Source organism: Thalassophryne amazonica, chromosome 17 (genome assembly GCF_902500255.1).
Source record: "Thalassophryne amazonica chromosome 17, fThaAma1.1, whole genome shotgun sequence".
Taxonomy (NCBI): domain Eukaryota; kingdom Metazoa; phylum Chordata; class Actinopteri; order Batrachoidiformes; family Batrachoididae; genus Thalassophryne; species Thalassophryne amazonica.
This window is the reverse complement of record NC_047119.1, coordinates 40,003,057-40,074,524: the sequence shown is the minus strand read 5'-3', so window position 1 is coordinate 40,074,524 and position 71,468 is coordinate 40,003,057. Positions and strand designations below refer to the sequence as shown.

General features: G+C 42.5%; 3 protein-coding genes across 11 annotated transcripts in view; 2 read left to right on the top strand and 1 right to left on the bottom strand.

The window, feature by feature from the left end:
• Positions 1-11,947, bottom strand: part of mbd2 (methyl-CpG binding domain protein 2) — a 14,529-nt gene extending 2,582 nt beyond the window's left edge. Inside the window, exons 1-6 of the mRNA XM_034192482.1 lie at positions 11,540-11,947; positions 6,628-6,787; positions 5,801-5,941; positions 4,499-4,589; positions 4,243-4,420; positions 567-697 (exon numbers count right to left, since the gene is read on the bottom strand). Coding sequence (XP_034048373.1) covers positions 577-697; positions 4,243-4,420; positions 4,499-4,589; positions 5,801-5,941; positions 6,628-6,787; positions 11,540-11,649 — 801 coding nt within the window. The 5' untranslated portion in view covers positions 11,650-11,947 and the 3' untranslated portion in view covers positions 567-576. The remainder of the gene's footprint in view (positions 1-566; positions 698-4,242; positions 4,421-4,498; positions 4,590-5,800; positions 5,942-6,627; positions 6,788-11,539) is intronic.
• A 2,363-nt stretch (positions 11,948-14,310) lies between these two features.
• Positions 14,311-35,160, top strand: c17h18orf54 (chromosome 17 C18orf54 homolog). 6 transcript variants are annotated; one of them, XM_034191965.1, is made up of 14 exons: positions 14,311-14,372; positions 17,187-17,322; positions 22,694-22,850; positions 22,990-23,157; positions 23,274-23,382; positions 23,470-23,539; positions 23,614-23,776; positions 26,331-26,446; positions 26,912-27,014; positions 28,385-28,427; positions 28,503-28,557; positions 30,756-30,938; positions 32,863-32,912; positions 34,239-35,160. In XM_034191965.1, exons 2-14 carry the CDS (start codon positions 17,188-17,190, stop codon positions 34,429-34,431), a joined length of 1,545 nt encoding a protein of 514 aa, XP_034047856.1. In that variant the 5' UTR covers positions 14,311-14,372; position 17,187; the 3' UTR covers positions 34,432-35,160. The 6 variants fall into 6 exon arrangements, with proteins under 6 accessions (XP_034047856.1, XP_034047858.1, XP_034047855.1 ...); XM_034191967.1 differs by having other exon boundaries at positions 32,863-32,967; XM_034191964.1 differs by having other exon boundaries at positions 30,756-30,947.
• A 2,417-nt stretch (positions 35,161-37,577) lies between these two features.
• LOC117529243 (molybdopterin synthase catalytic subunit) lies at positions 37,578-69,848 on the top strand. Of its 4 annotated transcripts, XM_034191971.1 has the most exons (6): positions 59,789-59,914; positions 63,468-63,580; positions 64,484-64,595; positions 64,884-65,040; positions 65,141-65,264; positions 69,723-69,848. In XM_034191971.1, exons 3-6 carry the CDS (start codon positions 64,484-64,486, stop codon positions 69,807-69,809), a joined length of 480 nt encoding a protein of 159 aa, XP_034047862.1. In that variant the 5' UTR covers positions 59,789-59,914; positions 63,468-63,580; the 3' UTR covers positions 69,810-69,848. The 4 variants fall into 4 exon arrangements, 1 of the variants encoding a protein (XP_034047862.1); XR_004565960.1 differs by lacking the exons at positions 65,141-65,264; positions 69,723-69,848 and adding an exon at positions 37,578-37,838 and having other exon boundaries at positions 59,793-59,914; positions 63,452-63,580; positions 64,541-64,595; positions 64,884-64,955; XR_004565959.1 differs by lacking the exons at positions 65,141-65,264; positions 69,723-69,848 and adding an exon at positions 37,578-37,838 and having other exon boundaries at positions 59,793-59,914; positions 63,452-63,580; positions 64,884-64,914.
• Positions 69,849-71,468: the final 1,620 nt, after the last annotated feature.

Genomic DNA, 71,468 nt, shown 5'->3' with positions numbered 1-71,468 from the left:
TTCTGAGAGTCAGTAGTTTGTTTTATCACCTGCCTGTCTGTCACCTGACTGTTACCTTTCTGTGAGTCAGTAGTTTGTGTTATCACCTGCCTGTCTGTCACCTGACTGTTACCTTTCTGGGGGTCAGTAGTTTGTGTGTCACCTGTCTGTCACCATTACGTTACCTGTCTGTGGGTCAGTAGTTTGTGTGTCACCTGTCTGTCTGTCTGTCACCTGTATGTTACCTTTCTGTGAGTCAGTAGTTTTTGTGTCACCTGTCTGTTACCTCTCTGTGGGTCAGTAGTTTGTGTGTCACCTGTCTGTCTGTCACCAATATGTTACCTGTCTGTGGGTCAGTAGTTTGTGTGTCACCTGTCTGTCTATTACCTTTCTGTGACTCAGTAGTTCATTTTATCACCTGCCTGTCTGTCACCTGTCTATTACCTTTCTGGGGGTCAGTAGTTTGTGTGTCACCTGTCTGTCTGTTTCCCATCTGTTACCTTTCTGTGAGTCAGTAGTTCATTATATCATCTGTCTGTCTGTCACCAGTCTCTTTCCTGTCTGTGGGTCAGTAGTTTGTGTGTTACCTGTCTGTGTTCAGGCCGTCTTCCCCCGCAGTAGCAGCTGTCTGTTATTCTCGGCGGCTCGAGCCAACCCGTCAGCCGTCAGCGCCTCCTCCAGGCTCCTCCTTGCCTGATACACCTTCAGCTCCTGCTCCCTGCAACACATCATTGACTAAATTAACATCATCAGCTGCTTCCTGTCTGTCTGCCTACAGGAACACACAGGAACAGGTTTCAGGAATCTCAGCAGACACAAGGAAGCAGATCCTAATCAAGGCTGACAAATGTTAATGTCCATAAAGTCTCAGGAACAAAATGTCAAAACTGCTCTGCTCTGACTGTTGTTTGTGCATATACACTGAACAGCAGATCAGAGTATTTAGCCTTCTTGGAGTCGCTGGTTGGAGTCCTCCATGGGGCTCCAGTGGGAGAATCTATTGTTCTGCTTGGGGACTTCAACACACGTGGGCAATGACAGAGAAACCTGGAGAGGCAGGATTGGGAGAAACGGTCTCCCTGATCTAAACCCAAGCGGTTGTTTGTTATTGGACTTCTGTGCTTGTCATGGACTGTCCATAACAAACACCATGTTCAAACATAAGGATGCTCATAAGTGTACAAGGTACCAAAGCATCCTAGGCCGCATGTTCTGGACTCTTCGGTGAAGAGAGGGGCAGAGCTGTCAACTGATCACCATCTGGTGGTGAGTTGGATCACACAGTGGGGGAGGACTTTGGATAGACCTGTAAGCCAAAACGGATAGTGTGAGTGAACTGGGAACATCTGGAGGAGCCCACTGCCTGACAGATGTTCAACTCACACCTCTGGTGGAGCTTTTCTGGCATCCATGTGGAGGTTGAGGCCAGTGAACCAGAATGGCCAATGTTCAAAACTTCAAATGCTGAAGCTGCAGCAGGGAGCTGTGGACTGAAGGTCTTAGGTGCCTCAAAGAGCAGAAACCCTCAAACACCATGGTGGGCACCAGCACTCAGGGAAACCATCCTACTGAAGGAGTCTTTCCGGGATATGTTTTCTCAGAGGACTCCGGAGACAGTAGCAAGGTACCGAAAGACCCAAAGGGCGGCAGCCTCTGTTGTGGGGGAGGCAAAGCAGTGGGTGTGGGAAGAGTTCAGAGCAGTCACGGAGAAGGACTTTCAGTCGGCACCAAGGTATTTCTGGAGAACCGTGCAGCATTTCAGGGGAGGAAAACGGGGAACCATCCAAGTTATATACAGTAAGGACGGGACTCTGATGACCTCAACTGAGGAGGTAATCGGTTGCTGGAATGCTGGAAGGACCACTTTGAGGAACTCCTACATCAGGCTGGAGCACCCTCTGTACTAGAGGCAGAGCTGGAAGCTGATCATCATCAATTTCCCCGGTGGAAGTTATTCCACAGTGGCGAAGCTTCCGGAGTTGATGAGATCCATCCAGAAATGCTGAAGGCTCTGGGTGTGGAGGAATTGTCTTGGATGAGACATCTCATCAACACTGCTTGCTTGGAGGTCTGGGACAGTGCCAAAGGAGTGGCAAGTTGGCGTGGTGGTCCTCATATTTAAAAAAGGGGACCAGAGAGTGTGTGCCAACTAAAGGGGCGTCACACCACTCAGTATCCCTGGCAAAGTCTACTCCAGGGTGCTGGAAAGGAGGGTTTGGCTGATAGTCAAACCTCAGATTGAAGAGGAACAATGCAGGTTCTGTACTGGCTGTGGAGCTGACCAGCTCTTCAATCTCACAAGGATCCTGGAGGAGGCCTGGGAGTATACAGATCCAGTCTACGTGTGTTTTATGGACTTGGAGAAGGCGTATGATCAGGTACCCTGGGAGATACTGTGGGAGGTGCTGCGTGAGTATGGAATGAGGAGGTCCCTTCTCAGGACCATCCAATCTCTGTACTCACAAAGCGAGAGCTGTGATCGGGTGTTCTGCAGTAAGTTGGACCCGTTTCCAGTATGGGCTGGCCGCCACCAGTGCTGCTCCTTGTCACCAATCCTGTTTGTCATATTCATGGACAGGATATCAAGGTGTAGTTCAGGAGAGGAGGGTCTTACGTTTGGTGGGCTCAGGATCTCATCGCTGCTTTTTGCAGATGATGTGGTCCTGTTAGCATCATCAGGCTGTAACCTCCAGAACTCACTGGATGGGTTCGCAGCCGAGTGTGAAGCGGCTGGGATGAGGATCAGCACCTCTAAATCTGAGGCCATGGTTCTCAGCAGGTAACCAATGGACTGCATACTCCGGGTAGGGAATGAGGTCTTGCTCTAAGTGAATGAGTTTAAATACCTTGGGGTCTTGTTCATGAGCGAGGGGACAATGTACCGTGAGACTGGCTGGAGAATTGGCGCAGCAGGGACGGTGTTGCATTTGCTCTATCGTACAGTGTTCATGAGGGTTGAGTCATGAGCGAAAAAACTTGAATGCAGGTTCAAGTGGCTGAAATGGGTTTCCTCAGGAGGGTGGCTGGGATCTCCTTTAGAGATAGAGTGAGAAGCTCAGTCGTTCTTGAGGAGCTCAGAGTAGAGCTGCTAATCCTGTGCATTGAGAGGAGCCAGCTGAGGTGGTTCGGTCATCTGGTAAAGATGCCTCTTGGGCGTCTCCCTAGGGAGGTGTTCCAGGCACGTCCAGCTGGGATGAGACACTGGGGAAGACCCAGGACTAGGTGGAGAGATTATATCTCCACACTGGCCTGGGAACGCCTCGGGATTCCCCAGTCAGATGTGGTAAATGTGGCCCGGAAAGGGAAATTCTGGGTCCCCTACTGGAGTTGCTGCCCCCGCGACCCGATCCCGGATAAGCAGTTGAAGATGAGTGAGTGAGTGTGTTTTACTTTTCCAAGAGGTCATGTGATCACTGCCTGTTTGCACAGTGATACTTTCTAACATCCTCACAGATATTTGACTGTTTTTCTTTGTGATCTGAGCTCCTCTGACATTTTTTACTTACATATTTTTATCACATAATGAAAAATAAGAGATAAAAGGAAACATACTGATGATGACATAAAGCAAAAATGCTGGAGAAAAATAAATGACGAAATCCAAAAACTTTGAGATATCCTGCTGACAAACTAAAACCTTGAATTTATGTTTTACATTTAAAAAGTACACTCAAGAAAAACAAGAGGGGGGGGGGAGAGAAAACAGATGAAGAGAAGAAGAATGGAAGAGGAGGAGATGAAAAATGAGTGAAGGATGAAAACAGAAAACCTGGAGGGAAGGATAGAAAGGGGTGCAGGAGGAAGAAAATTAAAATTTTAAAGCAGGAGAGAATAAAGGAAGATTGGAAATGAAACAAAGAAAAATTAAGGAAATATTAAACCAGAGATTAACAATGTGACCACAGTGCACTCTGCTGGCAAAGTCCAGCAACCGTCGTGTGCAACAAAGAACAGCACCCTGTGTGTGTGTGTGTGTGTGTGTGTGTGTGTGTGTGTGTGTGTGTGTGAGAGAGAGAGAGAGAGAGAGAGAGAGAGAGTGTCCCTGCGTTCGAATACACAAAACCAGATGTTTACAGATGATGCGGATGTGCATCCTCACGTACTTCTTCCATTACCAGGCTCCAGCTACATCATGGGTAGCATGGTGCTGTGTGTTTATCATTATGGCGTCTGTGGTGATGTTGTGGGGCACCACGGTTGTGCACTACCAATTGTAACACGCTCCACACGGGGCGTCTCTCAGCGATTGTTTGCGTGTCTCACCGGATGTGTTCGTCGGTGATGGTGAACGCCCTGCAGAGCGGCTGAGATGCATTCAGCCAGACGGCTGGATTCTTCTCAGTGGCTGCACACGTCTGTCCGATGATCGGTGCAGAGCTCATGTGCAGAGCGCTGGCAATGGCCGACAGCAGAGTCTCATCACTGGAGTCTGGACCCACACCTGCACAGGCAGAAACAGGTCAAAGGTCAGGACTGTGGAGCAGAGGGAACAGGGTGCTGGAGGGACTTTGGGTCTCACTCTGCAGGCCTTTGGGCAGGTCCATCGTCCGCAGGACTTCTTCTGTCACATCTGACGACCGCAGACCCGCTAACCTCTTCTCCCAAAACAACTACAGACACAGAGACCAAAAACCCAAAAACAGTTCCTGTTAAAACTGCTGAAGAATAACACTGAAACAGTTTAACTCTGTGCACTTTCACTTCCATCTTTTTAATCAAAATAAATAAAAACTATTTTATTTACGTATATACTTACGCTTCACAAACCAAAAAACAACACACACACACACACACACACACACACACACACACACACACACACACACACACACACACACACACACACTATCAATAGTTAATTAAAATAATTAATATGTTACATAAAATAAATTTTAAACACTAAACAATAGAGTTTTCCCACCATAAGTAACTGTAGGCAGATTAGATTTAAAAATGTGGATGGAACTTGACCACCTGATCTCAGCCAGCAGTTTGTTCCACAGTCAAACTCCTGCTGGAATGCCCCTGTTAACAGGAAGCCCAGCGTGGTCAGCACCTGTGTGGGCACAGACAACCCCTGGCTCCACGCCGTATTGCACTCTGGGCCGGCCACAGTTCTGCTAGCACCTCCAGTAACGGTGGCCTTGGTAATCGGAATCGGCTTCTGAGCCATTCATCATCATTTGCAGGTAAATCCTCACGTTACCTGAATACAGGCTCACCTCAGATTGCAGCATTTGCAAGGTCCTCTAACAACGCTAACAGAGCCATTGTTAATACCATTTTCCTCATCACTTTGCTCATGCTTTTATATCCACCCATGTAACTGCAACCCTGTGGGTGTGCTAATTGCTCATCTGTATGTCTCTGATGTGCACATCACTCTGATGACTTCTTCTTTTCACACTATTAACAGTTTCCCTGCATCACCTCTATGTGTCAGCAGTGGAACAATAGCTGTAGAAACATGCGTATGCCAGCCATGATTTTTGCGTGATGCACCACACATTTCCATGCTTTGAAATTTTGATACATCTGAACGTTAGCATGGAAACGGACGGACGCCACGTTTTTGTGCGTACGCAACCTTTGTACATGAGGTCCCAGGTCTGGTGGTTTTGGATTTGGATCTCCTGACTGGTGCAGCACAGCCCAGTGCTCCAAATCGCATCCATGTTTCTCTGCTCACTCTTCCCAGTGAAGTTTCAGTGCCCTCCAGTGGCCACAGTCACCATGACAATCCAATCTTCTCATCTGCTATCTCTTTCTTGTAAATGGCTGGGTGTTTCCATGGTGTCACCCGTGCATGTGAGCGTCTCACCTGTCTCGGCTGCTCAGTTGCCCTCTGCAGATCTGCCTTGACCTTGTTCCCGGGGTGACTGGTAACCTTGGTGACAGGCTGTTTGAAGATGGACGCAGTCTGTCTGATGGGCAGAGCCGTGTTCAGGTCCGGTTTACCTCCCTGAGCGAGAGACAAACACAAACTCACTTCCTCAGCAGAATGTGACCATTTCCTCTTCAACATTTCTACCTCCACTTCCTAACTCTATATTTCACTCTTATTTCTTTTATTTTCTCAGATTTCTTTGTTCTTTCTTTCCTTCCTCCTTTGCCATATTTCCTTCTTTCCTACCTTACTTTCCTTCACTGTGTCCTTCCTTCCTGTGACCAACTCTTCATTTGGATCATCCACAAATGAATCATTACAAAATTCCAACCTGCTGGATGGAAAAACCTGGAAATGCTTCTCAGAGTCAGACTTCAATAAAAATCCTAAGAGACACAACGCTGTTCTGGTTCTGGTGCCCACTAGACTCTCGATGGTTCTGAGGTTCCTGATTTGCTGTCAGTATTTCAAAGTGGCTCGGTGGGACTTTAGTTTTTCTGTGGTTTTCTGGACCAGTCTGGATTCTCAGTCTTTGCTGTAATTTATGCCTTCAGCCTCGTCCAGACGCAGATCCCCAGTCTCATGTTGCCAAGCTAAGGCAGTGACCAGACTTTGTGATTGCAATATTATTAGTGGTAAGCAGTAGTAGCACAGAGCTCAAATAGCAGTATATATCTTCACAGCTGTGACTCCTCCCTCACATACATAACCCCTCCCTCCCGTGTGTAACCCCTCCCTCTTTTGTATGCTCCTTGTGTTACCTTGGCGAGGCTCATTGCTTCATGTCGGAGTCTCTGTTTGCTTTTCTGCAGCTTTCCAGGCATCATTTTCCCGGTCCGAAAATCAAAGCATCCCAGGTCCACCTTGTTGCCAAGGTAACGAGCCAGCTGAGGCTTACTCCTGAACTTCTTCCCTGTTGGACTGAAGGAAGGGAGGAAGCACGGAAACAAGGAAAAAAGAAGAATCCAAAAGAAAAGATTTTGTGATTATCATTTTGAGACAAAACTGAGGCATGTTTTAAAGACCAAACAGACACTGATGGCTAAACACAGAGGGGAAGAGGGGAAGCAAGTGCCAAGGCAAAAGCATTGCACGAAATCAGGTAAGGTTGAGTAGAATGCACGGGTGCTGTGTTCCAGCACTTTATGGAACCGCCTTGGATCCAGACCCACGGAGGCCAGTGGTGCATCCTTATCTTTGGGACACATCTATTTTCCGCCATAAAACAACGCCTGACCTTCCTCATCACCTCATCTGGGCCTCCTTTTGACATTCCAGTAACCAGAGAAATAAAGTACCAAGTAGGGCTGCAACCAACGATTATTCGGATCATCGATGAATCTGATGGGGTTTCGACACGATTAATCGATTAATCGGATTAGTGGGGAATATTTTTAAAAATGTGCCAGGGAAACAATTTTTCTCTCCTTCCATCACTTTATTTAACAACAGAACATTATTTGAAAATTTAAAATACTTGAAAATCAACAAATCGTCAAATGTCCCTTGGCTGTTGAAATATTTCAAATAGCACTGCTTTATCAAAGTGCTGAGTTGCCATAAGACAACATTGAAACATATAAATGTTAGAAAATATATGGTGAAAAAAGAGGTATTTTTGTTGCTGCAAATGAGCAATTAGCATAACCAGTTAATCATAAAACCTAAATCAAAAACTGTAGCCTGACTCATTATATGTGCAACATTCTCTGTATAACTTGTAAACTATGTGGTCATTTCACAATGACACATGACTCATGTCTCTTTCTTTAAAACTGTATTGTAGCATTATTAGTTATTATTATTACTATTATTATTGTTGCTATTATTATTAATATACGAGGTCTATTATATAATAAACCAACCCTTTTATTTTTTTTTAACTATGTGGATTTGAATGACGTGCGATTACACCAATCATGCTTGAACCCTCGTGCGCATGCGTGAGCTTTTTCACGCGTGTTGGTGACGTCATTTCCCTGTGGGCAGGCCTTGAGTGAGATGTGGTCCCGCCCTCTTGGCTGAATTCCTTTGTTTCACATGCTGCTCGAGACGGCGCGCGTTGCTTTATCAAAATTTTTTCTGGACCTGTGAGGAATATCCGAGTGGACACTATTCGAGAAATTAAGCTGGTTTTCGGTGAAAAGTTTAACAGCTGATGAGAGATTATGGGGTGTTTCTGTCGGTGTAAGGACTTCCCACGGAGCGGGACGTCGTGCAGCACTTCCAGGCGCCGTCGTCGGCCTGTTTCGACCTGAAAACATCCTAATTTAAGGCTTAATTCACCCAGGACGTCGTGAGAGAACAGAGAAGATTCAGAAGAGGCCGGCATGAGGACTTTATGCGGACATTCCACTGTTTAAGGACATTTTTTAATGAAAGACGTGCGCGCAAATTTGCCGAGTCGTTTCCGTGACGACTTGGCAAATCTGTGTGCACCACGACAGGAAAAAAACCTCCGTGTTGAAAACCATTTGTAAAATTCAGGCGGCTTTTGATGGCTTTCAACAAGTGAGTAACTGAGAAATCGTTTAACTGGGATTACCAGCATTTTTACACTACTCCTCTATCTACCAAGCGCTGCCAAATGGCAGCACTGGGGTACTTTACATCTCATTAGGCCACATTTTGTTATGTACATGGGGGCCATTAGATCAGAATGTGCAAGTGCTGGAAAGCCAGCTCACAACACATACTCACTCTGTTGACTGAGAGACGCAGAGATGGCTAAGCTTTATAGCACAGAGCATATAAGATATTTTGGACATCCAGTGTGGGCAGCAAAGTACTGTGCATATGACAATAAAGCTTTGAATCTTGAATCTAAATTTCTTCTACTAAGTGTTGTGTTTTTTGTAACAAGTTCACAGAAAGGAGATGTGGCAGTGCAGGTGCGTTCAGACAAACTAGGTCAAATGTCACCTGGTAACAATAGAAATAATAAGAATATAGAAATAACAAAACATTAGCATAATAACTATTGAAGTAATAGTGGTACAAATATCATTCCTAAAGCTATGGGTATGTCTTTATGGTCAAAGAATCTGATAAAGTTGAAAAGTTTATTTTATTCTTTATAACTAAACATCTGTTTTTTCTTATGTACTTGGGTTCTGTCTTTAGAGTTACTTCTTACAAATGTAACTGAAACTAGTTTTTATTTTTGCTGACACAAAGAGGACAAATGTGCAAGCTGAATAAGGTGCTACTGTGTATTAGCTCATGAAAGGGGGTCGTTGAGATGTAAATCCAGGGAGTGCAGCTGCCATTTGGCAGCACCTTGGGATTTAAAGGTATAACTGCCATTTGGCAGGTCCTTGGGAGTTCTAGTGCTTGGGCATGTTCCAACTTGCCCGTTAAGGTTTCCAACGGAGGTGTTTTTCCTGTCGCGACCCCCCACGGTCGGGTCCTGCCCGACATGCGACTCTGCCCGCACGTTCTTTCATTACAAAATGTCTGTTAACAATGGAATGTCCGACTAAACTCCTCATGCCGACTTCTTCTGAAAGTTCTCTGTTCTCTGACGACTTCCTGGGTCAACAGAGCCTGAAATGTGGAAGTTTTCAACTTGAAACGGCGAGACACTGCCGCCTCGAAGCGCAGATCGCCGTCAGGCGCTGTGGGCCATCCTTACGGCAACACTACAGACCAAAATCTCTCATCAGCCGTTAAAATTTTTACCGAAAACCTTTAAATCCATCAGATCAGTTTGAGCTGAATATGTTCAGTTTAGATGGAACCACTGCAAAAAGAGATCAGGAGAGTGTGTGCGTGTGTGTGTGTATATTTGTGTGAGAGAGAGAGAGAGAGAGACACACAGAGAGAGAGAGACCCAAGAATTAAAGTAAAGGTTAAAGGTCAACTTTATCAGTCAAGCAGTGATGTATGAGACTGAGACATGGGCAGTGAAGGGAGTGTCAGAGGAAAAATGAGAAAGTAAAGATGGACAGAAAAAGAATCAGAGGACAGTCAGAGAAACATCTAAGAAAGTCCAGGAAAGAAGGCTGAGGCAGTTTGGACATGAGATAACAGATGAACACACACACTTTGAACCTGTGTCAGGAAAGACCTCATAATATTTTGTTCGCTGTCTGACTGCTGGTCTCTTTTGGTCATGTGACGTTGTGTTCAGTGTTTGTTCCCGTAAGCCGCTGACTCGTGCTGAGAACTTTCTGGAAGTGATGAGTCACATGCAGAAACAAACTGAAAGCTGATCTTTGGCCCGTGTGACCGCACAGCTCCAGGATGTGGCAACGCACACAGACCACATGGGCCTGTCAGCCCAGTGATGTCATTTCCTGTATGCTGACATGATTCAGATAGATCCTGATGGACAGTTAAGTGTCTGTCAAATTAACAGTGATCAATAATTGATGAGTAACTCTGATCAGTTCAATTACTCGTACTATGCGTTTACTTCTGGACCTCCACAGTAAATCTGTGACCTACAACTCACTGAGTGCCGCAACAGGCCGGTATGGATTCTCAGACTAACCACTGCATCCGGATCGGTCTGGACTCTCAGACTGACTCTTGCATCCGAGTCAGTCTGGACTCTCAGATTGACCACTGCATCCGGGTCGATCTGGACTCTTACACTGACCACTACATCTGGATCGGTCTGGACTCTCAGAATGACTCTTGCATCCAGATCGGTCTGGACTCTCAGACTGACCACTGCATCAAGTCGGTCTGGACTCTCAGATTGACCACTGCATCTGGATCGGTTTGGACTCTCAGATTGACCACTGCATCTGGATCGGTCTGGACTCTCAGATTGACCACTGCATCTGGATCGGTTTGGACTCTCAGACTGACCACTGCATCCGGGTCGATCTGGACTCTTAGATTGACCACTGCATCTGGATCGGTCTGGACTCTCAGACTGACCACTGCATCCAGGTCGATCTGGACTCTTAGATTGACCACTGCATCTGGATCGGTATGGACTCTCAGACTGACTCTTGCATCCGGGTCGGTTTGGACTCTCAGACTGACCACTGCATCCGGATCGGTCTGGACTCTCAGACTGACTCTTGCATCCGGGTTGGTTTGGACTCTCAGACTGACCACTGCATCCGGATCGGTCTGGACTCTCAGACTGACTCTTGCATCCGGGTCGGTCTGGACTCTCAGGCTGACCACTGCATCCGGATGGGTGTGGACTCTCAGACTGACTCTTGCATCTAGATCGGTCTGGACTGTCAGACTGACCACTGCATCCAGATCGGTCTGTACTGTCAGTGATGTTCCTCATCTTTCTTAGTTTGACTTTGATTTTAAAAGCAGTTGAAGATTCTTTGAGTCAGACTGACCTTTGGGTAAAACGTTTATCTTTAGGTGTGGTGATCAATAATCCTGATCAGGACCTGCAGCATCACACTGATCAATAACACTGATCTGTACCTGTAGCATCGCACTGATCAATAACCGGTCAATAACACTGATCTGTACCTATAGCACTGATCGATAACTGATCAATAACACTGATCTGTACCTATAGCACTGATCGATAACTGATCAATAACACTGATCTGTACCTGTAGCATGCCACTAATTGATAATTGATCGGTAACATTGATCTGTACTCGTAGCACTACACTGATCCACAATTGATCCGTAACAATGACCAGGACCTGTAGCATCAGAGTGATCGATAACACTGATTGGTACCTGTAGTAATAGACGTCACTCTTGCCGGCACTCAGCCCAGACTTCCGAATCACTTCCTCTTTCTTCCAGCCGGGCGGAAGCGCTGGGCAGTCTGTCTTCTTCCTCTCCATCTTTAGAATCCAATCGATTAGTCTCTGATCAGATCAATCGATCAGCGATAAAGGCTGTCAAACTGTGGCGCGCCTTCTGGTGACGAATGTGACGTCTCCCTGTTTATGTAACTTATTCCGGCTCAATAAAGTGTACAGTGGCCCGAGTCCCACCGGAGTCCAAGTCTCTGACATAAACCAGATCTACGTCCGGATGCGATTAGTTTCCCTCCACGCAGAAAACAAGAGTACAACCGGGACGATCTGATCCGGATCCGATCCGAGCTAAGCTGTTAACGACAGGTTCTGACGTCATCCAGCACGCACACACAGATTCTTTGTTGCACAAGATAATTCACTCCCTTTAAAAATAAAAACATGGAAATTAGAAAAACTATGTGCGTTCACTAAGTTTTTCTGCAAACACAAAGATAGTTACCGATCATCGACGTGTTTTTAAAATACACACATTCATTTTTAAATACAAATACAGCCATAAATGTTAGGTTTGTCTGATTCTGCAAATGTTGTATTCTTTAAATCGACTTAGTCATAATGTTCAGATTTGATTGGCTATCAGATATGTTTGATTACAAATCTATTTGAAATATATTTCTGCTTTTTGTCCTTTCTGTCCATATCTATCTTGTTGCCACTTTGCTACTTCCGTGTTTTATAAAATATGTTTGGGTTTTTTTTCGGTGTGGTGATGTATACCATATATTAAATATATACCCTCAGTTCAATCTTTCGCTCTTCCTTTGTACGCTTCGGTAGTTATAGTAAAAGCTGATTCTGGACAGTGAATCCTGTACATCTGGATAGTACACTGCGAAGCAGCGCGGCAGCCATCTTACCACTCCCTTTGTGTTCAAGCGCTGATCTGTTCTTTACTTCTCGACGATCAGGTCAACGATATAAATGTCAACTTAAGAAACTTCATAAAGACTACAGTCAAGAGCAGATACATGTCAGACAAAGATCACTTTGTAAAATTATTTATTGGAAGTACTGTGACGTTTAATGTTCTTTCTGACCTGTTATTACACAGTTATAATCAATAAAACACCATTATACTAAAAATGGACAATTTACCATTTTTTATATGCTTTCATATTGTTTATATTGTAGATGAGCGGGAATGTTGGAAACTTGGAGAGAGAGAGAGAGAGAGAACACACACAAAGACAGACAGAGCAAACACACACACACAGAGCGAACACACACAGAGAGAAAGCGGACAGAGAACACAGACACAGAGAGAGCGAACACACACACACACACAGAGTGAATACACACAGAGACAAGACAGCAAACACACACAGATAGAGAAAGCGGACAGACAGAGACAGAGAACACACACCACACAGAGTGAACACACACAGAGACAGAGAGAGCGAACACACGCAGATAAAGAGAGCAGACACACACAGAGACAGAGCACACACACACACACACACACACAGAGTGAACACACAGAGACAGAGAGAACAAACACACACAGACAGAGAGAGAGAGCAGACACACACAGAGACAGAGAGCACACACACACACACAAAGAGTGAACACACAGAGACAGAAAGAACACACACACACACAGAGTGAATACACACAGAGACAAGACAGCGAACACACACAGATAGAGAAAGCGGACAGACAGAGACAGAGAACACACACCACACAGAGTGAACACACACAGAGACAGAGAGAGCGAACACACGCAGATAAAGAGAGCAGACACACACAGAGACAGAGAGCGCACACACACACACACACACACACACACACACACACACACACACACACACACAGAGTGAACACACAGAGACAGAGAGAACAAACACACACAGACAGAGAGAATGAACACACACACACACAGACACACACACACACACACATCAAAAGGTTTAAAATGACATCACCTCTCTTCTACATCTTTTAACATCTGACAGATTGTTTCTTTTTTCTACTCATGATCTTGGTAAATATGTTTGAACATGATTTCAGGTATAGTTGAACAACAAATCAGTTGCAATTTAACATGTGATTATTATTGATATGATGCCATCAGTTATTGATATTCAGTAATTGAGGCAATATCCTGCCAAAAGTTCAATAAAGTTCAATAAGGGAGGTGATGGTGGTTAAGCATTGGGCTTCAGACCAGAGAATCCTTCTTTCAAAACCCAGTCTGACTGGAAAATCACTAAGGGCTCTTGCGCAAGGTCCTTAATCCCCTAGTTGCTCCCGGTGTATAGTGAGCGCCTTGCATGACAGCACCATGTCATTGGTGTGTGTGTGTGCCTGTGTGAATGGGTGAATGTGAGGCATCATGGTAAAGTGCTTTGAGGTTCTGATGCAGATGGAAAAACGCTATATAAATGCAGTCCATTTACCATTTTATTTAACAAAGGATTATCAATGACATTCTGTTCTTTACAGTTTCATATATAAAAAATAGTTTAATCTTATAAACTATGTAAAATAAGACAGTCAAATATTTGGACTATTTAAGTTGTTGATACTGTTCACTACTGAACAAAATCTTCAGTTGTTTTTTGTTTGTTTGTTTGTTTGTTTGTTTTTTTGCTGATCACAACATTTTAAGGTCCGTGTTAAACTGTATTTGTGTGTTTAATTCATTGTGTGTTAAATTTGAGAATGTCAAAATAAAAGCGTGACCTCAAGTACCAGCAGGGAGTGGTAACATGGCGGACCAGAGTGTTGGATGAAACTGACGTTGGGTAAAGTTAACTTTTTTCTAACTGTTTCAATTAATTGTGTGTTTTCCACAGGCGCTGATTAAATAAACTACGCAGGTAAATATCTGAGTGCCAGTAAGAGAAATACTTTTTTGTTCTTATTTTCTTGAAGAATTGAAAAAGAAACTGATCCCAGACCAGCTAGCAGCTGACTTCACATTTATTATCGTAATTTATCGTTACAAATGTCTTTTTTTTTTTGGTTTAGTAACTCCACAGGTGAACGGCTACATTATGTTTTAGCAGGGGTGACTTGGTTTGATTCTGAGCCTCGAGCGAAGTTAAAATGTTTGAATTTTCGCTGGTTGTTCTGGTTTTCCTGTTAACCAGCGCAAACTAAAGATATTACAAGGTAATATCAAAGATTGACAAGGTTTCACATTTGGAAGCTTAACATTTAGACACGCCTTTGATTTTTCAAACATCTGTCACATCATGTGACGGACCTCCACATGAAAGAGGCGGAGTCCAGCGTGGGCGTGACTTAGGGCAGTTGTCATAAAATAGGCGTATCTTGTGGTCAGTTATAAAATGAGCACGTCTACCTGATGGAGGCCAACAGGAGTCGCTGTGCATGTGGTATTAAGTAAGTCTCACTTCCCCGACAGCCAAACGAAACTCTGGCCACTCAGGCAAGAGCTGGTTGCACCGACTGAACGTTCCCCCCTAAAAATCAGTCCTCCCTGCCTTCACTGCGCATGCGTCATTTCAAAGCGTCACCAGTGCCATTTCTGAGCGTTAGCAGCGGCTCACCAATTATCACCTCGTTTCTGCTAACTGCACTCCAGTCATCTGTCTCAGCAACAGATAGCTGAAGCTTTCGTACGACAACCATTTCCACATAAATTCAGCATTATTTCATAATAAAAGACGGAGGACCGATCAGAACGCCACAGCAGCACGTCTGAGTCTGACGTGCTGCTGCACCTACATCATTTCAGAGCATCAGCAGCGATTCACCGATTATTGCCATGTTTCTACTTAAAATAGCTTTGTTTCTACTTAAAACTGACTTTAGAATGATTTAAGATATTTTAATTTGTCATCTGATGGTTAATAATAACATTATTCCCTTTGATTGCTTTGGGTGTAGAGAGTCAGTCTCAGACATTTGTGAAGTGAAGGCACAGTGGACCGATTTTTAGGGGGGACTGTTCATTTGGCGATTCCGGGTTTTAGCCGACTGTTCAGAGCATCCGCCTCCCATGCCGGAGATTGTGAGTTTGCTTCTTTCCGGCGTATGCCTGACGTGACCTTGATAAATGCGGAGGGTGAAAACGATCGTAATTATAATAAACACGCCCATAAATATTCAGACTCCGCTTCAGACACACCCTCATTTTACGACATGGAAGCCAGGAAGACGGCAAAGAAAAAGAACTCCACCAATCACGACGCGTGCCAATAGAGCACCAAAAGCGGCCGTCGTATCAATTGTTTTGTAGTATATAATCAATAAAGTGTTACAGTGGTCCCTCGTTTATTGCGGGAGTTACGTCCTAAAAATAGCCCAAAATACGCGAAACCGCGACGAAGTCAGCATTATTTTTTACAATTATTATAGACGTTTTAAAGCTGTAAAACCCCTGTAAAACCACTTTATACACTTTCACAATCAGGCATGAACATTTTCTCACTTTTCTCTTGTGTGTAAACACTGTCAAAGTTCAAACCTTAGTAGGAAAAACTGTTTTCAGGCCCAAACATTTGTTTGAGAAACAAAAATAGAACGTATTCCTATAAATAATTATGATGGCATTTAGAACTAACAAATTTAATTTTAACGATCAACGAACGAGGTCGGACACATAAGAAATTAATAATAGTGACTCGCCAGTATGTCACAGATCGGGCCTCTGCGTCCTGGCGCCGCGCCTTCTCCTCTCACACCTCGCTGCAGCAGGTGTCCGTTTCCGTGTGACAGACTCAGTTATGAGTACAGTTGTTATTATCAATTTGATTGTCTAAAACGATCACACCACATAAAGTTAAGCTCAGCGCTGCTCTGGCTCCAGGCTTGACGTCTGGAGGAAAAGGTGAGCAACGCTTTCTTTGCTGTCAGCGCTGTGGCCACGGATCGTGCTCGATAGACCAGCAATCCCGCAAAAGCGGGATTTGTATTGATTATTATGTAGTATGATCAGGAAGGTGTTATTTATGTAACATATGCATTGATTTGTATAATGGCACTGTTTATCATGTTGATCATCTTCATTTCTATGTGGATTCCAGCGCTGGTTCATTTTGGTGTATAATTTACGCCACCTCTCGACCTGGTGTATATTTTCAGTGCAGCGTACGCCAACGACCACATTAATAAATGCCAAGTGGCGCAGCCGTTTTGGCGTACACCCCATATACGCTCAAATATCGCCGTACGCAACGTTGATACATGAGGCCCAATGACTCAAAACTGAATCTCGCTTGTGACAAAGCATGATAAAGCACAGCAACTCAAAACAGGATCCCACGTGTGACAAAGCACGATAAAGAACACAGACTCAAAACAGAATCTGTAATGTGTGATGAAGCACGAAAAAGGACAGCGACTCAAAAGAGAATCTGTCACATGTGACGAAGCACAAAAATGGACAGCAATTCAATCTTTTCTCTTAAATCCTGGAGCTGACAAGTCAGCGAAATAAACAGTTTTCAGACAGAGATCAACTGCTGGTCAGGAGGTTCCTGGAACTGATCAGCAGGAAGGACAAGATTCAGCTGTATGTGGACGTGTGAAGCTCACTGAGTCATTATGTGGGTTTTTGTGGAATAAGTCTGAGTCTTTGTGTCTCTCAGCATGGAGTCCAGCGGGCCGGTCGGCGGCGCTCTGTCTCCAGAATCAACGGTGACGTCTCTCCTGTGGAGTTCAGGCTTCCTGAGTAGCAGCCTGCAGATCTCAGACCGGAACTCTAGCTTCAGATACAAAAACAAGGTTCACATGTCTGGTTCTTCTTTTCTGCAGTCAGCATTCATCAGATTTTCGACATCATCTGATAAATACATAAAGCTATGATTCCAAAGGTGGACAGATCAGGTTTTTTAGTTTAAATAGAGACTAGAATGAGTCCCATACACTCTATGACTAGAGTGTATGGGACAGATAGAGGGACACACACAGACAGACAAATACACACACAGACAGACAGACAGACACACAGATCTTCCTCTTTCAGCTGCTCCCGTAAGGGGTCACCACAGAAGATCAATCATTTCCATCTCACCCTGTCCTCTGTTACCTCCTCTGTCACACCATCCACATGCATGTCCTCCCTCGGCACATCCGTACACCTCCTTTTTGGCCTCCCTCTTCTCCTCCTGCCTCGTGGTTCCATCCTCAGCATCCTTTTCCCTGTCAGTCTCAATTTATTTTCAGTTTATTTCCATTTATATAGCGCCAAATCACAACAAAGTTGCCTCAAGGCGCTTCACGTAACGCCTTGATTGGTAACGTCTAACTGTACCAACCCTGGATCCCTTCTCTGCAAATGTCTAAACCATCTCAATCTCACCTCTCTGACTTTGTCTCCAAACTGTCCCACCTGAACTGTCCCTCTGATATGTTCATTCCTAATCCTGTCCCAAGAATCCCAAAGAGAATTGCAACATCTTCAGCTCTGCCACCTCCAGCTCTGTCTCCTGTCTTTTTGTTAGTGCCACCTTCTGTAAGCTGTACAACATAGCTGGTCTCACTACTGTGTTGTAAACTTTCCCCTTCACTCTTTCAGATATTCTTCAGCCGCAGGGAGACTGTTCCACAGAGCGCATGCACGATAAGAAAAAGCTCTTTGACCTGCTGACTTCTTCTTCACCCTGGGAACACACAATAGTCCCACATCCTGCGACCGCAAAACCCGGGCTGGCATGTAGGGTTTTACCAAATCGGCCAGATAAGAAGGTGCCAGTCCATGAACAACTTTATAGGTTAATAACAAGACCTTAAAATCTGCTCTTACAGAGACAGGAAGCCAGTGCAGAGATGTCAGAATGGGTGTAATATATTCAAACCTTATACTTCGTGTCAAAAGTCTAGCAGCAGCGTTCTGAACCAACTGAAGACCCCTAATGCTGGACAGTGGTAACCCTGAAAATAGGACATTACAATAATCCAATCTAGAAGAAACAAAAGCATGAATCAGGGTCTCAGCATCAGCCATAGACAGGATGGGCCGGATCCTCGCTATATTTCACAGATAGAAAAAAGCAGTCCTGGTAATATCCCTAATATGGAGATCAAAGGACAGCGTAGGATCAAAAATTACCCCAAGATTCCTCACTTTGTCCATGTGAAGTATGACACACAAACCCAGGCTGAGCGCCAGCTGGTCAAATTGATGCTGATGTCTCGCTGGACCAAGAACCATAATTTCAGTCTTATCGGAGTTTAAAAGTAGTACGTTACTAGACATCCAGCTTCTAACTGATACAAGACAGCCCTCCAGAGATTTTCCTGCATGTCCTGCAGTACCCTCACATACTTCTCTGCCACTTCAGACTTCCTCATACAATACCACAGCTCTTCTCTTGGCATCATGTCATAAGCTTTCTCTAAATCCACAAACACACAAAGTATCTCCTTCTGGTCTTCTCCTATACCTTTCCATCAGTATTCTCAGAGTAAACATTGCATCTGTAGTGCTCTTTCTCGGCATGAAACCATATTGCTGCTCACAGATCTGCACATATTTTCTAAGCCTAGCTTCTTCTACTCTTTCCCATGATGTAATGCTGTGGCTGATCAAGTTTATGCCTCTGTAGTTACTGCAGCTCTGTACATCACCCTTGTTCTTGAAAATAAGAACCAGCACACTTCATCTCCACTCCTCAGGCATCCTCTCACTTTCCAACATTTTATTAAGCAAGCTGGTTAGAAACTCTACTGCCATCTCTCCAAGACATTTCCATTCCTTCACTGGAATGTCATCTGGACCAAATGCCAACTCTTCATCGTCTTCATAGCTGTCCTCACTTCAACATTACTTGTACTTTCTGATTTGCTCTCACCACATCATCCAGCCTTTTCTCTCTCTTATTTTCTTCATTTATCAGCTCCTCAAAATATTCCCTCCACCTTCTCAACTCGCTCTCCTCACTTGTCAGCACATTACCATCTGCATCATTTCGTACCGTAACATGCTGCACATCCTTTCCAGCTCTGTCCCTTTGTCTGGCCAAATGGTACAAGTCCTTTTCTCCTTCCTTGCTATTCAACTTGTTGAACAGCTCGCAATTTGCCTTTTCCTTAGCTTTTGCCACTTCTCTTTTCACCTTACGCTGGATCTTCTTGTACTCCCGTCTCCTTTCTTCATCTCTCCGACTATCCCAAAACCTTTTTGCCAACCTCTTTCTCCTTATGCTTTCCTGGACCTCTTCGTTCCACCACCAAGTCTCCTTGTCTTCCTTCCACTGTCCAAATGTCACAACCAGTACCTTCCTAACTGTCTCTCTCACCACATCTGCAGTACTTTTCCAGTTGTCCAAAATTGGTTCCCCGTCATCCAATGCCTCTCTCACCTGCTCACTGAATTTCACACACCAGTCTTCCTCCTTCAGACAGACACACCATTGAGAAGACAGAAGTACAGACAGAGACACAGATGGACAGACACACAGGCAAACAGAGACAGACACACAGATGAGAAAACAGAAATACAGACAGAGACACAGGCAGGCAAAACAGACAAACATACAGGCAGGCACGCACATGAGAAGACAGAAATACAATTCCAATGAAGTTGGGATGTTGTGTAAAATGGAAATAAAAACAGAATACAATGATTTGCAAATCCTCTTCAGCCTATATTCAATGGAATACACCACAAAGACAAGATATTTAGTGTTCACACTGATAAACTATTGTTTTTGTACAAATATTTGCTTATTTTGAAATGGATGCCTGCAACAAGCTTCAAAAAAGCTGAGACAGTGGTATGTTTACCACTGTTTTACATCACCTTTCCTTCTAACAACAGTCAATAAGCGTTTGGGAACTGAGGACACTAATTGTTGAAGCTTTGTAGGTGGAATTCTTTTCCATTCTTGCTTGAGGCACGACTTCAGCTGTTCAACAGTCTCCGTTGTCGTATTTTGCGGTTCATAATGCGCCACACATTTTCAATGGGCGACAGGTCTGGACTGCAGGCAGGCCAGGCTATAGTACCTGCACTCTTTTACTACGAAGCCACACTGTTGTAACGTGCAGAATGTGGCTTGGCATTGTCTTGCTGAAATAAGCAGGGACGTCCCTGAAAAAGACGTTGCTTGGATGGCAGCATGTGTTGCTCCAAAACCTAGATGTACTTTTCAGCATTGATGGTGCCATCACAGATGTGTAAGTTGCCCATGCCATGGGCACTAACACACCCCCATACCATCACAGATCCTGGCTTTTGAACTTTGCACTGGTAACAATCTGGATGGTCTTTTTCCTCTTTTGTCCGGAAGGCACGACATCCATGATTTCCAAAAACAATTTGAAATGTGGACTCATCAGACCACAGCACACTTTTCCAGTTTGCATCTGTCCATTTCAAATGAGCTTGGGCCCAGAGAAGGTGGCAGAGTTTGTGGATGTTGTTGATGCATGGCAGAGTTTTAACTTGCACTTGTAGATGTAGCGACGAACTGTCTTGACTGAAAATGGTTTTCTGAAGTGTGTTCCTGAGTTCAAGCAGTAAGATCCTTTGCGCATTGATGTCGGTTTTTAATGCAGTGCAGCCTGAGGGATTGAAGGTCACGGCCATTCATTGTTGGTTTTCGGCCTTGTCGCTTACGTGTAGAAAGTTCTCCAGATTCTCTGAATCTTCTGATAATATTATGGACTGTAGATGGAATCCCTAAATTCCTTGCAATTGAACATTGAGAAACGTTGTTAAACTATTGGACCATTTTTCCATGCAGTTGTTCACTAAGTGGTGATCCTTGCCCCATCTTTGCTTGTGAACAGCTGAGCCTTTTGGGGATGCTCCTTTTATACCCAATCATGACACTCACCTGTTTCCAATTAGGTGTTCTTTGAGCATTCATCAACTTTCCCAGTCATTTGTTGCCCCATCCCAACTTTTTTGAAATGTGTTGCAGGCATCCATTTCAAAATGAGCAAATATTTGCACAAAACAACAAAGTCTATTGGTTTGAACATTAAATATCTTGTCTTTGTGGTGTATTCAATTGAATATAGGTTGAAGAGGATTTGCAAATCATTGTAGTCTGGTTTTATTTACATTTTATACAATGTTCCAACGTCATTGGAATTGGGGTTGTACAGATAGACACACAGATGAGAAGACAAATACAGGTAACAGGCAGACAAGTGTTTTTGATCCTGGAGGAAACTGGTGTTACAGATTGAGAGAAAAATCTGTTTAGACAGTTCTCCGTGGTATTGCAAATAGTAGTATGTGCAGTTCCTACAGTTTCTCTTTAACATGAGGCTCATGAGATGCAAAACAGTATTTATTTAAAGAAATAATAAATACACAGTGGTTACTACACATAAAACCAACAGAAACACATTGTGCCGATGCTCTTCACAAGAATGGACACAGATTTTATTTATTTATTTTTTGGCCAGTAACTCTGAGACTGTAGAACTGTGACCTCAACCTCGGTCTGGTGGCTACTGAATCCTTGGTCTGGTAGCCATTTAAGCCTGGGTCTGGTGACCATTTATGCCTAGGTCTGGCTGCCATTTAAGTTGGTCTGGTCAGGTGGCCATTTAAAACTGGCTTTGGTGATCAATTAAGCCTCAGTCTGGTGACCATTTAAGCCTTGTCAGTTGGCCCTTTAACCCTGTTTAGTGGCCATTTAATCCTGTGAATGCTGGCCATGTAAGCATCAGTCTGGTGACCAATTAAGCCTGGATCTGGTGGCCATTTAATTCTTGGTGTGGTGAGGTGGCCATTTAAGCCTGGATTGGGTTTCCATTTAAGCCTCAGTCTGGTGACCATTTATCCACTTGTGTATGTATGTATAGTGAACATATAGATTAGAGATGTGGGCTTGTAACCAGAGGGTTATAGGTTAAATTCCCCAATGCAGATATGAACATGTGGAAGGTTAAAGCATTTCCATCACCAAAGTACTCTTGAGCAAGATTTTTAACACTCTGGGTGTGCAGATAAACACAGTGACATCATTGAATGTGACATAACCTCTGCCTGTGGTGGAAAACCAAACTCATTGAGGTTTTTTTTTTAAATTTGCTGATATTTCTGTTTCAATGTGGGAAACGACTTAAACACAGCAGTCAGATTTTGTTGTTTATTAAAATGGTAAAATGTTGAAATGTATCTGTCTGACTGTAGGACTACATGTCGGCCTCTGAAGCACTGGATGCCTACATTGCAGACTTTGAGGAAAGTCATCTGGTCCGTAAACCGTCTGCAGGACGTCTGGTTTTGCCAGTCGACCCACTTTCCACTGTAGCCACTCCCACAGAGAGCGTTCTCAGAAACAAAGACGGTGAGTCAAACGTCACATTGGAAGTATTTTACCTCAGTTTCTTCTTTAATCATCTTGTCTAATCATGTTTAACATTTTTTAATAGACAGAAACTTGTTGGTGATTTTTGCTTTGTGTTTTTGTTTTTTTTTATCCATAGTTCTCAGGGAGTGTTTGACAGACAGTGAACTAAATTTCATGGACCTACCTGTCAGCTTGCTCCATTACCGTGGCAACCAGGACAGACTCTCCATGACAACAGATGAGCTGCTGTCCATCCCTAACGACGGCTCAATGCCCATCACTCACACGTCTGCCTTTCTCCAAGGTGATGAATGCCATCTCTCACGTCCACCAATCACATCACAGCAAACTAGAAATGCATGAAAAAACATTCCAAAGCACGATAGTCACTCTCTGATTGGTCCTTGTCTGCTGGTCCAGGTCTCCTGGCTCAGTCCTCTTCCACATCCAGACCAGAACACACACTCTCTGATTGGCTCAGGAGCCAGGCCCTCACACAGGTGACCTCTGGGCCATGGCGGAGCAGCAGGTGTGTTGTGATGAATTCTACACAATCACAGTTCTGACCTGTGGAAGGTATGCCACACGGTTTGATGTATTTTTGTGTCCTCTGCAGGTCCCGTGCAAGACCAGGAGCCACCATGATGAAAGCGGATTCCCCGAGATCCTCAGTCAACAGGTTTAAGGTGATTATCCAGATGGTTACTATTAAATAACCGTGTCATGTGTGGCCCAGTGAGTGTCCATTCGTCTCTGTCAGGCTGCTTTCAGTCCAGCAGGAATGGAGAGCGCAGAGCCATCCTCCATGTGTCCATGTGAAAAGCCAGTTAAAGACTGTTCTGTAGGCAGCTGTGTCCACAGGTATCAGGATTGCATCCACCGCTGTGACACCACACACCTGCCAGAGTCATGGAGCAACCATGGTAGGATCACTGCCTGTGCTTGCGTAAGCTTGTTGTTATGGGGCATTACATGGATTGTTGCCTTTTGGTACTACATTCTCTTTGGATATAGTACTCATTGGAGTTGGGTTCGGGGCTATAGTACACATTGGAGTAGGGCAGTGCAGTCTTGTTTGAACCCCTGCGTGATATCGCAGGATTTGACCACATCCGGGGACAGCCGGCATGAATACGGCAAGAGACTAAAGTCTGGGTCCCACCGAATAATGAAGGACGAAGAAGAAGCCATGCATGGGTGTGTCAGCGATTATTGGAAGAATGCCCCACATTTTCATCTATCACGTATCCGCTATGAAGGTGCCTCTCTGTACCCCGCATGTGCCATGTAGCAGCCTCGAGTGAGGCACGACCGACCTGTCATTAGAGCCTCGAATGGCTTGCATCAGCCACACTAAGCCACGTAGTGCCATGATAGCGCCATTATGGCACCATGATAATGCCATGTTGGCGCACGTTTAGGCATGAGTTTGGTCCAAACCTCCAGCCCTCCCACACGTGGTCCCTTTAAAGTGTGGTTTTCAATTCACAGATTCACAGCAGCATTTAAAGATGTCCCATTTTTTAAACACAGTCCAAAAATAGACACTCCAGCACAGTTGTGCGCTGTCCCCCAGGCTGCTGTCCACCTGTAATGCACCAGACCAGCTAGACCCGAACCACAGGTTCCTGGAGAGCCGCTTCTGTGCTCCTCACTGGCTCCGCGGCTCGCTGGCTTTTCTTCTGCGGGTTTAAACACACAAAACTTTGTTTGTCCATTTATTTCTGCAAAATCGCTCTTTTGCGCACGTGCTGCTGTTGTCTTTTCATGGAGAGCTGCCACTGTGCTCTTTCCATCCGTGGCTTGCTGGTTTTATTTTTTCACTGGCTTTAAACACAGTTATTTTTACACCGTGATTCCACTTTTAACTTTGTGTTCATCAATTTATTTCTGGAAAAGCGCGCTTTTGCGCGCGATACCGTTCTGCATACAGAATGAGGTGGCCGCTTTATTATATACACCTGTGGATCATTTTCAAAAAACAAAAAATATATATATATATATATCTTTATTTCTTCTGCAGCTTACAAGCCACCGTGATACAACTTTTAACTTTGTGTTATGTCTTCAAAATCGGTCTTTTGCGCACTCTCCTCCTGTGTTGCCCCACAGCTTCTGCTCTGCTTTTAGCAGCTTCACTGGAGTTATCTTCCATGGCTTTAAACACACATCCACTTTCATGCAGTCACCCAAATTTTAACTTTGTGTTCGTCCAATATTGACTGAAAAAATCACTCTTTTGTGAGCTGGCGTTCTGCCTAAATGCTCGTTTGAAGCGTGGTGATGAGTCACTGCGTCAGTGCGCACATACAGCAGAGCTCATGTGATCCATTAACAAGCCATTAAATCAACATACTTTTAGATACAACAGACATCAACATACAACAGACATACGTTTACAGCTAGGAACTGTTTTATCAAGCTATAAAAACATTAAAAATAGTTACCTTAAGCTGTTCCACATGGAGTAGGAAAGAGAGGAAAAAAGCATCCAGATGAAACAGTCCTCTGTGATTCCAGACGTGATTAGAGGTGTTTTCAGCATCCAAGGTTTGGCAGAAAATGATTAATCCACTACAAAATAATTATTTTATATATAGTCCAGCACACAGAGCAGGTGGAATTGTGTGTGCAAGAGGAGAGCCGCTTCAAAAATAGCCTCTCAGGTCCTGCGTAGCTGCCAGGCGCACGGATAATGGGCTTTTAGCAGACTCGTAATCACGCAAATGCCTCTAAGCTGTCGCAGTAACTCATACACAAACTGCATCGTGCTGTTGTTGCTAAATTTTGAACCTCTTGAAATTAGCGCCACGCTCAGAGAGGAGCCTCGTTAACTGAAGATAATGCCTCTAAGAGCCACTCAGAGCCATGAAACTCCCACAATAGTTGACAAAACCCTCTCGTAGCAAAGAAAACATGCTGCGTGGCTCCTTCTTCATCCTTTATTATTCAGTGGGACTCAGATTTAATTCCCGGGCAGAGTGTGGGAGTGTCAGCACAAACCATTCGCCAGTCACAGAAGCAGTCGCGAAAAGTGCAGGGTTTTTTTTTTTGGTTCCCAGTGGAGAAAGGAAGATGAGGCAAATGAGAGAGGTCATGTCAGTAAGTGTTAGCCTACACAGCTAACCAGAGTAGCTGTATTCTCTCGCCTGCACAACCATCTCGACGCGTTTGAGCTCTGGGTCATAAACAAACCACAACACATGTCCACTTTCCACCACATTGCCGCTTTTGCGTCACATTTTTACTTTGTTTGCATGTAATTTGCCCAAAAACTCAGAGAAAGCACTATTTCTGTTGGGAACAGTCCTCGGATGTAGAAAAATTGCATCATATTTTACCCCTCAAAAGAGACTGCGCTGCCCAGTTGGATTTGGTTTGATAGTAGCTGTTGGAGTTGGGCTCAGGGTTATAGTAACTGTCAAATGCGGGTTCTTTTGCTACATCACAGATCTTTCACTTTTTTCATTCTCACAGGTGATCTTCCACCTGCTGCCTCCAGAACCGGTGTGCCGTCCTGGGTTGCAGAGCTGGAGAATGGTGGTGGTCCTGATCCAACAGCTGCAGATGTCGTAGAACAAGTTCACATTCATGTGATTCTTTTTTCTCTCTCTCTGATAAAGATGTGAAAAAATGTTTTATGAACAAGAAAGAATTATTAGAAACTGTCCCTTTAGTGTCAGATTATGTTGCTTTTTTCCAACTAAAGATGGAACATATGAAAATAGGTTGACTTTGTTTGTTGGAATCAGGGAGAAGATAAAAGGAAAAAAAAGTCCAGGCCCCTGAACCCAGCAGCTGTGATGGGTCCTAACATTGTTTACTTCAGCTGTTGGATTTGTCAAACATTATAGTTTTCATAACCCAGAATGGCCACGTATGACTTTCTTCCTTTCTTTTTAACCTGCAAGAAGTGTCCAAAGGTTCAGTCAGTGTATAAAGACCTGTGTCAGAGATACAGACCCTGAAAAGTGTAAACACACCTCAATCTTGATGCTGACAGGTGGACTATGCTGTTGGGGGTCATTTGGATGATTTGCTGTGGTTTGTGTATTCAGGTTGACTGTCAGCAGACTCTCAGAGACCTCAGGCTTCAGTTTGCTGAACAACTTTCTCTTCTCGCCACAGACCATACATGTCACTCCAACATCAAGTCAAGAGGTAAAACCTTTGACGCTTTAAGTCTGTCAGTTCAGTGGGACCTGAAGGTGGAGGAGTTTATAGTGTGGCTGGAACAACCGGAAGAGGGGAGCAGGAGCGTGACCCAAAAATTGTACCAAAATGTATAGGTCATGGCCCGTATCCACGAAGCAGCCTAAGTCTAAAAATAGTTCCTAGTGACGTTATTCTAAGAAAAATCTTAGAATTCCTCAAATTCTTAGACATTTCTTAGAATTTTCCCTTGGTAAGATGAAAGTTGTCCGCAAAGCACCGTAAGCCTTAAGAGAGCTCCTAAGGTGCCAAACTGGTAAGAGTAGGCAGGAGGACTTTTAAGAAGCCTAAGAGTGTCTTAAGCAGAGAAAATGGCCGAAAAGACAGAGAGGAAGCAGAAGAGATATTCTCCCTATGTAGGATGACAGTGAGTCAGTAACATGCTACAGGCATGCTACATAATTATTTTATGTTTATTTGCTGTCTTAATGTATTTATAAGTTGTTTAGGCTATTGTTATCATATACACACTAATATTTTTATTATTATCATTGTTGGTATTATTAATATTATTGTATTTTTTTATTGCATCTATTTTGTCAGTTGATTTTAAATGGACCACAATGGAAATAAATGTTTTGACATTCTTGTGTCATGCATGTATTTACAATTATATTATGTACTCAACAATGGACATACTAAAAACTCACGCACGTACGCTTTTAATATATAGATATTCAGCATGTGAATGAAGTATGTTCAAATATTTTTAAGCTCTGCAACAATTCAGTTAATTTTGCTGGGTTTCATCATCATAACAAAGTTATCCTCACGATTACACGTTTTAATGCAGTTCAGCTTATATGATGAGTTGATTTCACTGTCCATTCATGACTAGGAGGGCAGAGCATGTTTGTTTGTTTTTTTTTTGTTTTGTTTTGTTTTTCCTCCCCTTTCTGTGACAACCAATCACAGCTCTTAGAGGATTGCGTCACACCTAGCAACGGGGTCAACCCCGCTTCCTCACAAAGATAGGAGTTTCTGTCCTCTCCTTGCTCAGAGTTGCTCTCAGACACCTGCTGGCTCACTCTTAAGCTCAGATTCCTTGCCAGGAAATTTTAGGCTACGTTAGGAGCTCTTTGAGAGGACTTTGAGTTGCTTCGCAGATGCGGGCCCAGGTTTATAAGACTGGAGCTGAGACACTGGCAGTGAAGGGAGTACAGGAGATGTGTGGAGTTACCATGCTGGACAGAAAAAGAAATGAAAGAAATGGAGGATAAACAAAAGCTGGAGAAACATCTAAGACAGTCCAGGGAAGAAAGGTTAGGCAGTTTGGACATGAGATGACAAAGATGATAAGTTATCTTTGACTGCTTCAGGTGGATCAGCTGAGGATCTGCTGCTCAGCCCGTCCATCTCACTGTAAGAATCATGAACACTTCATCTCCCGACATGTTGAGTCTCTTTATTCTTGCTGATGATGTCATCATTGTGCAGTGACTCTGCAGCAACAACAGGGGGTGCCACAGACACAGTGACATGCTTTGACCAGGTGGGTTGTTTTCAACTTGAGCTTCAAAGTCAAACTTCTAGAATGTTGAATATGAAAAGTTTTGTCATCCTTCTGTTCGCCATGACACAATGTGTACAAAACCTGATGTTTAACCCTCTGGGGCCGACGCCGTCGTATACGACGGCTGAGTACAAGTTTTACTAAATTATAAATAACTTTTTAAAGATATGACATAGAAACTTACTTTTTTTGTTGTTGTTGTTTTGCTGTAACGTTAACTCCGCAGACTTTCGAGCCAGCCGTCCACCATCTTTGTACTCCTCATAGAAGCTGTGTGATGACGTGCGCAATGCGAGTGTCCAATCGGAATTGGTTCACCATCACATGGTTTTCCAATATCCAATCGTAGGGCAGAGCAGTCTCACATGGTAGACCAAAGATCATTTGTAGAAGAATTGTGTTATTCTTTGGCATGTGAATGCTGTCTGAATAGCCCTCTGGCTGCTGGCTCCATGTGTAAAAGTGCAGCGTTGTGCATATGAATGAAGGAGATCAGCGTAAGAGGGCCTCATACAACCTCATGTGGTCGACCAAAGAGTGTCACTGAGAGAAATGATTCACTACTTGGCCAGGGAATATTGTTGAATAAGCCTCTCTCGCTGTCACTTGTAAAGTGACGTTTACGCATTTGAATGAGGTGGTGGGGGGTGTTAACAGGGCCTCAAACTGTGAAGAGAAGCTGTTTTCAAACTCCATGGAAATAAAAAGTTTGTGTTGTATGCCTTTGTGTAATAGCAGACAGAAATTGCTTTGAGATGTGGCATAAAGACAAACAAAATGCATAGACCATTTTGTATATATTGTTCAAAATGTGCATTTGGATATGTTAATTCAGAGTAAAGCCCCTTTCACACATGCATAGAGTTGCATTGTGCTGCATATGTAGTCTGCAGGAATAACTGTGTATGTTGGACGCGTGATACAGACTGCCTGCACATGTAGATGGACTTAATACATTGGAATAAGTCAGAATACATTATTTCCAGGAGTTAATGAACATTAACGTGCCACAATTGTGAGAGAACTTAAGGAGGTGAAGTGAATGTGGAAGCTTGGCCCGCCGCTTTAGTGGTTTTGAAGCTTCACTGCCAGCAAAGTTCAGCGAGATGAATAAAATCTAGCAATTCAGTTATGTACTGATAAAAAACCTAAAAGGATTTTTCGCCCTGGCATAGGGTTGTCTACAATTGCAAAGGCATGGTGTACAGCAGCACAGTGTTGCGTAGACTTGCATACAGTAGTGGAGTGTTGTGTAGACTTGCGTAGAGCACTGCGCCCGCCAAAAGTACACCAAAAAATTCAGCGTTAAATTTTTTGGGTCCATTTCGCGGAGCCCATTGCATCCCTCAGTGTACTGCCACATAGGACTGCATAAGCTCAGCGTAGTTGGTATGCCGCATTATACAACTCTACGTTGGCCTGGTGTGAAAGGGGCTTCAGTGGAAAACCTAGATTATTGGTTCAAAAAAACACCAGGCTAGGTGAGTAACCATGGGAACATATGCTCTGAACATATCTTGCAATGGGTCAGGTTATGTTTAGTAAATGTTGGGAGGGGAGGGGGGGGGTCTGCTTTGTCAGTGGTACACACTGGCGTGTGGTCTCTTCTTCTTCATCCTGTTGTTAGTGTTAATAATCACACTGGCTGAAGTCACCAACTTGCAGCTGGTTGAGGGTTTCATGCTGATGGAGGTTCAGTACAAAGTTTTTTATTTTATTTCAGTGACTTGGCATACTTGATTTGCTTTGTCCTCTACTACTCAGAGTTGAGGCTTAATGCCGAGCTGGGTTGATCATGTGGTGTTTACCGTCTGCTTGCTAATAACTCAGCGTTTGTCAGCATCACTAACTATTCTGTGTTTACGTTCTGTTTTCAGGCAACAATTTTGGAATAACATAGAAAATACAACATTAATTCAAACTTACAACATATAAAAAAAAAAAATGCTGCCTCAGCGTTGTTGTGTGCTGATAATCATCTCTGTTTCAGTCCTTTATGTGTGTGTGTTTAGCTGCTGTGGGTTGTGACCTCTGACCTTATGTAAAATATGGAAGTGGGTCTTTAGTTTAAAGATGGGCCACCCCTGTTCTGCAGGATTTGCTGGACAGGTTTCCTGGTTAAAGTGGATTTTAAACTGTGTTATTATAGTGCCCCCTGTGTCTGCTCTTTGACTCAGGCCAAAAACAGTCCACTCTGGGGAAACACCCATCAACCAGGTCCAATGGAGGTTCTGAAACAAATCCTGTTCAGACTGCAGGCTGTGGAGGTCCAGCTGGAGCAACAGCAGCACCATCAGCAACAACAGTCATCAGCTTCAAACTTGAAGCCGAGGTTATCAGAAGAAGCTCCAGAGAGACCGGTACATCCAGTCAGTAAAAACCCAAGTCGAATTGAATCTAAACTCAAGTCCACCTGAGTCTGAACCCAAGACATTATTCGGCCTCACTATGCTAAATATTGTTATTGGCACTGTCCACACGTGTTTTCAAAAAGCCATAGATGAGTCCTTCTGGAGAAACCTGTCCTTGATCCTGGATTATTGGGTAGTTATCAACCAGGGTCAAATCTGCCTTTCAAAAACTCTTGAAAAAGTAGTTTTACAACAACATTTGTCCTACTTCTCTGATAATAATCTTTCTGTGCCATGACAGTCTGCATTTACAATGTGTCATGCTACAGAAACAACAGTAGCTAAGGTAGTGAATGTGTTCCAGAGGCTGAAAATGAAGCTTTTACTTGATGATCTAACCTTCTAATTGCTGTGGAGTCAGATATCACTTCAGCCCAGTTCTTAGTGCAGCTTTTGATGGATGGACTGCATTTATATAGCACTTTTCCATCTATGTCAGAAGTTCAATGCACTTTACAGTAATGCCTCACATTCACACATACTCACACACCGATGTCAGGGTGCTGCCACGCAATGTGCTCACTACACACCAGGACCAACTTTGGGATTAAGGTTTTGGCCAAGGGCCCTTAATGATTTTCCCGGTCAGACAGATTTGAACTGAGGATCCTCTTGTCTCAAGCCCACTGCCTGACACATCTCTAGACCATGTTTTTCAGTGGCAGGAAATGAGAAACTAGGCAGGATTGAGGGAACAATGTACAGAGACATCCTGGATGAAAACCTGCTCCAGAGCGCTCTTGACCTCAGACTGGGGAGACGGTTCATCTTTTAGCAGGACAATGACCCTAAACACACAGCCAAGATATCAAAGGAGTGGCTTCAGGACAACTCTGAATGTCCTTGAGTGGCACAGCCAGAGTCCAGACCTGAATCAGATTGAACATCTCTGGAGACATCTGATAATGGCTGTTTAGCGACACTGCCTATCCAACCTGATGGAGCTTGAGGGGTACTGCAAAGAGGAATGGGTAAAACTGCCCAAAGATAGGTGCACCAAGCTTGTGGCATCATATTCAAGAAGACTTGAAGCTGTAATTGCTGCCAAAGCACCAACAAAGTATTGGGCAAAGGGTGTGAATACTTATGTACATGTGATTTCTTAGTTTTTTATTTTTACTAAATTTGCAAATTTTAAAAATGAAAAAAATTTTTTCATGTTGTCATTTTGTCAGAATTTTGAGGGAAAACATTAATTTACTCCATTTTGGAATAAGGCTGTAACAAAATGTGGAAAAGGTGAAGCGCTGTGAATACTGTCTGGATGCATCGTACCTCAGGCGTCTGTTTTGGGACCTTTTTTTTTTTTTTTCACTTTATGTACATAGCATTCTTGAACAAATAGTATGACGCTATGGAGTCGATTTCCACCATTATGTTGATGACAGTTTTATGTGCCCATAGCAAAGCAAACCTCAGCCTTGGTCTAAAGCCAGGCTGGACTTAAACTAAACCCAAGTTGGACTTGAGATGATGCAGGTTTTCGATAGGACCTTAGAGGGTAGGAGTTGCAGATATGACTGGAGCTCATGAAAACCATCACCTTCTTCACCCTTTCATGAACCACCTTTAGACTAATCCTAATGCTGAGTTGGTCTAAGTCTAAGCTTCCTGTGTTCCATGTGAAAATGATCCTGAATCAGAGTGAACATGCTTCACTTCTCAGCTAAACAAGTGTGAGTCCAAATCTAAACTTAACCATCTCTATTTCTACATCTGGAGCTGTCAGTCAGGACAATGTGTCTAAATCTCTGCTGCTGTTTTATTTACTTGTTGGCAGTGACACAGTCTGCTTTGCTATCCCACAATGCACTTGGTCCTGTGCTTGTCTGCAGGATATCTTTAATGAATGATGGTTGTTTTTGTGTTTCAGGAGGCTGAAAATGAAGCAGAGTTTTTACCTGATCAACCAACACTGCACAGGTACACGAAAAAGGATCCACCGGTTATCAAGTACAAACTTCTGGAACAATTTAATGTGAGTCTGGACTTTAGGTGGTCCTGCAGCCTGCAGAGAACTTCCTTTTGGTGGTTGGTTGCTGAATTAAGGGAAGGGTCATGTGGAAATGTAGTCCATTTAGCCTGGTATATGGATATCCGGATCTCTGATCTAATGTAGGACTGATAAATGGTAATGGACTGCATTTATATAGCGCTTTTCCATCTGCATCAGACGCTCAAAGCGCTTTACAATTTTGCCTCACATTCACCCCGATGTCAGGGTGCTGCCATACAAGGTGCTCACTACACACCGGGAGCAATAGGGGATTAAAGGCCTTGCCCAAGGGCCCTTAGTGATTTTCCAGTCAGGCGGGGATTTGAACTCATGATCTTCTGGACTCAAGCCCAACACCTTAACCACTAGACCATCACCTCCCCTGATGAGTGTATCTTTCCTCACAGATGTGGTAACCATGGTGACAGTGGTTCAATGCCAGTGGTGTAGATTCTAACTCTGTGAGTACTTGTAGAATGTAAGTGTGAATATCAGCAGTCCTTCTTTGCAGTCTGTGTTGATTTTCACAGAGCCTTTGATTAATTTGACTGGGCTGCTCTCTGGGACATTCTGAGAATTCACAAAATCACCAAGTTACAGCACATCATAGCCAACCTGAAACTGATACTATGAGTGCTGTACGGCGTGGAGGCAGTGAAACTGGTTTTGCCACAATATATTCTGGTGTTCCTCAGGGATGTCTTCTGGCTCCTACACTGTTAAGTGCTTGCACGGACTGGGTGTTGGACATGGTGCTGGGTTGAATTGTGGAAACTGGTGTTTTCTGTGTTTTGATACCCTGATTGCAGCACTTGAGAGGCTGAGTGAGTAGTCAGATAGTCTGAGTTTGTGATTGTCCTGGATCAAGTCTAAGGTCCAGGCTTTGACTTCATAGACTCGGCCATCAGAAGCGTATCTGTCAGCAGTGACGTTCATGTTGCGAGGTTAGATCTTCTGGAGGACTCTGGACGAACGCCTCCACTTTAACCATGACTGATTTTCTTTTTTTTTTTTCTTTTTTTTTTTCCCCCCGCATCCATTATTGTCACACACAGTTAATATGATGTAACGGGTTTTGTTGTACGAAGCTTCGTTGTTGTTAGGTAACAAGCTTTTCAGAGTTAAACTGATCCTTGTTTCATTTAAAAGTCTTGTGTGGTTTCAAAGCGTTGATTAAATGTTGGTGTGGAGAACATTCCATGATTGACCTTGAAGTTGTCACTTTATGATCCTTTGACCTTTTGTGTTGTCAGAGCTCTGCGTCAGCTGAGCCCCCCGAAGCCGCTACTGGACGAGATGAGAGACAGAGAGGTCGACGAGGACGGTGGCCGATACTCATCTTCATCCACCGACAGACTCGATGTTGTTCCACCAACTGACAGACTGAAACACAGACCTGCCACAAAACAGTCTACAGCCACATACCGTACTGTGCAACAGCATTAAGCACCCTGCTGCTTCTCCAGAAGAGAGAGAGAGAGTGTGTGTCTATGTGTGTGTGCATGCGCGCGAGCGACAACACAGTTTTAGCGGTGCCATCCCGTCTGTTGTTTTCTATAGACTGCTGTGGAACACCAGGAGTAAACTCGATGTGTCATGAAGGATATCCAGCACAAAATTTGTGCCAAATCCCAATGTGGATCTGTACCATAATCAGTAAGCCAGAGCAACTGGAGGTAGCCAAAGACTTTCTAAATGTTAATCATTTTTAATAGATGTTCATGAAGTTTATGTATTAGTGTATCTTCAGGTGATTTTGTTGGTTTGCCTGAATTCAAAGACGAGAAACGATAATAGTTAATAATGAAATGATCAACACGGCACAGATTAGGGGTCGTCACACCGTGTTTGTTTTCTTCATTCTTTATGCTAAATTATGCAATAGAATTTTTTTTTTTTGTTAATGATTTTAAAATTCTGCCCAAGACTTTTGTACAGTCCAGATTATATTTGAACACTGACAGAATTTATTTTAGCTCAGAATTGTTTCATGCTAAACTATTCCGAGGACACACCCACGTCACCTGGCTGCGGTTGATTGGACGGTGACTCTGCCTGGATGATCACCGGTCTGGGCCCAAAGTGGTTCTATGGGCAGCACCAGAAAATCATATTGGACCTCAGTGTTAAAGCTGGCTGCCTGCATTTGTTATCAGTTATAATTATGTTGTGATATAAATGACTACAATAAAAAAAAAAAGGAGTTCATATATGTGGACTAAGTTAACTAATGTAGACTGCTGTCAAAAAAGTCTGACAGTTTCTAGTTTACGCAGGAATGGAACAAAGGCATCACACCATGATGGTCCAGTTCTACACACGTCCATTCTGTCACAAGGAGGTTTAGTGCCACCAGTAAGCAGGATGTCCACAGACCGCATCGTCTGCTTATTACAACTGAATGAATGTGCTGATCTTTGTGCACTGTTGTACATTTGGTTGTGTTTTGAAATTCTGGTGGATTGACTGAGTTGTATTCTTCGTGCACATTTCTTCTGCATTGTTGAGTATATATGTATACTGTACATTCTTATTTTTTATGGTATAAGGGGAGGGTATTTACAAACTTTGCTTCTGCCTTCACCCTTTTGGCCACACGGGTTCATTGTATGTTGTACTTTTTCTGAGTTTCATTGCCTGCGTTTTTATTCATCTGTGTGCCGAATAAATATATTCATTCATTCAACTGGCTAGCCCTGTCCAGTTCTCAGCCCAAGAACAGGATCATATCCATCCCTGTGGTCAGCCACTCACACCCAGGACTTCAAGACATTTCCCCCTCATTCAGAACGCTGGCTGTAAAATTAGCATTTATGAAAAACTCAATAATAATCATTAAATATCCTGATGTGGTTCTCGGTTCTGGATCAAATCAGTGTCTTTTGTGTGTGTTCTACTGATTTTCTGCACATGCTTCTTAAATCTGATACCAGGCACCTGTTTCTTTAAATGAACATGAGCTGTGGTTAGCCACGCCCCTGCTGCAGCTCTGCACACACACACACAAAACGGCTCACAACAGTGGTAGCATCAGTTATTTTAGGTGCAATTTCAATTTATTTTCATTTATATAGCGCCAAATCACAACAGAGTTGCCTCAAAGCGCTTCACACAGGTAAGGTCTAACCTTACCAACCCCGAGAGCAACAGTGGTAAGGAAAAACTCTCTCTGAGGAAGAAACCTCAAGCAGACCAGACTCAAAGGGGTGACCCCCTGCTTGGGCCATGCTACAAACATAAATTACAGAACAATTCACAGATGAATATACAAGAAATGCTATTGGCGCACAGGACAGGAGGATCGCCAACACGAATACAACTCCCATCTCTGGATGGAGCTGCACCTTAAACAGAGAAAAAACAGATTCAGGCATCAGAAAAACAAAAAATACTGTATAATTTGCCAGCATTTAACAAGAAATACTAAGGTGATTGCGGGCCACTAGCCCTAAACTTCACTAAAAGACCCAGAATTTAGGTAAAGTTTAGGCCGCAGCCCGCTCCAATTACTAATAAATGAATTAAAAGAGTAAAAAGCATAAAACAAAACTGTACCAGTATGCTAGCCATATGAAAGGAAAAATAAGTGCATCTTAAGTCTGGACTTGAAAATCTCCACAGAATCTGACTGTTTTATTGACGCAGGGAGATCATTCCACAGAACAGAGGCACGATAAGAGAAAGCTCTGTGGCCCGCAGACTTCTTATTCACCTTAGGGACACAAAGTCCTGCACCCTGAGAATGTACTACCTCTGTGGGGGAGTAACGAGAATTTCAAGTGACGTTTGTTCACGTTTTGTTCATGTTGTTTTGGATTTAGTCATTTTTAATGTGGATATTGTGTTTAGATTACCTCTGGCATGAGGACGCTTCTACCTTCAAGAATGTTCTCAAACTTAACATGAAATTTCTGGACAATGAAATTCATAGATGTGAAGAGTGTGCATAAGCAACAGACAGCAGTGGAGATGAGCGGTGAGAAGCAGAGCCGGCTTACTGAAGAGAAACGATCCTGTCCAAAAATCAGATGGGAAATGGCCATGCTGTAGATGACCCAGGGTACAGCTCCACAGTCTTACGAGACTGGAGGATGCCGAAACATAAATGTATTTATTTATGATTAAGAAATATATATACATTTTATTTTCCAAAAAAGTAATACACATCTTGAAATGTATTTAAATGTCTTTTTGTTTATCTCATAGATGTCAGAATTTTCTTTTCGCTAGCAGGTAGTAATTTCAGGAGGCCATGTTTAGTGTTTGAGGATGGAGGTTAAGGTAGCTGACGATGAGCTTCTGGGCTGTGATCGTTAACCCTGGATGAACCTGGTCCCTGTTAGGTTTGGCTGTGACTGTTCCCACTCAGGTTTCACCTGCTGGCTGCTGCTGGGAATGGTTTGGTCCTGGTTCTTGTTGTTTAGTGCCCCCCACAATGGTTTGGTCCTGGTTCTTCTTGTTAGTGTTTTTTGCTGAATGGTTTGCTCTTGGTCCTTGCTCGGAGCTGTCTGGACTCCAGCTCTTTCTTTAGGCACCTGAAGTCCTGGATCAGACTGTTCTTGTCATCGGCCACTCGTCGGTACTGGATCCGGTGGAAGTCCCGTTCCCTCTGCAGTCTCAGCAGTCTTTCTCCGGCCTCCAGGACTTCGTGTCTGATCTGATCTCGGTCTCTGCAGACTGTCTCCAGGTGGCTCTGCAGCGCCTGGTGATGTGTGAGGGCATCAGGGATGGAGACCACTCCTCCCGGTAACCCGTACCACTCCGCCTGGAATTGGTCCAGAGTACGGGTCAGACCTGCTCGCCGGAGAAAGTTCCTCAGGAAGTCATCTACTGGCTCTGGGATTCTGCTGATGGTTTGTGGTTTTTGGAGTCCAATATGTTTGTGGGCAGTGGCGTTATTCACCGCTTCCTCTGATTCCAAACAATTTCCGTCTGTTTTCACTGCCATTCTGTCTACTCCTTGTTTACCTGTTGCCATGGTAACCGTGGAGCGTATTCTGGTAACCCGGATATACTTGGTAATAAAGTTTTTTTTCTTTATTTTTCCTGCTTTAAAGCCAATTTTGTTGACAAGTCAAGAACAGCAAAAAGACAACATTGATAACTCGACAAAAAAAAAAAACCAACAAAAACAAATTAGAAAAAGAACAAGAAGTTACATGTGCTCTAGGGGTTTTCATTAAGTTTACAGTCTTTAACAAAATTATATAATGTTATAGCATTTTTCTTCATAAATTTAAGTGGTTGAAAGGATAGACAAAGCTCTTTGTGAAAAACACTGAAATTTGGTTTGGTCTTAATTTGGTCCTTCGCCATCATTAATACAAAGTTCAAAGCTAAATCTTGCAGTCTATTATCTACAGCTATACCAAATAAGACATCCTCTTTGTCCAGATGAGACGGAGATGCAAATTTTGATGAACACCAGAAACAGAAGTCCTCCCAGAAAACATTCACAAATACACAATCAAAAAAAAAAAAAAAAAAAAAATCAACAGTCTCAATTTCACATTCACAAAAGGTGCAATAATTCTCTTCAAAACCAAATTGACAGAATAGAAATTCTTTGGAAGGATATATGTCATTGATCATTTTGAAATGAACTTCCTTTATTTTTGAAGAGATGGGAAATTTTATATATTACATCTTGTTCACTTCCTCTTTGGAAAAGTATTTAGAAATCAGATTTCTGCGAGATGATATAGGATACAATTCTCTGACAAAGAAACCACATATGAAGGTGTTGGGCAAATTTGAATTAGTGATAGACTGTCCAATAAATAACAGAGGACTTTTCATCTGAACATGATTGAGAAGTAAATTATATGACAATAGGATAAATGGCTGAGGAAGTGCTTTTCTGCCATTTAACATAAATTCATGAGAAAATTTTTCAAAAGGAAGAACATTTCCAGAATCATCAAGAGTATGCATCACTGACCATATACCTTGATCCAACCAATTCCTGTAAAATAAAGATTTGTTTCTAAATAACACATATCAGGAGTTCCAGAGCAGGGTGTTGTGGGGACTAAAATTGTGCTTAAATATTAATTTCCAGTAAGTAACACTTGTTGATGAAAGGAAGAAAGTTTAATAGGTAGTTTTTAGGGTCAAAATCGCATTTAAGGAGGAAGGCCTAAATCTATAAACATTTTGGAGGGGACATGAAACCAAAATCCATTTTCATTTTTCAGAAAAGATCTAAGCAATTAATTTTAATTGTGCCATCTAAACACTCAGAATCTATGGCTTTAAGACCTCCATCCTCATACTCTGTAATCATTGCTCCTTTCCTAAGATAGTGCGTTTTGTTTCTCCAGATATAGTTAAAATTAGCTTGGTTCATAGCTTTAATTTCAGGTTTAGGGGAGGACATGGAATATGCTGGATAAATGAATCTTGAGAGACATTCCATTTTTGTAAGAAAAAAATCTACCAAAAATAGAAATGTCATGCTGAGACCACAAATTTAAATTGAGCTTACACTTACCTTGAGTTTTCCAAAATTCAATTCTTCCACTAATTTGATGTCTTTGGTAATGTGAACACCAAGATATTTCACTATAGATTTGAAAGGGATGTAAATAGCTGTCTGCGAAGAGTCATGTGAGATATATATATATATATATATATATATATATATATATATATATATATATATATATATATATATATATATATATATATATATATATATATATATAGATCGATAGAGAGAGAGAGAGAGAGAGAGAGGTGTATGTATGTTGACAAAGTTCTTAGTGGTTCCTCCGGGGCAGCAGGGGTCAGTGTTTTAAAAAATAAACAAAAAATAATCGCAGCCGAGCCGGAAGTGATGGTTTTGTGTTCACGTCAGGAAAGTTCATCTCGTGTGTGGGAAATGCCCGAATGTCTTCATGTCTGCACAGGTCAGTTCATAAACGACGTACTTTGATATCATTGTGTGCTTTTTAGTTAGCAGAGATAACAGCAGGTAAAAAACAACTATATCACTGTTATCCCGTCAAGGGTCACGTGGGCTGCTGGAGCCTATCCCATCTTGCAAAGAGGCGGGGCTACACGGTGGTCATCTTTATCAGCAGATTTCGAAATCTGAGAAAATCCACAGTGATTGCAAAAAAATGTCTTTTGAGTACCAAACTTGTGAGGAAGAACTAGAAACTGTCAGACAAAAACCTTTTAAACTTTTCCAGTTAAGGTTCATCTTTTTTATTTGTGCTCTTTTTAATAAATGTAGAGTGATAACAGGCGGCTCTGTGGGAATGGAGTTGAACTGCCAACCTGTAGACTTGGGTTTTATTCCAGGTTGTGATGGGTCGATGAGGCGTCATGAAGTGTTTCAACACATTGCCAAACTGTATTGATACTTTGTCGATACTGTGTCACTGAATACTGATATCTGCTGGACCCTAAAAATCCCTACAGGCACCCGAGTTGACACTCTCAACTGACACTGATTTCATGGCCTATTATATACAATAATATAATCTAAGTCATTGTATTCCATTTTGTATAATTTCATATCTTCATTTAAATTAAAATCTTAAACAATAATAATAAATATTGTGAACATGTATCATTACATGAAAATCTAAGTGAACGTGTTGTGAATGAGGATGCTTGTGGTCTGGGATTTTATTATTTTTCAAATTTTTATTAAAAAAAGAAGTTGTTCCAAAGTCTTGAATTTAAGTCTGTTAGGCTTGTTTGATGCAACTTCTCCGGCTTTAGAAAACATCCACTCACAGGGCACAGATGAGGCTGGAGTGCAGAGAAATTGTAATGACAGCTGGAAGAGGTTTGGCTATACTGTCTTGTGGTTGTTCCAGAATCTCAGAGGATCCTGGGACCTGGCAGTATTGGCCTCTGCCAGGTACCTCTGCACCTCCTGGGTATCAGCTGTGGCACTTTTGGTCTGCCTGCCAACGTCGATGTCGAGATGTTGCCAAAGGTCATCTAAAAACAACAATGTGGCATTTCAGTACATGATTTCCAAACAACAGCAAACAAATAATGCTGAATAACATGCCTGACAACTGCAAATTTTCATTAATGTAGTGACAGATAAGAGCCAAGTAAGCCTCCATGTTCACAGACGTCCACATGTCAGATGTTATACTCACTGCCACAGCTTGCTGTACTTCCTTTTTCACTCATTCCCATTCCTCTTCATACTTCTTGGCCACCATTTGTTGATGGTCTGAAAATTACACCAAGTCAAACCAAAAGCAAATGAATATATTTAAATTAAAAGTTAAATAAGTTGAATATATCAACTGCTACTTTAGATAATTTCCACACAAACCTTTCTGGTTGGCAGAACATATGAGGGCTGAAGGACCTGAACAAGTTCCCTGAACCCTTCACTCTCCATAATGCTGAGGGGCTGGGCAGTCCTTCAGGATGAAACTCAACAGAGCCTCATCCAGCATCTGCTAGCCTGGAAGCTTGATGGTTAAAAATGAGGTAAAGAATAAATTAATAGGAATTAATTATCATTTAGCTGTCATTTACTAGTGCATTGTCAAATACACAAAAAGAAAAAGGAGCAGAAGAAATCACTGTAAAAGAGGAAGAAAAAAAAAAGCTAATCTGCTTGTTCGTCAGCATTGGGCCAGATATTTTCATCGACATCACATCTGATGTCTTCTCTGACCAGGCATCTTGGGAAGTATCTTTTTGCATGCCTTATCCAGCCCTGAGCCCCACCACACATTCTAACTCCCTCTACCTCTAGTCATTTTTCTCACTTATTTTTTGCAAGACCTCCACCTTGCCCCTTGTCTTGTCTTTTGTTCTTTTCCCTCACAAGATCCACCTATAAATACAGGTGGTGTGATGGGTGATGTGATTGAAAAAAAGCCCAGCACCTGAGCTGAGTGAAACGTGATTATGATCAAGTAATCCTCAATCCATTAGTTTTGAACATGAGGTTTTCTGTTTTGACAAACCGTGTGAAAGCAATTGAAAATTCACCAGTTAACACCTACTGATTTGGTCATGATTGAGCTTGTGTGTAAAAGGAGTTGAAACTAATTTTAAACATGTAAAATGTTTGTATTTTGTGTCAAAAGAAGAAGAATTGTGTTAATTGTGTCGCCCACACAGGCTGATGTTGTAATAACTGTGTGAAGATTTTTGAAAAAGCGTCAAAGGTATTGAACAACGGGTCATAGCGGCTGTAAAAAAACTGTAATGTATAACTATTCTATATACTGTACCACAGTATACTGTAAGTAAATACATGTTTCATTACATCATTGTGCCAATGTGCTGTTGTGTTGTAATGGAGGGTTAGTCTGTTTTTGGCCTTGTATTCCATGTATATTTTTGTACTTTCTTTTTTCGTAGATTTACTGTATACAAGTGCTAAATGCACATGATTGTGTTAGTTTTTGTACTGTACAAGTGCTAAATGCACAGGATTTGTTATTTGTACTTTTGTTTTACTATGTACAAGTGCTAAATGCACAGGTCTTTGTTTTGCAACATGCAAATGAACAATAAACATTTATTTATACAGCTTCATGTCCTGAACATTGTAGCTTCTATTTTCTATGTAGTGTTTCAACACTGCTCAGTAGTGTTTATAATTTTGATTGACTCGGGGAACAATTTGACAGCATAGTTCAGTTTTAACAGCAGTTTGAACTGTTTTGAGGTGAAACTTTGGTTTTGCAAGAAGAGTCTGGGGTTTTATGAATGTCGCTTGAAAATTTGGTTTTGTGTTCACAGTTTAGAGAAAAGAAGAGCAGCTTTTGAGAAATGTGTCTTAGAAATTTAGAAAAACTGAAATACATAAAAGTTTTAGTGTGGTGTGTCGATTTTGGGTCTGAAGAAACAAGACAATACTTGAGAATGGCAGAACGAAGAAGTGTTGAAGAGAGAGGAGTTGGTGAAGGAGCATGCAATGTAGTTTGTCCAAACTTTAAGAGCTGCGTCTATGGTCTTCCATTTCCTCACTATGTTCCTCACAGTGGAAACTGACAGCTGAAATCTCTGCGATAGCTTTTTGTATCCTTTGCCTAAACCATGATGTTGAACAATCTTTGTTTTCAGGTCATTTGAGAGTTGTTTAGAGGCTCCCGTGTTTCCACTCATTAGAAGAGATATAAAGAGGGGAAACATTTGCAAATGGACACCTTAAATACCCTTTCTCACATGTGTGAGGAGGTCAAGGGTCAATGAACTTACCAAACCAATTTTGTGTTCCAATAATTTGTGCTAAACGTATTCAAATCAATAAAATGACAAGGTTACCTAAATTTATGCACCTGCCCAATTTTGTTTAAATAATTATTGCACACTTTCTGTAAATACTAGAAACTTCATTTCACTTCTCAAATATCAGTGTGTTTGTCTGCTATACGATATATTTAACTGAAATTTCTGATCCAGACAAACAATGATTTATAAAGGATTATAAAGGAAAATTATCAGGGGTGCCCAAACTTTTGCCTACAATTGTACCTGAAACATAATGCAGTTTCTGTAAATCCAACTGGACTGAGTGTTTTTTTTTTTTATGACAGTGTTAATTGACTGATTGAAGGTTTCTGATGAGGATAGGTGTTGGTGTTTGGTTGATTTGGTGTATAGTGTTGGTATATTCTTGCATTTTGAAAACCAGTGTAGGTGTTTGGTTTACAGTGTGAGCTTTTGAGCATGAAGTTAGCTGGTTTGTCAGTTGTGTTGTAGGTGTGCTGGTGTGTTAACTGCACGCATCGACATTAACGGTTGTCCGATTATCCGGCACAAGTGTAAAATGTGATCGGACAAGCAGTATGCTCTAATTGTTGTCCGACCGGACAAGTGGCATTTTTTTGGTTTAAAAGTTGAAATTCTTTATTTTCATCGCTCGGAACCAAAATACTTGACCGCTGGCTTTTTGTTTCTCTTATTTACATCACGTCTTGTGTCGCACCCTCGCGAGAAAGCGTCTTTGTTTTTTCCCGCCACTCTCCACGCAGTGGACATCGGAAAGCATGATATCAGTGTGTGCGTGATACCACTGTATGGAGTGTGTGTTTGTAGTAGAGGCTGACATTTTTTTTTCGGGAATCCCACGGGATGGGAGTCAACTTTGCTATTTATCACGTGATTGGGACGATACGGGATTAAAAATTCACGGGAGCAGACAGGAGCGGGAACCAAGGTTTTAGGCAGCGAGCCGTCCTGCTGTCATTTGAGCGGTCAGTTTTCGAAAAAGACGCCGAAAAAATAGCGGGCGGCTTTGCTTAAAGCCGTCTAAAATTAAGACTGGGTCTATGGGGTTAAAATTGTTTCATTAATATTTGTAAATGCACACAGGGTGATCTTCAAATAATCATTGAGTTGCAAATGTGTTCAGATATCCACAAATGCAAATTTCATATTTGTAACTTGTAAATTGGTCTTTGCAAATAATGTTGTATTTGCAAATATAAAACTTAATTTGTAAAAAAAAAAAAAAAAAAAAAAAATTACATTTGTAAAACTGGAAATTGTATTTGTGAATTGAGTTTCAGCATTTGTGGATCACCAATTACACGCATTCATCGCTTTCCTCTTTCTCTCTGGACTGTTCTGACGGTGCGTCCTGTTCACACGTGTGCACGTGTTGGTGACAGTTATACTGAATTTATGAGATGAAATAAATTGGTCAAAAGTCCTTAAAATGAGAATATATGAATGAACAGAATAAAAATCACACACGTGTGATTAAAAAACCTGATGTGTAGAAACTGCAGTGATGTTCAGATGCAGAAATCACTAAAGCAGCTGAGAAACTCTGAACTTTAACAGGCTGTTATTCTACAAAATATTTATTTTAGATGACTTAATGTAGTTGTTTAATGTTCAAAAGCACAAAACGTGACTGAGGAGGAGAAAAAAAGAGGAAAATGAACTCTAGTCTGAATAAAAATACAAGCTGCTGATTTTTATTTTTCAAAATTATTAGGCTGCAGCTCTGACTTTCATTTATTTCAAAATAAGTTACCGCTTATTATTTTCGAAATCACAAGTCAAATCAGTCTGCATTGTTCAGTTTTTCTGCATGTTGTGTATTTTTCCTCTTTAATAGAGTTTGGTTTTTGTGTTTTGTTCTACTAAAAACTTTAAAAAACCTAAAATGGTTAACACTTTTCCTTATAGCAGTTCTTTAAGTTCTGAAATGGGAAAGAAACAACCCACAAATGAAAAAGTAGGGACTGTTTGTAAAATGAAGATGAAATAAAAATGTTGTTATATTCCCGTTTCTCCACTCACACCACAGAGGCCAAACATTCTTCCAAAGTGGTCTTGGTGGCTTCCTTCACGTGTCTTCTTCCGCATGGACATTTAGTTTTTGAGAACTGCTACTGACACAGATTTACCCATAAGTACCACCATGTTTGTATTTATGAATGATTGATGTAAATAAAGTCTAAGAAATATTCAGTGAGTTGGAAATGTTCATGTATTCATCCTCTGACGTTTCCCAAGAAAACTGGCTGTAAATAATTATTAACTAATTCTTCCATTAACAAAAACTGCACTGTCCAACCTTTTTCTTGGAAAACACTGCAGGCCTCAAATGTAGGAATGGATATATATTAACAATAAATAAGTAAAAATAAAGCTGATCTCACAAAAAAAGAAATATGTTGGTTTCATACAGTCTGCAGTTACAGAAATAGAAGACAAATGTCAGGATCATTACGTGTCCATCACCACCACATTTAGAAAAACTATAAGACCACAGGCCATGCATTATTTATGTTTTGTGTCTTTTAGTGATTTTTTTTTATTTTTTAATTTGGATTAAGGCAATAAGTACCTCCCTGTATTATCACAGATGAACTGTGTCTGTTGCCACATCTTCTGAAATAAAATTGCAAAATTTCACAACCCACACAGGAGAGTGACAGTATTAACTTTTTCATGAAGTGATATGTCACAGCAAAGTAGATGTGATAAATATTTAATCTGAATCTCAGTCTCAGAAAATGTTGAAATGTAATGATTTTTCTATTTCAACTGTAATTCTTATGTTGGAATATTAAAGTTAAAGTACTTACAAACAAAAGAAGTATGACAGGTTTTTATTACGTGACGTCAGAGCAAAGTATATGAGGAAAATAAGTATTTGAACACCCTGCGATTGCTTGCACCATTTGACAATAAATTGTTTAATGCCTGCATTCCAGCAAATACTTTTACTGTGAAAGGCATGCTGGCAGTGTTCCTTGTGACTTGAGTTTAATTGACAACACTGAGAAGACCTTAGTTACAATTAGATGATATTAGATTAGGTGGAATTTTATTGTTGCCTTGGGAAAACTTCCTCAGGGAAATTGAGGTTCCAGCAGCATTGTACAGCAGCAAACAGGGTAAGAAGCACACAGAGCATCAAAAGTGAAAACAGTTTGTAAATATAAAAACAAATACACAATATAAATCAGACGTACTGACCAATAATGGTTTACTGGCTACTACACAGTAAATTCACCAGTGTAAAACTAACACTGACAGTGTTAAATTAACATTGCCAGTGTACATATGGTCCTACTCAGTGGGACCATATGTGCACTGGCAGTGTTGATTTCACACTGGTGACTTTACTGTGTATTTTTCCTCTCCTTCCCATCCTCTGTCTTCCTGTTACTCCTCCTCCCCCTGAGTGAGGAGTTGGACAGTCTGATGGTCTGAGGGACAAAGGAGTTTTTCAGTCTGTTGGTCCTGCACTTGGGAAGGACGCAGTGACAATTAGTGTTGTTGTGAACACATCACAGGAAGTCGACAAGGCTGTACGTGATTGTCTGAGTAAAGGAGTACAACTTGCTGAATGCAGTGCATGCAGTGTAGTTTGTCTAAATTTTTAAGAACTCCAAAAAAGTGGAATGAGAATGACAGCAAAAAGCTAAGAGTCAAAACAACAAGCTAAGAGTCAAAACAACAAGCATATGCTGATTATTGCAAAAACATTTCACACACTGTTTTGTATACATGATTTCATTTTATTTCATTGTTCCTTGTCCAGATGTCCAGTTCTTTCTCAGAATGTTTGATTAATTTGTCAGTACTTTTGCTGTAACAAAACCAATAAGAGCACATGCGCCTCCAACAATATAAACCCATGAACGGTTCGTCTTGGATTCCATCTTTTTGTCAAAGCTAGCTTCCTGGTCTTCCAGCTGTTTTCTGAATCTTGCTTCTTGTTCGTTAAGTTTGTTTTGGGCTTCAGTCTTCTGAGCCTCCATCTGCTGTTGGAAGTTTGCTTCCTTTTCTCTCATCTGTTTGTTGTGCTCTTCCCTCAATGCTTCCAGCTGTTTTTTAGCATTCCTGCTCTGAGCTTCCTTCATTTGGTGGAATTGAGCGTCTTGATCCTTGAGCATTTTTGCAGCAGTGGTCTTCTGAACCTCCAGCTCTTTTTGGAAGGTTGCCTGCTTTGCTTTGAGATCTTTCTGGTGCTCGTCCCTCAGTGCCTCCAGGGCTTTTTTGGCATCACTTTTCTGTTCTTTCAACATTCGCCGGAATTGAGCTTCTTGATCTTTCTGCTCTTTTCCGACGTTGGTCTTCCAAGCTTCAAGCTCCTTTTGGAAGTTAACCTCCTGTGCTCTGATGTCTTTGTTGTGCTCTTCCGTCAGTGAGTCAAGGTCTTTTCTGGCTGCACTGCTCTGAGCTTCTTGCCTTTGTTGGTACTGGGCTTCTTGTTCTTTCAGCTCTTTTAAAGTGTTGGTCTTGTGATCTTGGAGCTCCTTTTGGAAGCATGCAGCCTTTGCTTGGAGTGCTTTGCTGTGATCTTCCCTCAGTGCTTCCAGCCCTTTTTTGGCATTACTGGTGTGAAGTTCCAGTTGTTGTTGAAATTGTGCATCTTGCTCTCTCAGCTTTTTTTCAGTGTTGGCCTTCAGGTTTTTCACCTTTGCTAAATACCTTGCCTCCTTGGCTTGCAGCTCTTTGTCACGATTTTCCGGGATAGCTGCCAGCTCCTTGAAATTAATTTTCAGAGCTTCCAGTTCCTGTGTCAGGTGTGCTCGCTCTTCTCTTATTTCCACCAACTCCTTTGGAGGCTGTTTAGTGATCACTATGAATACCTTAGGAGGTTTAACAGGCTGTTCAGCGTCCATCTTCACTGTGCTGTCCTCCACCTGAGGAGGACTCACAGGTGGTTCAGCAGATGGCGTTGGTGTGCTGAGTTTGACCTGATCAGGTTTAACAGGCGGTTCAGCGGCCAGCTTCACTGTGCTGACCTCCTGTTCATTGTCCGGTGCCTGCCTCCATGAAGGTGCAGTCATCATCATTTCATGCTTTTTCTTCTTCTCTTCATACAACTGTGTAACACAAAGAAAAAAATATTGCAGTGTTTCATTTTCATCTGATTTCTCAGCAGCACTGAAGTACATTCATTCATTTTCTGACACTTATTCAGGTCCATGTCAAGGTGGCAATAGGCCAAGAAGCTCACCCAATGCTTCCCAATCATTGGCTACATTATCTAACTGTATGTGGGGAATCCCGAGGTGTTCCTAAGCCAGCTAGGAGATATAATTGTGCCTGTAAGATGACCGGGGGCAAACAAAAAAACCCACCTCCCAGTGTTTTGACAGTCTGCTGAAATGTTCTGATAAAAAACTTGTTTGAGAAGTTTAGACTCACAACATGTAATGTCCATTTGCTCAAAAATGGGCACCAGACTCCCTTCTCCTTCGGGTCTTTATAACAACTTCGGGTTCAGTTTGCTGCAATGAATCCATTACACGTGGAAGGCCTGGCAATTTCGGTGGTGGCCCTGCATTACCACTGCACAGCTTTGGAGCACCATCTTATTCTATTCTTCTTCTTTTCTTTGTAGAAGGTTCAGGTGTTCCCAGCCCGAAGGTCTTCTAGAATTTTGTGAAGGAAGAAGAAGAACATGAGAACATAAACCTTCCATCCCTGGTTCTCAAGACCAGACACCTAAGTGGCTCTAGTCTACTCTTCTTTTTTAATATTTAGATATATTTGAGTTTACGCTGTACCTTAGAATTGGAATGTATTATAGAAGACATACCTTACTGAATTTTCATGACCCTTTAATGTCATTGAACATACAACAAAATGTGTCCACATGCTAAACTCTGTATGTGTGTGTGAGTGTGAGAGAGAGACAGAGATGCTTAGATTCTAACAAAAAGTAAACGTATTTGGTTGTATCTACACCAAATTGGTGTGCTGATGGCTCGGGGTCCCTGGGCTCCATGCGTATTCAAAAGAACATTCACAATTTCATTTTTACAAGTTAAAATCAAACACAAATTCAAATGACAAAATTAGAAAAACTTACCTTTGATTGTGTTATGCAAAACATTTACTTGTCTGATGATCAGTTTCCATGAAAAGTTGTACTGGTTAATGATCAGTTTCAGTTAAAGTGAGTCTTGTTCAGAGCAGGTAATGATCAGCTTCTTTTAAAGTGAGGTCTTCTTGGTTGCTGAGAAAAGATTAAAGTATAAATAGATTAAAGCACAAAAACAGACTATCAGTGATTTACTTACTGCCTTTAATCTCTGCTATTGATAATAAACACCTTAGTGACCTGCATGCCCTTTGTGAAATTACAAAGCCTCATCTATGACCACATGCCCTCTGTGACATCACAAAGCCTTGTCACATGACCACATGCACTTGTGACATCACAAACACTTGTGACATCACAAAAACACTGCTGTCAAAAAAGCAAAGGCTATGTTGCTACACCCCTGGCAAAAATTATGGAATCACCGGCCTCAGAGGATGTTCATTCAGTTGTTTAATTTTGTAGAAAAAAAGCAGATCACAGACATGACACAAAACTAAAGTCATTTCAAATGGCAACTTTCTGGCTTTAAGAAACACTATAAGAAACCAAGAAAAAAAGATTGTGGCAGTCAGTAAACGGTTACTTTTTTAGACCAAGCAGAGGAAAAAAATATGGAATCACTCAATTCTGAGGAATAAATTATGGAATCACCCTGTAAATTTTCATCCCCCAAATTAACACCTGCATCAATTCAGATCTGCTCATTGACATTGACCCTATGTGTCTTTTTGCAAGGAATGTTTTTGCAGTTTTTGCTCTATGGCAAGATGCATTATCATCTTGAAAAATGATTTCATCATCCCCAAACATCCTTTCAATTGTCCAAAATATCAACATAAACTTGTGCATTTATTGATGATGTAATGACAGCCATCTCCCCAGTGCCTTTACCTGACATGCAGCCCCATATCATCAATGACTGTGGAAATTTACATGTTCTCTTCGGCAGTCATCTTTATAAATCTCATTGGAAAGGCACCAAACAAAAGTTCCAGCATCATCACCTGCCCAATGCAGATTCGAGATTCATCACTGAATATGACTTTCATCCAGTCATCCACAGTCCACAATTGCTTTTCCTTAGCCCATTGTAACCTTGTTTTTTCTGTTTAGGTGTTTAATGATGCCTTTCGTTTAGCTTTTCTGTATGTAAATCCCATTTCCTTTAGGCGGTTTCTTACAGTTTGGTCACAGACGTTGACTCCAGTTTCCTCCCATTCGTTCCTCATATTGTTTTGTTGTACATTTTTCGATTTTTGAGACATATTGCTTTAGGTTTTCTGTCTTGACGCTTTGAGGTCTTCCTTGGTCTACCAGTATGTTGCCTTTTAACAACCTTCCCATGTTGTTTGTATTTGGTCCAGAGTTTAGACAACAGCTGACTGTGAACACCAACATCTTTTGCAACAATTGCGTGATGATTTACCTCCTTTTAAGAGTTGATAATCCTCTCCTTTGTTTCAATTGACATCTCTCGTGTTGGAGCCATGATTCATGTCAGTCCACTTGGTGCAACAGCTCTCCAATGTGTGATCACTCCTTTTTAGATGCAGACTAACGAGCAGATCTGATTTGATGCAGGTGTTAGTTTTGTGGATGAAAATTTACCAGGGTGATTCCATAATTTCTTCCTCAGAATTGAGTGATTCTATATTTTTTTTCCTCTGCTTGGTCTAAAAAAGTAACCATTACTGACTGCCACAATCTTTTTTTCTGATTTCTTAGTGTTTCTTAAAGCCAGAAAGTTGCCATTTGAAATTAACTTTAGTTTTGTGTCATGTCTGTGATCTGCTTTTTTTCTACAAAATTAAACAACTGAATGAACATCCTCCGAGGCCGGTGATTCCATAATTTTTGCCAGGGGTTGTATGTGTTGCCACAGTTGCTTAGAAAAGTTACTTTATTAGTTACTCTATACAGTTACTTTATACACTGACAACTTCTAACTAATAAGTAATGTAACTGATAAGGCAACTAATAATCTAACTTGGTTACTTAGTTTTCTTTTCTGAGTACTCATTTTGACCAAGTTAGATTACTAGGTATTTATTAGTTATATTCAGCAGCTGCCGACAAGTTGTACTCAGCTGCTAATGAAGTAACTGTATAAAGTAAGTGTAAAATGTAACTGTTTAAATAACTAATAAAGTAGCTTTCAAAGTTACTGTGGCAACACTGGTTGCTATATAAAGTTTTTTTATAATAATATTATCAAATGTAATGGAATCTATTTGTTTTAATCTTGTTCAATGATTACTCATAGCAAAGTTTAAACAACATCAGATAGTTATTGTTGCTCGCTGCATTTAACAATAAAATGTTTAACGCCAGCATCCCAGCAAATACTTTTACTGTGAAAGGCATGCTGTCAGTGTTCCTTGTGACTGAGTTTGACTTGACAACACTGACAAGACCTAAATTAAAATTAGATTCGATTATATTAGACAGAACTTTATTGATCCCTTGGGAAGACTCCCTTGAACTGAGGTTTCAGCAGCATTATATAGCAGCACACAGAGTATCAAAAGTGGAAAAAAGAAAACAGTTTCCAAATACAAATACACAATATATAATAAATACCAGACATACTGATCAATACTGGTTTATTGGCTACTACTGTTCCTCTCCTTCCTGTCCTCTGTCTTCCTGTTACTCCTCCTCCCCCTGAGTGAGGAGTTGTACAGTCTGATGGTCTGAGGGACAAAGGAGTTTTTCAGTCTATTGGTCCTGCACTTGTGAAGGAGCAGTCTGTGGCTGAAGAGGCTCCTGGTTGCTGATGACAGTGTGCAGAGGGTGACTGGCATCGTCTGTAATGTCCAGCAGTTTGTCCAGTGTCCTCTTCTCTGCCCGAGTCCAGCTGCATGCCGACCACAGAGCCACCTGATCAGTTTGTCCAGCCTAGATGTGTCCTTCTTGCTAACACCAACAAATTGTCAGAAATTTGTTGGTGATTATGATGATAATATCTGCACGTTGTTCGAGCACCCATGTGCGGACTCGTTCCTCTAACTGTGGCCATCTAGCTTTTAGCCCTCGATTAGCTTTTTTTGTTTTTTTTTTCATGGTGGTTAGAGTAACCTCCGCTTTCCTCCAGTCCCTCACAAGTTTCTCACTCATTCCAAACTCTCTCTCCGCTGCCCGATTACCGTTTTCGGATGCATATTTCACCAGTCGCAACTTGTAATCTGCAGAGTATGCTTTTCTTTTTGGTAGCATTTTTTTCTGGCCTTCTCCGTTGTCTTGTTAAGTTATCAGTAATGTTGAAATTTTTATTTTTCTATGGTAGTCAGAAGTCGCAGGAACAGTCACACAAGCCTTGAGCGCCCTCTCGTGAGCTGCATTTTACCTACGGATGTTTGTATTTTGTGGACCACATTGCGAGCCGAACCATGCAGCACCTACCTGCACAGCTCATGACCTCCCTGTGGTGTCGAAGCCAGCTCCTTCCAAGTGCAGACGCTAATCCTCCGCCGTCGCTCACCCATTGCTCTCACGCAGCTCTCAGCGTCAACTCTGCTCACACTGATATCCAAGGGTTGAAGCTGTTTTGTTAGCCCTCCCGGAATAAGCACCGTGTTCGTCTGCTTCACACGCTGTTTCACAATCATTGTCTGGGTGAAGTGAGGAATACGCGTCCAATGTTCTGTTCTCTGATTGGTTATTGTGACCAGCGTGACCTATAGGACGGCTGCCATACTGCAGTGCCCATGATGCATTGCATTTCCGTTTCCGGTGGCCATTTTAAAACATAGAGCGACTCTGTCACGTAAATTAATTGAGAATCTACCGGTATATTTTTCATTTATAAGTCGCACTGGAGTATAGGTCGCACCCCCTGCCAAAACATGTAAAAAAAGTGTGACTTATAGTCCGGAAAATACGGTGTGTGTGTGTGTGTATGTATGTATATATATATATATATATATATATATATATATATATATATATATATATTAACCTGACTTGCTCAGTCTGTACAGGAATATCAAACCTCTGTGTTTTTCGCACGGTACTTACACCTCAGTCTGATATTTCCCCGTACAGACCTCGCAGTTAGTTAATAATCCATTAATATTTTATCTAATATCCTTAATATCTAAGTACATAAGATGAATAAAATTTTATATTTGCTCTGAGTTCATGTTTAAATAAACTGTGATGAGGAGGTGGGATACTGTGTTTCAAATATTCTAAATGTTCTGTTTAATTTTGTCTGAGTCTCTTCCAATAACCTGTTTAAGAGGAATCCTCTTATTTTCATTTAACTGACAATAAAACTGATTTTTAAAAAACAATATGAAATACTATATTCAAATAATACATTTGAATAATAATAATCACAAAGACAGATATAATCAGACAAGCAAAGCGTGTTGCACAACACAACCACAGGGGTAAATGTTTGGAACGTCAACATTTCTTTTACTGTTTGATTCAAACCTGTATTTTCTTAAACTGTAGCTTTCTATGAGCATCACACACACACACACACACAATCTCTGGTCAATCTTCGTACTGTTACTTCTACCGGGTTCTTTTATGTAAAATTCTGCCCCTTACCAAAAACCAAACCACTGCATTCCTCATTTTGAGTTTATTAAAGGTCACGTTAAAAACCAGGCCTGAGGCCCCTAAAATGAATCATACACCACCTTTTATACCTTGTGGGTGTTAACATGGGTGTGGTTTATTCTCACTTTCTAATGTTACTGGCTCTCACCAACAGGGGGAGATCTCCCTGTGTCTGAGACTTGGACACATGATGAAGTAAAACTTAACTTATATTTCTCAGAACTTCCAAACAAATAACACAAATAGTTGATAGCTAACATAAAATAAAGAATTAGCACAGATATTATCTAACAGTACCTTCTCTCACCTATGGTCATGATGGTTGGATCATGACCGAAAGAACTAGATCACAAGTACAAACGGCTGAAATGGGCTTCCTTAGGAGGTTGGCTAGTTTTGCCCTCAGAGATCGGTCGTCCATGGGGAGCTCGGAGCAGAGCCACTGCTCCTTCACATTGAAAGGAGCCAGCTGAGGTGGCTCGGGCATTTGGTAAGGATGCACCCCGGGGCCTCCCTAGGGAGGTGTTCCAGACACGTCCATCTGTGAGAAGACCCAGGACTAGGTGGAGAGATTATATCTCCACACTTTCCAAGTAAGGTTATTTAGTAGTTGAAGTATGACAGTGTGTATTTTTCAGTAAACTACAATAACTACAATACCAACTGGCTCCTACTGTTCTTGGAGGAGCTACACGAAAGACTAGTGCTGGAAGCAGATAGAAGACTGGATGGCCTTCCAACTTATGTAGTGGTCTGGGACAGTGTGACATTCCACCGGTCACGTGAAGTGGCAGCATGGTTTGATGTCCATCCCAGGATGGTGTGTCTGTTTCTTTCCCCTTACACCCCCTTCCTCAACCCCATTGAGGAGTTCTTTTCAGCGTGCAGACGGAGGGTCTATGACCATCAGCCACATGCCCAAGTGGCCCTCCTGGAGGCCATGAATGCCGCTTGCCAGGAGATCACACCTGAGCACCGCCAGGGATGGATCAGACATGTGAAGAGATTCTTCCCCAGTGTGATGTTGATGAGACCACGTGGCCCAATGCAGAAAAATTAGGGTCTTTTTTCTTTAAACAAGTATTGTCAGGACGGGCAGCTGCCCGGCACCCGGAGCGGCTGGACCCGCAATGCAAACTCCCGGACTAGGCTTTGGTGGAAGAGAAATTGTGTTTTTTCCAGGCTTGGGTATAGTACACATGTAATCAGTCAGCGAGGCAGAGGTACAAGCAGGATTAGGCAGAGACGCAGTCATGAACGAGCAGGGGTCAGACGCACGAGCAAACACCGGCATCTGGGATGAGGCAAGAGGCATGGTCGAGAAATACAGAGGTGGATTCGAAACAAAGAGAAAACTCAGGACTGTGGAAGGCGCTGGAAAAAAAAATCTAGAAAAGGGTGCGTGGCTAGTGAACAAAGATAAACACAGGCAAGATTGTGAGGAGGGGAGTGCACAAAGTGGAGTGATGTAATAGACAAAGGACACATGAGCAGGTGCAAAGAATGTGAGTGAAAGTACAAAGCCAACTGAATCAAAGTGAGAGACAGAGACCCATGGCAGGTGCAGAAAGAACAATCAGGGGGCAATCAGTCAATTAACACTGTCATAAAAAACTCGAACTCCAGCTGGATTTACAGAAACTGCATTATGTTTCAGGTGTATCATTTTGTCAATTCTTTTGCACTGCCGTTTCTTTTGAACCTCTTACAGTTATGTCAGGGTTTTGTTTTGTTTTGTTTAGGGTTTTTTTGCATGTAGTAGGCCCAGATGCATACATTATTCCTTTATAACAAACATTCAGTGGAAATGAGTTGATGGAAAAAGACAGTCAAAACTGTAATGGAATTTTGCAAAGGCTTTATTTGTGTAGGCCTTTATTTGTGTCAAAGGCCTCCCCCTCTAGCTGCCACCTTATCGTGGTGGGGGAGTTTGCATACCCGGATGATCCTAGGAGCTATGTTGTTGGGGGCTTTGTGCCCCTTGTAGGGTCTCCCAAGGCAAACAGGTCCTAGGTGACGGGTCAGACTAAGGGCAGTTCAGAACCTCCATGACCAGTAAAAAATCAAGGACCGAGACGTCGCTCGGTATGGCGGAGCCGGGGCCCCACCCTGGAGCCAGGCCTGGGGTTGGGGCTCGCGCGCGAGCGCTGGTGGTCGGGCCTTAGCCTATGGGGCCCGGCTGGGCTCAGCCCGAAAGAGCAACGTGGGCCCGCCCTCCTGTGGGTTCACCACCTGCAGAGGGGGCCATGGGGGTCGGGTGCAGAGAGGATTGGGTAGCGGTCGAGGGCGGGTGGCCCGGCGGCCCGGTCCATGCTCACAGCCCCTGGCTGTTGGGACATGGAATGTCACCTCGCTGGGGGGGAAGGAGCCTGAGCTTGTGCGGGAGGTTGAGAGATACCGACTAGAGATAGTCGGGCTCACCTCCATGCACAGCTTGGGCTCTGGTAACGACTGGCGGAACCCTCTGTCAGCGAGGTCTTCAACTCCGACCTCCGGGAGAGCTTCTCCCAGATCCCGGGGAGGTTGGAGACATGGAGTCCGAGTGGACCATGTTCTCCACCTCCATTGTTGATGCGGCCGCTCGTAGCTGTGGTCACAAGGTCTCTGGTGCCTGTCGCGGCGGCAATCCCCGAACCCGGTGGTGGACGCTGGAAGTAAGGGATGCCGTCAAGCTGAAGAAGGAGTCCTACTTGTCCTTGTTGGTAGGTGGGACCCCGGAGGCAGCTGACAGGTACCGGCAGGCCAAGCGTGCCCGCAGCCTGTGCGGTCGCAGAGGAAAAAACTCGGGTCTGGGATGAGTTTGGTCAGCCTCGAAGAGATTCTGGCAAACCGTCCGACGCCTCAGGAGGCGGAAGCAGCTCTCCACCAGCACTGTTTACGGTGCGGGTGGGGAGCTGTTGACCCTGACTGGGGATGTTGTCGGGCGGTGGAAGGAATACTTCGAGGATCTCCTCAATCCCATGGTCACGTCTTCTGAAGAGGAAGCAGAGACTGGGGACTCAGAGGCGGACTCATCCATTACACAGGCCGAAGTCACTGAGGTGGTTAGAAAGCTCCTCGGTGGCAAGGCTCCTGGGGTGGATGAAATCTGTCCTGAGTACCTTAAGTCTCTGGATGTTGTGGGACTGTCTTGGCTGACACGCCTCTGCAACATCACATGGTGATCGGGGTCAGTGCCTCTGGATTGGCAGACCGGGGTGGTGGTCCCTCTGTTTAAGAAGGGGGACCGGAGGGTGTGTTCCAACTACAGGGGGATCACACTCCTCAGCCTCCCCGGTAAGGTCTATTCCAGAGTACTGGAGAGGAGACTTCGACCGATGGTCGAACCTCGGATTCAGGAGGAGCAGTGTGGTTTTCGTCCTGGTCGCGGCACACTGGACCAGCTCTACACTCTCCATCGGGTGCTCGAGGGTTCATGGAAGTTCGCCCAACCAGTCCACATGTGTTTTGTGGATCTGGAGAAGGCGTTCGACTGTGTCCCTCTGGGCACCCTGTGGGGGTGCTCCGGGAGTACGGGGTCAAGGGTCCTTTGCTAAGGGCTATCCGGTCCCTGTAAGACCGCAGCAGGAGCTTGGTTCGCATTGCCGGTAGTAAGTCAAACCTGTTTCCAGTGCACATTGGCCTCTGCCATGGCTGCCCTTTGTCACCGGTTCTGTTCATTATTTTTATGGACAGAATTTCTCGGCGCAGCCAGGGTGTAGAGGGGGTCTGGTTTGGGAACCACAGAATCTCGTCTCTGCTTTTTGCGGACGATGTGGTTCTGTTGGCTTCATCAAATCAGGACCTTCAGCGTGCACTGGGGCGGTTTGCAACCGAGTGTGAAGCGTCCGGGATGAAAATCTGCACCTCCAAATCCGAGGCCATGGTTCTCGACCGGAAAAAGGTGCTTTGCCCTCTTCATGTCGGTGGAGTGTCCTTGCCTCAAGTGAAGGAGTTTAAGTATCTCGGGGTCTTGTTCACGAGTGAGGAACGGATGGAGTGTGAGATCGATAGACGGATTGGTGCAGCATCTGCAGTGATGCGGTCGCTGTATCGGACCATCGTGGTGAAGAGAGAGCTGAGTAGGGGTGCTAAGCTCTCGATTTACAGATCGATCTACGTTCCGATCCTCACCTATTGTCATGAGATTTGGCTCATGACTGAAAGAATGAGATCGCGAGTACAAGCAGCCAAGATGAGTTTCCTCGACAGGGTGGCTGGGCGCTCCATTAGAGATAGGGTGAGGAGCTCGGTCACTCGGGAGGAGCTCGGAGTCGAGCCGCTGCTCCTCCACGTCGAAAGGAGTCAGTTGAGGTGGCTCGGGCATCTTTTCCAGATGCCCCCTGGACACCTCGCTGGAGAGGTGTTCCGGGCACGTCCCATTGGGAGGAGGCCCCGGGGAAGACCCAGGACACGCTGGAGGGACTACATCTCTCGGATGGCTTGGGCACGCCTTGGGGTTCCCCCGGAGGAGCAGGGGGAGGTGTGTGTGTGTGGATCGGAAGGTCTGGGCGGCTTTGCTTGAGCTGCTGCCCCCGCGGCCCGACTCCGGATAAAGCGGAAGAAAATGGATGGATGGATGGATGGATGGATGGCTTTATTTGTGTAGAAAATGCTGCAAGCCTGCAAGAAAAAAAAAAATCACTGCCATTCACCACTGTGTGGACACATAGAATGAAAAAAGAAAATACCAGTTCCAGGCTTTAATCTGTGTTTTGCCTCTTTATTTGGTTCATTTCCATTGGCCCCAGCCTTGTTTAATTGTTATTTTCATGATGTGGTTATTCTCTGTTCTAGTTTTGCTTTGTTACTTTGTTTTTTGTTACTTTTATACTTTGGTCATAAGTTCAGTTCTATTCTAGTTTGTTCTGCCGGTTTATGTTTGCATCACTTGTTTATTTTTGCTTTTCTCTTTGGTGTTATCTGTTGTGCTTATTGTCAGATTATGTTTTCCATCATCTTGTGGGTTCTGTTTTTATGTTTTCGGTCACGTTGTTTGTTTGTCTGTCTGTCAGCAGGATAACTCAAAAAGTTTTGAACAGATTTTGATAATCTAATGATTATTATATACAATTTTAGAGAAAGAGACAAAAAGAAATAGATCACTGTGCCAAGGAGGGAATCTCTTTAGGGTCAGTGACCCTATGGCCTTGTTTAGAGAACTGTTTCATAAATGTTAAAAAAAAAATCATATATTTGCAGTTTAGTTGAATAATAAATTGAATATTGTGTCTTATTTATTTTTGTCTATAAGCACATGCAATATCAATATCAGTGCTCAGATGACAGTAGCTTCTGGGAAAGGTACAAGTTGCAATAAACTGTGATGCCAAGCACTAAGGATACATGCTATCCAGTCACAGCAGATGAAATTTTTTCTACTACTGAGCAAACATCATTGTTAGACTTTTCAGGTTCCATGAATCCACGGCGTGTAGATGTTATGGCGTCAGTGACCCCATGGCCTTGGCGGAGGTTTGCACTCTCTGAGTGCTTCTAGTTCATAGTTTGTTTAATAACCTGTTTGTTTTCTTTATCAGTGCCAGTTCAGTTTTGCTTCAGTATTCATTTTTTATGTATTCTGTAATCAGTTCTCATGCAGTTTCTTCATGCTTATTATTTTCTGTTCCAGTTGCATGTTCTATGCACATTGGCCTTTTGATTTGGCCCTGACCCCAGTTTTAAATTCCTTAGAGGTCTTCATAGGGACACTGAGTTCATACAGACCTTGATTTGGCCATGACCCTAGTATTAAACCAGTGTTGCAAATTGTTCTTCTTTCAAGTGCAGCCTGTGCATGACTCAAGAACATAGGAAAATCCAGAATCATAGGCATGCAGGCAGTGCATCACTGTCCATACTGAACTTGAGATCCAAATGTGAGGTCATGTTCTGCAGTACTCACACTGAAACGTTTGCACAATTGTAGCTAAAGTTTTTATTTCTTCTTCAGGTGTGTGTGCTCTACTTTGCTAAGAGTGCTGAGTTAACTGGAGTGAGGGAGGAGCCTGTCACTGTGCCAACACCAATCACCAGCCTGAACCTGTGGAGAGTGTTGCTACAGCGACACCCGAGGTACCACAAATTATACTACCACTACTAGTGTCGGCCCTAAACAATTTGGCGTCCTAGGCAAGATTTTTAATGGCGCTCCCCCACCCACACATTCCTCGTGATGGTCAATGCATGTGAAAATGATGGGCAGAAAATCAGCTCAAAGCTTCTACCAACTATTTCCACCCCAACGAAACACTTTATTTTGGGTAGGTCAGCTTAGGTAAACCTCACCCCAAAATGCCTTAAGAATTAGCAAATCATGGATGAAGGCACTTTAATACTGCTAGCTATGTGATGCAAGACAACGGAAAAAATAAATCATATTATTGTGGTGAGCTGCATGGAAGAATGAAGGACGAGTCAGAGCTTTTGTCTTTTCTTTTTGTCAATTTTGTTGCTAGATGATAGAGAAAACCCACCAGCGGTCATCTCACAATTCAACTCAGTTTCTAAATTCACATACTTAGGAATACAAATTCTTCCAAATTTAGATTCAATTGTTAAATCTAATTACAAATCAGTAACCAATGAAATTACAGAAAATGCCAACAGGTGGAAGCTTCTTCCTATGTCTTTAATAGGTCGGATAAATACTTACAAAATGATGATACTTCCAAAATTACTGTACATTTTTCAGAACATTCCTTTGCCACCCCCTGCTGATTGGTTTAACAAGTTTAAAAACAAATTCTTGATTTTTATATGGTCCAACCAACGTTGGATAAGGATGTCCTTACTCCATTTACCTTACAATGAAGGAGGTTTGATGTGCCCAAACATAGTATGGTACTATTGGGCAGCCCATGTTGGGAAAGTGTAAGTACACGGACCCACAACAGGGGGCGCAAATGAACGGACAATGGAATAGGTCAAATAACAACACTTTACTGTTGTGAATGTGCACAACAAACACTACAGATTACAATAATGGAAAAAAGTCAATTCACAAAGGTGTCGTGTGGGCAGGCTCGAAGATAGGAGACGCCTCTCCAAAGTAGAACCGGAACCACATGATTTCCTCCGCCACCAGACCCCGGGAATACTGGAGCCGCCAAGTCCCGAACTCCCAGGTGGCCACTGCCTCCGCGTGTCGGACCTGGTACTGCTGGCGAGGAACAAAGAACAATTAAAGGAGGGCGCGTTTGCACCCAGGAATCCGAACGGTAGGAAAACTACCTCCACCTCTCGTTGGAAAAATACTCCTTAGAACAACGCACAAAATCCAAAAAGGATACAATTCGTCAGCTGAGCTACGTTACCTTCTAGGTAGAAACGATATCTCGGCAAAGAGGTGGAGACGTTGTCCTGCTGATGTACTCCTGCCGATCAGATGATTGGTAACAGCTGTTGCAGGTGATGCGTGACAGCTGTCACCCTGGCTGCTCCTGTGAGGCGGCTGCGCCCTCTGGTGCCTGGAGCCCGCACTCCAGACAGGGCGCCCTCTGGTGGTGGGCCAGCAGTACCTCCTCTTCTGGCGGCCCACACAACAGCCCAGCTCAGATCTTTTAATTATTATTTTTGCTTGAAGGATGCCCCCCAGTCAATAGAAATGGAAAGTAAATTCTTAGAACCTTCATTACCTCTGTACTTTTTCTCTGATAAAGAAGCTAATTTGATTAAGAAAGCTAGAAATTAAATTGTAAAAAAACATGGTTAGGGTATGGTATACGGTTAAAAGGTTTATTAAAGAACCAGTTACCTTATCACGACTGACCCCAGTTTGAGGAAATCAAAATTTTACCCCTGGGAGAGCCGATGCAGTGTTTAAACAATGGGCTTTAAATGGACTGGAGAAAACTCAAGATTTATGTACAGTAGGCTCAGATTGTATGATGTCATTTGATGTACTTTGTCACAAATATAAGATCCAGAGGAAATATTTTTTGAAATTTCTCCAACTTAGAAGTTATATTGGGGCAAAGCAGAACAATTTATCAAAACCACCTAATTCTAAATTGGAAGAGATGATTAGTGAAAATAGTTTAAATAAGGGAGCAATTTTATAGATTACTGTTATCCAATTCCTCCGATAACTCTTTTTAAAATTAGAAGCATGGAAGAAAGATTTAGATATACCTTTATCATTAGAGGAGTGGGAATTGTTTTGTAATAAAGCCCATAAGCAAACTATCGATTCTCATTTGAGATTATTACAATACAAGTGGCTTATGCGGGTCTATTTTACTTTGGTAAAATTACACCAATATAATTCAAATATACCAGATACATGTTCTAAATGTGGAGAAGAAAAGGGAACACTGGTTCATTGTATATGGGAATGTAGGGAAATTAAGTCATTCTGAGTTGTAATAAAACAAACGGTGAAAGACATTATTGCCAAAGACCTGCCATTGGAACCTTCTCTTCTAAATTTAGGTATGTATCCCAAAACACACAGGTTTACAAAAAAATGAGCGTCTCTTTATTGATATTTGCCTTTTACAAGCAAAACATTGTAGTACATAGGAAAAATATCAAACCTCCAAGTGCTGGACAGTGGATCAAACAAATGCTGGCTGCACTTCCATTTGAAAGGATCACATGCATACTGAAAGGGGAAAAGGACATGTTTGAACGTATTTGGTGACCTTTCATACTCTTTGCTGAGGGCACGGACTTAACAGGAGATCAAGAGGAAGATGACTCATAAGAACAGTTTCATGGTGCTGCTTAACTAAGAGACAGTCCCTATGAATTTGGATTAATTTTATGGATGTGATTTTTTTTTTTTTTATACTGTGATTTTTGTGTCTGAGAGGAAGTTCTCACAGGTGTTTGTTTATGTAACTTTAAAAAATTAAATGACAAATAAATATATTGTTGGGAAAAAAGAGAATAGAATAGAAACTTTGTCATTGCATATATACTCAACAAAAATATAAACGCAACACTTTTGGTTTTGCTCCCATTTTGTATGAGATGAACTCAAAGATCTAAAACTTTTTCCACATACACAATATCACCATTTCCCTCAAATATTATTCACAAACCAGTCTAAATCTGTGATAGTGAGCACTTCTCCTTTGCTGAGATAATCCATCCCACCTCACAGGTGTGCCATATCAAGATGCTGATTAGACACCATGATTAGTGCACAGGTGTGCCTTAGACTGCCCACAATAATGGCGCTCAAAAATACGCTCAGTTGCGACCTCCACGACGTGAGACGAAATGAGGGTGGTGTGTGACATTCGTGGAAGATTTTTTGACAGGCAAAAACATGCTCCACGAATATCAAGAATATCACGCACCAACACGCCCTATTAAGAAACCTATTCAGATGCGTTAAGTCACATTAAGAATGTCAGGAATGTGTCACGAATGACAGAAAAATGGCATTCGGAACGCTTCTTGGTTATGCGTAAACGCACCTTTAATGACCTAACATCTTGAAGCTATGGCTAGCTCCTAAAAATGATAACACGTTAGCAACCAGAATTACAAATGATAATGTTACTCTATGCTGATACCAACGCGCACACAGCTTAGATCACCCACGTCTTCAAACGTGCACATCTCATGTCTTAGGACTAACATGAGACAATCTGTGTCGAGACTCTCCGTCCTGCAGGACCACGTGGTTTTAGCAGTGAGGCAGCAATACGTTGCCATTGGTGACCAGACGGTGACGCTGGGTGACGGAGACGAGGTGGCTGTTATACCTCCGCTCAGTGGAGGATAAAGGTACTGCAGCTGTGTTTTAAATGGTTTTAAAATGCATTGATTTATTTCCAATAAAATAAAATGTACATCAGTTACTGGAGTGATGAGTGAAGTCATTTTTTTATTACTTTAAATATAAAAGATGGCCTATGGATGTGAGATAGTAAATGTTATTGTTAATGCTGATAAATTTTACTGTTTTATTGTCATTATATTATTGTTAATAATAATGACTGACTTTATGTTGGAGTGAGTTCTGTTATAAATTACACAGAATTGTTTGAAAAGAGCACACATTTAAAAATAATCCAAAACACTTTATGTTCATATAAAAGGTTTTAAATGTTTTTTAGGCAAAGCAGAAAATGATTTTATGAAACAGTTAGCATATAATTAGTATTTTTCCACAATAATTTTTCTTTTAACTGCTTGCTGTTAGCATGAGCATGTTTTTGCTGTCTGTTACAGCAGTGTAAAGTTGAAAACAATTAATGAATATGACTTGATTGTGCAGAATGTTTGAACTTTTCCTGCAGAAAAAAACATAATGAACTTCACATCTGACACATTCTTTTTGCCAATGTTTTTATAAGACCTCTGAACGCTGAAGCTGTGACTGGAGAAGCATCCCACAGAAATCTCTCCAGTCACAACCACTGAAGCTTTGTTACTTTAATTACTGGTTTAACTAACCTACAGAACATAAGGAACGTGAGAAATGAACAGTCAACTAAATAGTGAGGAAAAAGTGCAGCAGACAGTGTACAAATTCTTTAGACACCCACAGAAAAGCTTATACCTGATTCATACATAGATACCTTCAAATTAAAGACGACCTTCTGCACGGTGATCTTGTATTTATTGTTTATGTTTAGACGCTAAGATAACAAAAACAGTCAGTGCTGTAACCTGTGTTTGTGACAGATGGCGTCCGAGCAGCGCGACGTGTTCAGGCTGACCTGTGATGTTTTATCGGTGCAGGAGGCTGTGGATGTCGTCAATTCCCCTTCATGTGGTGCTGTCTCAGTGTTTATTGGTCAGAATTCAAAACACCTCATCAACATTTACCAGGATAAACAAAAACCTTCAGATTTTATTAGTTGGGAATTTATCCAGAAATCTGATTCAAATCAGACACGGCACTGAACCTGTTGTTGTTTGTTTGTGTTTGTTTTGTTTTTTGTTTCATGCTTTTTCCATTTTTTTTTCTCACATTTTATTTTTCATGTTTTTCCCATTTATTTGGTTTCATTTGTTGTTGTTTTTTTTTTTCTTCATGTTGGGTTTTTGTTGTTTTCTTTTCATGTATTGTTGCCGTGTTCAGGAACGACGCGTGAAGACACGCTGCAGGGCCGTAGGGTGGTTGGTCTGGAGTACGAGGCCTACGAGCCCATGGTCCAGTCAGAGCTGGCGCGACTGAGTGCTGACATCAGAGCACGCTGGCCGAGCATCGTGCACATCTGTGTTCTGCACCGACTAGGGTGCGATGCTTTAACCTTACACCTCAAAAGCATAATCTGAATCTTCAGCAGAGTCGTTCCATTTAAAAATAATTTTTAAAAAACTCATGTCATCCATCAGCTTGGTGGATGTGGGCGAGGCCAGTGTTGTCATAGCGATTTCATCTCCTCATCGCCATGATGGCCAGGAAGCAGTACAGCACTGCATCACACAGCTGAAGGCTAGCGCCCCCATCTGGAAGAAGGTACTGAACTACAACACTTCTGTTTTCTGATTGATAATCAGTTATTTTGATAATACATTAATCATGTAAAAAATATTTTTAAAGAAAATAAATCCCAAACTTTAACTTGTTTCATTGACGTTCCTGATTTTCTTTGTGTTTTTCTAAGATAAACTGGTTTAAAGCTGTACATGTAACACGTAGCTCAGTTATTAATGTTTTAGACTTCATTAAAGGACTGGAAACAGGATATGATCTGGTTTTAGATTGGAGCTTTAAATCAGCGGGTCAAACTGGATTGGAACTGTTTCAGTTTAAGCCCCCGTCACACTTAATAGGAATGAGCACTGATGAAGCCGAATCAGGCCAAATGGGGAAAAAGGGCAAAGTTGAGATGCAGTCAGGAGGGCAGACATACCCACAGCCATGTTCAGATGCCCAGAATGTGTGCCGAAGCCGTCTCAAATGAATCACGCACATTTCGGTGTGCAGCAGCTCACGCATCCAGAACATAGTATGAATACCCAAAGTGCAGGACAAATGCGGCCATAACACTGCACAAATCCCCCCCCCCCAACGCCGACAGAATGAAGCAAGAATATGCAGAATGCACCCCGAATGCTGAGGGCAGAACACTGTCCAAATAGCACCCGAGGGCCACTCGAAAGGTGCCCTGAATGCTGTATGAATGGACCTCAAAGCTGCCCCAGAACACCCCATAATGTGTGACGAGCGTGTGTCGAACATGTAATGACCCGAAGGGAATGCAACCCGAATAACAGGAATGTACCCAGAATGTGACATGAATGTCCCGAGTGTACCACGAATGGTGGCTGAAACCTCCCCACCAGGCTATATATCATCGCAGTCATGTCATCATTCCCAGACTACCGAGAGTATAGACCTGGTAGAGCGTGCAGCACTGCTGTAGATAGCTGTCCTCCATCAACAGCTGCTGGAACAACTGGTGGATGCAAGCATCAGAACGTCAAGGAGGAGGAGGAGACAAAGACATTTCCAGACCGGACCATGGCTGGCATAGGAGAGGAGGAGGCTCTATGGCCACTACACAAGGCTGGTGGAGGAGCTCTGAGTGGAGGACCTGCCGATGTTCGATGAGCTAGTGCAGAGGGTACCCATGACCCTTTTACAGATTTTGTGCTGTAAATGTGAGGAATTTTCTGATCCATTTATCAGTATGCGCGCTATATAATATGATGGGAGATGAACAGTTAAAAGCAGAAAAGTGTAAAATCACAGCCGTTATTGTCTGATTTAACAGGTGCACGTCAGGCTTCAGGTCCCAGTCTGAACACGGTTTGAAAAAATAAACAGTCGGACTTTTAATCACAGAAATGACTCCTCTCCCACTTTCCTCAAATTGGCGAGTGTCAGAGCTGAACTTTAATTTGTACCTCTGCACATCCAGACTGCTCAGGGTTTTTAATGGAAATACATTGCAATCGGATGGGACATTAATCCAATGTGAGCCATATGGATGTAACGGATTAGTTACAGTCAGGAGCTGGCGAACATCTACGGGAATCCTGAATCGGGACTTGCGCATTGCCTTTTAGAGGCATCGTTTAACCTTCGTCCAGCTTTGTACCTGCAGCTGGCGCTTCATCAGAATTTTTAAACTATTGAAAAATTTGAACAAATACAGATACCAACTTCAATTCCTCCGTATTTCCTTTTTTGTTTCTTTCTTGGCGGTTTCTTGTAATTTTTAGTTTTCGTGATGTTAGCATTACGTTTGACTTTCGTCTAACTTCGTTCAACCTCCCAAGTCCGACATATTAAACAAAGGTTGACAATATCTGAATGAATCAATAATGAGCTGAACGAAACATTCTTCTGTCACTAATAAATTGTCCATGTTTGGGATGAAAAAGCAACGTTTTCATACAGAAACAATAGTGTTAATGTTTTATCAACTACTTTAACTATTTACGCACATTTCAAATGTTTGTGGCTGCCCTCCGTGTGTAGCCACGTTGTTGTGAAGACAAAATTTCTTACCTGTTGTCAAGACAACCAAATCCCGTACCTGCAAGTACTGCAGACATGAGAACAAGGCTGGTTGCGCTCACTTTTATACCCACTTTTGGTCACATCATTGTGAATGTTTCGTTTTGATTTTGTTTAAAGCGTTGAGGTCGATTTTAGCGTTTTTCTTTCGTTAGTTTCGGTTTTGTTTTGTTCATTTCTTCGCTTTTAATTTCTTGGCTTTTTGGTGATTGAAAAGGTGCAGGATCTTTCGTCCACCTTTTCTCATTTTGTGACTTTTGGACTTTTTATCCTTCATCCAGCTAGCGGCATGTGCCGTGTAACCAGGTCCATACACATACATAGATACATGCACATGTCGCATAGCAGCCAGGTACCTCAGCAAAGATGTGGGCATTAGACAAGGACATCAACACATTGGAAATGAGAGTAATATAGGCATTACACACTTTGTGAATACAATACTTCAGACTGTACATATGGGGTTAATGTATCAACGTAGGGGAGTACACACAACATGTCCACATCACACGAATGTATTAACATACTTACACTGACGATAACCCTCCTCTTGGTCTGAACAGTGAGGTGAGGCCTGAGAAGGTGCAGGATCCATCCGTCCCTCGCTGTCAGCTCTTGCGATCCTGCGCCTGATGGGGTCTACTTGAGTTTTCCACACCTCATCCTCATGTTTGTGTACCACCTCCACAATTGGTCAGCACTTTTGCCTATCTCCCGGACCTTCTCCCACAACAGGTCCTTGAGTGCTTCCTGACATAGGGTAGGTGTTTTTTGTTCAGGAGGCACTTTTGCTCAGGGGCCTGGAGCCAGTTTACCATGTCCTGCTTCTGCTCCTCAGTTAACTCGGCGTTGGCCTGGTCCATGGCCACGGTCCGTGGCAGCATGCTTAGTGTTGGTGGCCTTTTTCGCCTGCGGCATGGCGACGTCCTTATCTTTTTTGCAGGTGTTTTTCTCCCTATATGTGTAGCTCTCTCTCTCACGGCAATGGATCATGTGATCATCAATGCGGACACTGGTTTGCATGGCAGTGTCCCACCTTTTTATATTGTCTGGTAGTGTTGCAGTCATTGTGGTCCGACCACAATCGGGGCCCAGTCGGGACATTCCGGCCACATTCGTGTTGCACTGGGTAGGGCAATCGGGATATTTGGGCTGCATTCATGTTGCATTGGGGGGACGCTCAGGACATTCGGATGGCATCCGTTTTGCATTCGGCCCACTTAGGACATTCTGGGCATTGGGGTGCATTCCGGCTCATTCGTACCACATCTAGGGTATTCGGCCAGGTCCTGTTTTGGCTGGCCATTGTGGTATGTCAGTCAACCCCTGTTCAGATTGTTTCGAATGCTTAGACTGCAGTCGGACTTCGGTCAGACTGAACTTCAACCGCCATTTGAGCTTTTTCTGCCTCGAAGGCACCTCGAGAGTTGGGTGGATGTGCTCCACATTTGGGCTGGCCCGTGAAAATGAGCCAGAGTTTGTGGAATGCTGTCAGAGGTTTTCAAATGTGCCTTGACTTTGCTCGAATGGTGGTTCGAATTTTCATTCGGATGGCATTTGGGTTCATTCGGTCTCTAGTGTGACGGAAGTATTAACAAACTAAAGAGACAACATTTGGTTATCGGACTCCACAACAAAAAGTCCTTATTCTCAGACACTTTTTCAACTAAAATATGAGTTCGTGTTTGATATTTTTGGAACCTCAAAGTGTTCTAAAATAACTAAATAAATTAGACATCATGAAATAATCATCTAAGGATTGAGATCAATGTAAAACAAAACATAAACAAATATGCACAATTAGAGTTGCACTCAACTAAGCTGGTGTTTACAGTCTGGAGTTGGTCAAGTTGTGACGGCCCATGACTGCACACTGCCACTGTGCTGATCTGAATTCTGTAGCGTGAAGCAGATGAGTTTACGAATCCCCCCATATGGGATGACAGTCCAATACAGGTGATTTCACCAGCCAAAACCAGAACTATTTACAGCTGGGTGGACCGAGATGATGCAGGTCAAAGGTCCTGTTTAAGGACACAGACAGGTAGGGTGAATGAGAATTGAACCCTGGTCTACACGTTGATAGTACGACTTCTGATCCTACTAATCCGCTTGTGATTAGGGAGCTACATAGTCTACATGTAACTACAGTGGGTCAAATGCACATGTATCTTATCACTTTATGGAATGTGGTTTCAAAGAAATAATATTTACTAACTTGACTCCTTATCATTTATTATTGAATATTCCATTTTTATGAATGACTTCAGATGGTTTTATTTCATAGAAAGTATTTACTCTATAAGGACATTTTTCATCAGTCAGTCAGGAAAACCAGGGCAGAGTCTTCTGTGATTGACTCTACACACGTTAAACTGAACAGTCCACTTGCAGACATGCATGTTTTTTCAGATAATTTACAGTTTTTCAAACTGTGTGTTTTGGCAGGAAGTCTATGACACAAAGGAGGTGAGCTGGAAGGAAAATGCAGAGTGCTCATGGGCAGGGCTAAACAATGGACCGGCTGCTGTTTGATGATGGAACTTCAGCACTGGATTGAGCTCAAATGTTTCCAACCATTCACATTGTCCCTGAAAGAACACCTGAATATTTAATAAATGTGTATCAGAACCCTTTTTGTTTTGAGTCACTGTTGCAACACAGACAACAGTCAAACATACCATTCACCATTTACACCTATAGGCCTGCTGAAGGTCATAGGGTGAAAGACAGGGTTCAACTGACTGTAGTGCTGACTCTAGACTGGACCTGGATCCTGGATTAGCCCTCTCAGCCTGACCATTGGTTTAAGGGTGAAAACCAGAGGAGTGGCTAACAGATGCACCAAGGGCTTGACGGAAGGCTTTCCAGACTTGGGAGACAAACTGAGGACCCCAATCTGAAACAATGTCTACTGGGATACCATGGAGACAGAAGGCATGATTAGTCACAACGTCAAAAGACAGAAGGTAGTTTAGGCAAAGCAACAAAATAAACGGCCTTGGAAAAACGGTCAACAATGGTAAACATAACAGAATTGCCACTGGAGGGAGGTAACACGGTGACAAAATCCAAGGCGATGTGTGACCAAGGTCAACTGGGAATGGGTAGAGGATGAAGCAATGCAGCAGGATTTCCTTAAAAGACCGGAATGTTCAGCTACAGTTTGCCAGAAGGCACATCTGAGATTCAAGCCTAGATTTGATGTTCTGGAGAAAGAAAATCCTTTTCTATACCACTTAGTCATGAAGCTGTATAAATGGGGATACAAAATGCAAAACATGCACTATGCACAGTTTTCCCAATCACAATTTCTCTTCTGGGTTGTCTGGGTGGCTTTTCTCACTCTTCTTGTTGCACAGCCACTCAGTTTTTGAGAACTATCAACTCCATACAGATGTACTACGGAGTGCCATACTGTTTGTATTTCTTCATAATGGATGTAAATAAAGTCCAAGACATATTCAGGAACTTGGAAATGTACATGTATCCATCCCCTGACTTGTCTGAAGAAAACTGGCAATAAAACTGATTATTTACAGGTGTTATACCAAAGTGTTAAATTACTTATGTAGCCCATAATCTTGGCTTTTATATTTTTAATTAATTTATGTCAAGGTGTAGAGATTTTCTTTCAGTTTGAGTTTAAGGAAGATAATTTTAGAATTTTTTTTATTTTTTGTTTGAATTAAAATGTGTGAAATACCAAGTTTTCCAGTACTTTTGGAGGGCACTGTAGCTTGCGTCGAAAGCAACTTCAGGCTAATTATTAGATAAATCAGAGAGCCAGTCACCCGGATAAAGTACTGATTCAGCCAAGCTGGTTGAGAAAAGTCGAAATTGTCGAGCTTTGGATGGTCAGGAGAGGTAGTAGCAAAGGAACCAACATTGCCTGACAAGTCTCTCCAGGGGTTTTGTGGCAGCTGGACATTCCCAAGGTTGACTTGCACTAGTTGAGCTTAAGGCAGTAAATAATAGAGTTCTAGTCAATGCATTTCATCAGCATGTAACAGAGATGTACCAAGAACACGTTTTACTTTTTACTGATGGGTTGAAGGATCCAGAAACAGGTGCTACTGGAGCAGCTTTTGTAGTCCAAGGATGGACTATTGAGTCATGCAAGAGCACATCAGATTTCCTGAATGTATTCACAGTGGGGTTGTTTGCTATTCTAATGGCAGTCCAGTGGACAGC

What these genes read in the sequence shown, in the direction of transcription:
- c17h18orf54 (XM_034191964.1), top strand. Translation starts at nt 17,188, where the DNA reads ATGGAGTCCAGCGGGCCGGTCGGCGGCGCTCTGTCTCCAGAATCAACG. An exon ending in GCTTCAGATACAAAAACAAG is followed by an intron (nt 17,323 to 22,693) that starts GTTCACATGTCT and finishes GTCTGACTGTAG; the next exon opens with GACTACATGTCGGCCTCTGA. An exon ending in TAGAACAAGTTCACATTCAT is followed by an intron (nt 26,447 to 26,911) that starts GTGATTCTTTTT and finishes TTGTGTATTCAG; the next exon opens with GTTGACTGTCAGCAGACTCT.
- LOC117529243 (XM_034191971.1), top strand. Translation starts at nt 64,484, where the DNA reads ATGGCGTCCGAGCAGCGCGACGTGTTCAGGCTGACCTGTGATGTTTTA. An exon ending in TGTGTTCTGCACCGACTAGG is followed by an intron (nt 65,041 to 65,140) that starts GTGCGATGCTTT and finishes GTCATCCATCAG; the next exon opens with CTTGGTGGATGTGGGCGAGG. An exon ending in GCGCCCCCATCTGGAAGAAG is followed by an intron (nt 65,265 to 69,722) that starts GTACTGAACTAC and finishes GTGTTTTGGCAG; the next exon opens with GAAGTCTATGACACAAAGGA.